General features: G+C 37.7%; 3 protein-coding genes across 4 annotated transcripts; 1 reads left to right on the plus strand and 2 right to left on the minus strand.

Annotated features, from left to right (window-relative positions):
- Positions 1-357: 357 nt before the first annotated feature.
- Positions 358-15,847, plus strand: BAG2 (BAG cochaperone 2). Its single transcript, XM_033097462.1, has 3 exons — positions 358-626; positions 7,684-7,793; positions 10,300-15,847. The coding sequence occupies exons 1-3, from the start codon at positions 514-516 to the stop codon at positions 10,710-10,712; spliced, it is 636 nt and encodes a 211-aa protein (XP_032953353.1). The 5' UTR covers positions 358-513; the 3' UTR covers positions 10,713-15,847.
- RAB23 (RAB23, member RAS oncogene family) lies at positions 2,621-40,947 on the minus strand. Of its 2 annotated transcripts, none has more exons than XM_033097448.1 (7): positions 40,662-40,947; positions 34,195-34,414; positions 31,940-32,025; positions 22,126-22,282; positions 20,050-20,132; positions 19,159-19,251; positions 2,621-4,120 (listed from the first exon to the last, which is right to left on the minus strand). In XM_033097448.1, the coding sequence occupies exons 2-7, from the start codon at positions 34,347-34,349 to the stop codon at positions 4,014-4,016; spliced, it is 681 nt and encodes a 226-aa protein (XP_032953339.1). In that variant the 5' UTR covers positions 34,350-34,414; positions 40,662-40,947; the 3' UTR covers positions 2,621-4,013. The 2 variants fall into 2 exon arrangements, with proteins under 2 accessions (XP_032953339.1, XP_032953330.1); XM_033097439.1 differs by lacking the exon at positions 2,621-4,120 and adding an exon at positions 15,990-17,704.
- A 27,211-nt stretch (positions 40,948-68,158) lies between these two features.
- Positions 68,159-68,470, minus strand: LOC117020618 (60S ribosomal protein L36a-like). Its single transcript, XM_033103279.1, has one exon. It carries the CDS (start codon positions 68,468-68,470, stop codon positions 68,159-68,161), a length of 312 nt encoding a protein of 103 aa, XP_032959170.1.
- Positions 68,471-72,089: the final 3,619 nt, after the last annotated feature.

The raw sequence follows: 72,089 nt of genomic DNA on the forward strand, positions 1-72,089 counted from the left end.
TGTAGGGAGGTGGTTTGGCGGGGGCTGCACAGAGAATCGACGCCTCACGGAGGTAGGGGTGGCGGGGATGGGGGCGGGGCGTTTTGTGCTTCTCCGCATCGGTTTGGGTTCCAGGGTCCGCAGAGAAGGACCCGCGCGGATCACGGTAGGGCCTCCGCCTGGTGCGTTCGTCCTTCCAGGTATCTCAGAGGCCGCCTGGTTTTGCTCCTCAGGCCCCCTAACCCTAAGGGCCCATCCTCGAGCCCCGGTGACAGCTAGTGCCCTCCCGCAGCCGCGGCAGCTGCCCCTAGCGGGCTCTGCAGCCCCCGAGCCCCGCGGGCGCGCGGCGCGCCTGTCCTTGTTTGGCCACGCGGCAGCGGCGGTATTGGCGTCCTGTCGGGCCGCCCCCCGCGGGCGTCAGAGGGAGGCGGGCGCCCCGCGCGGTGACGGCGACGCCTGCGGCCGCGGGAGCTCTCCACTCCCAGCCACCGGAGAGGCCGGTGACCTCTCGACCGCCCCGCCTCAGAGGCTCAGATGGCTCAAGCGAAGATCAACGCGAAAGCCAACGAGGGGCGCTTCTGCCGCTCCTCCTCCATGGCCGACCGCTCGAGCCGCCTGCTGGAGAGCCTGGACCAGCTGGAGCTCAGGTGAGGCGGCGGCGGGTTCGCTGGCCGGGGCCGTGCGCGGCGGGGCGGCCCGGGCACAGCCCCCGGGCAGGCTGCAGCAAGGGGAGCTGCTTGCTTGGGACTTGTTTTCTATGGAGATGGTGCAGTTTTGTTTTCATGGTGGATTTTCCTTTCCTCGCTTGAGAGGAAACGCATTCGACTTAAGCAAAATCTGTGAGCGCGTTATTGGCGGCCACATGTTCCTTGACAGACCTGAACGTTTGGGAGCGGAGAAAAATAAGGAAAGATAAAAGTTCAGTGACGTCATTTGAGATTAGGGACAGTGACACTCCGAGTCTACAGAACTTCTAGAACCTTCTGTGTGCCGGTATACGGTCTTCCCAAATGTTTTTAACTTACTTTCCTATTATGCATTTTTAAGAGAAGCAGTAGTTTAGCGGTCCCCTATGTGACTGATCAGTTCTTTGCTCCAGAACACTTCAGAGCAAAAAAAAAAAGTGTAAAAATGCAGGAATCCATCTGATAGTAGGGATTAGAGAGAAGAAGGACAAATGGGCTGCTGGGTGAAGGATAGCTATGTACTTTGTGGAATAAAGACACCGCAGCTTCCCTTTTCCCCATAACCCCACATACTGTATTCAGCACTAACTTTAGTCTCCTTCCATAGTAGACACTGTGCTGACATCTTGAAAGTGCTAGACATTGGCCTGAAAGCATAAGATAGTCACAGTTATTCCCTCTTAACTGATTAAGATTTTAGTAAATGATTAACATTGTGGTAGGCTTGTATAGAATTTCTAAATAATTTATGTTAAATTTTGGAAGTACTTTTTTTCCTTTAACAGTGTATGAAAAACTTTTATGTACTTCCTATAAACTTTTGTGTCACTAAAGTTACTGTGTAAATTGTGTGCAGATGTAGTTAAATGAAAATCTTATGAACGCACCCACAACTCCCAGAAACTACACAGAATTTTCTTTCATAATTTTCTCCAGGTTCTGGGTGAGTATAGGAGTATGTGAGCCAGAAATTTTAAGAAGCATTGCACTGTCTGTATCTCCATCGATTAATATACCAAAGCAAGAAGAGGTGTCTATTTTCCAAGGAAGTGTATTAACAACCACAGTATATCTTAGCAAATGAGGCACTTATTATTATTACTACCACAAGAAAGGAGTGAGAATATGAGAAACTCCACCCACAATGATTTCATGGATGGCAGCTGTTAGACAAACATGAGCCAAAACCACATTCTGGATTCTGCTCAAAGAGACAAATGGAATGAGACAAAAGTAATGTTTCCCCATTACTTTTAACATTAATATTTTTACATCAACTCCCACCCCCCCCCCCAGAGAAAGTGGAGCAAAACTAGAGATCAGTGCCCTCAGCTATGTATTGTCCTTCTGAAGAATGTTTATTTTTATATAAAAGCATAACAAGCAACACACGCATGTCCCCAGGTCTTTAGAACTTTGAGGGCATGTTCTCAACCATATCAGGTGTCTCTCTCTCCCCTAATCAGAAAGTATTTTTCTTTAAAGCAGTGAGGGTGTTGCCCCTCCGTCTTCAAGCTGAGTCATTGTCCTCAGACTGGAATAATTTCTGTGTGTGATAGGTACAAATGCAGTCAAGTTTTCATCTCTAAAAGCCTCTGGTTTTGAGTATTATTATATTTTAATGTTGATTAATATAAAGTAAATTCTGATGACTCTGTACAGGTCATTAAAATATAACGTTTTTAACCCTTGAGCTGAGGAGGAAAGACTGATTAATATGTTCATTTTAAGGACTTTTCTCGTAATTTTAAACTTTTGTAAGCTTTGCTTTCTTTAAGTAATATTGAAGGAAAGGTGTGGTAGATGAGGGTAAAAGGGATCAAATATATGGTGATGGAAGGAGAACTGACTCTGGGTGGTGAATGCACAATGGGATGTATAGATGATGTATTACAGAATTGTACACCTGAAACCTATGTAACTTGACTAACAATTGTCACCCCAATAAACTTTAATTAAAAAAAAGTAAGTATTAATAATATTAACCGAAAAACTAAGGAACTGTTTCAGAAAGTAAGTAAAAATAGAGAAAATGCGAATGCCCATCCACTAAAGTTTATTTGAAACCACGTGGATAATGTAACAGAGAACTACAGTATTGAAAACTAGAGTAAGGGACAGTGTCACAGAGCTCTACATTGTTAAAAACTAGAAAACTGTTAATTTCATATTAAAGATGATTAATAAAGCAGTGTATTAAGTACATTGGTACCTCGATTTTCCAACGTCTCCGTTGACGAACAGTTTGGTTTATGAACGCTGTAAACCCGGAAGTAAATGCTTCGATTTTCGATCACAACTCAGAAGTCGAATATGTCACACGGCTTCCGCTGAGTGCAAGATCTTGAGGCGCCTAGCTGTCGGCTGTTTGCGAACATTTCAGAACTCGTGGATTACGTTTGAAAACTGAGGTACCACTGTAGTTTATACTTAGAACCTTGCATTTATAGTTCCTTTTCAGTACTAATTTTGTCAATTTTGGTAGAAACTTTTTCTGTATGAAACTGAAAACAGAATTATGCTAAATGCATTATGTCATTGAGTTTGAACAGGTGTACATGATGTTTAAAATGCTTTAAGATGTTTGGCAGCAGTCTACAAATTGTTAAAGAAATTCCATTTGTTTTCTAACATATTACCATAACACTAGTCTGTTTTGATTCCTGCTAAAAAGGTGATTCCTTTAGATCTCCTGATTTTCATTAACCAATTCTGAATGATGTCTGATTTTTGCATTCATCAGTGGCTCAAAACACCTTACTTATCATTGTTACTTTTTTTTTAGCAGTTATCGTAATTTATAAATAATACATGTTCACATTTATTCATTTAATGATCACTGACTATATGTCAGTCCCCATGCCTTTGGAAGTTATTATTACTTCGATTTTCTTGATGAGAAATTGAGGGTTAGTAAGTGAAATGAGTTGTCCAATATCACATGGCTAGAACCCAGGAAGACTGGGCATAGAGCTTAATACTTTATTGCTGAATTTTCTTAATGTTAAATATGTCATATTTAAAATGTGGGGATAGTATATGGATGTATATATGATTTTAATAGAAGAGGTGAAAATTCATTTTAAATTGGTGTTTAATTCAGTAAATATTGAAAACCCACTGTGTTCCAGGTATTGAGTGGCTCCTAGAAGGCTCTGGATGGTAATGAAGATGGGACATAGGTTGTGGAGAATGGCAACGGGGGAAAAATGGCTGAACGGGAGATTGGCTGTTCACAGATTTGCGCCAACTGATCATATTGTGGCTCCCTCCCCCTCTTAGCAGCCATTTGCAATGGCTTACTTACCAGCCCGGGGCGGAAGGGGTGGGGTAGGGGGATGATGGGGATCATGTGGCTGGCTGAAAGCTTCCTGTTGCTTCAAGTTTCTTAGGGTGTGCCAATGTCCCAGGAGTCATAAAACAAGATGGCGTCATAGTTAATATTGTATAACAGCCTGTAATTTAAAAGAGCACTTTTCATAAACATTGTCATTTGAAGCTTACACAATCCTTTGAGGTAGGAAGAAGGAAGATGTTATCTCTTTTAGACCTGAAGGAGCTGAGGTCTAGAGGGACTCTGTGGCTTGCCTAAGGCCACACTACTGATTAGTAGCTATTAACACTAAACGCCAGTCCCACGTTTACACCAAAGGGTCTCAATAGTGAATGTAATTTCATATTTTGGTTATGATTAGGAAAAGCCTTCAAATCTTACAGTGCCTAAAATATAGGTAAGCACTATTATATTCTTTTGATACCAGAGTATTGAATAAGAGACAGGACTACGATTTTGAGAACCTGTTTTAGAAATTATTTCTTTCAAATAAATCCATGATAGGAGCATTTGCCATTTTACCTCTTTTGTATGAAAGCACAAATGCTTATGATTGATAAGCCTGAGTCCCTAATGTTTGGTATAGAATAAATACGAAGTTAATGTTTGCCACCACCAATTCTGGACATGTTACATGTATTAACTCATATATATGTATAATATTTTTAGTCGATGTTGACAGTCACCGTGTTCAATTCTTTGCTTTGCTTCCTTCAATCACAACCACCATCTCATTACCCCTGTTTCATAGATGAGGAAGATGAAGGCGAGGAGAGTGTAAGTAACTACTCGAGGTCACACAGCAAGTAAGTGGCAGCGCTGGTTTGAACGGCTGGACTGAAAAGCCATTGCAGTTTATACTGTGCACTGTATTAGCTGGCGCAGTAGGAGCCACAGTCTGGTGAAATCACTGTTGGGTCTCTCTTAAGTCTCCCAACAATTTGTCCTTTGATACCGAGGCTGAGGACTAGCTGAGGATCAGTGCCTTCAGTTTTGTCCTCATAGGAATATTCTGACTGTAATTTATTTTTGTTACAGCCGGCTTAGTTGTGAGTTCATGCAGAGAGTTTGCCAGGAGCACAGCCCACGCCAGCCTTGATGTGCGGCTAAGTTCTTTCCCAATTTGGACTTGTAGCTGCTTCCAGGATCTGTTAATAAAAGCAGAATTGCCCCTCCCCACTAAGAGAAGTGTTGTCAAATGATGTTTGAAGGATAAAGTGAGATGGCTCAATGCTTGTCTATCCTGTGTCCAGAAGAAAACAGTGGAACGGGGGACGGGATATTCGAAGATTTAATGGCTCACAGTGGAACTAATGGAAAGGTTGTAGACTAAAAGATTGTGTGTGAGTTGAAGTGAAGGATACCAATAGCTGATAAACAGTACTAATATTACTTAAACAAGTTAAGTAGACATCTAGGTTCAGCTTTTTAAAAGAAAACATTTTAAATATGATGTAGTCCATACACTAGGCAGATGTACAGTGCCAAGTGAGATATTGATTGCCTCGAGGAAGAGGAAGGGGGAATTTATTAAGGAAACAGTTCCTGCCAAAAGGATTGGGTTTTCAAAAAGGATGACCCAGTAGACAAGGGTTAAGGATAAAGAATGTTGTAGAAGAGGAAATAGTAAATGAAAGGTCCAGGGTGCAAAACAAAACAAAAAAACCGTTGGTTCTGAAGAATGACCATTTACCTTTGCTGTGATAAGAAAAAAGTATACGTAAAAACGTATATAAGAAGTTCTGTAAAAGTTGAAATCTTTTTTTCATAGGGAAAATGCCCTCACTTCCTAGCCTTGTGGGAAAAAAACCCAAAACTTAGAAGTTCCATCTAATTTCCTCTATATTTGGTCTCATTTAATGACAAAATACTTATTCATATGACAGATTATATTTTTCCTAGAGTGTCTCCTTTTAAACCATTTTTTGTTTACAACTCCATGAACCTACTATTGTAATTTAATTATTGTAAATGAAACCTTCCTTTTTAGAATAAGATTCAGTTCTTTATCATCCTACATTTGAATTCAAACTCGAGTGTTGAAAAATTAATCTCTTCTTTCAGCATCTTCTCATTTACCAATCACATGGTTCATCTGTGTCATTTAAACACTAGAGTCATGGTTTGTGTTTTTAGCATAAATATTTCATATTAGTACCAACTCAGTATCTTTCATATGTACTTGGCCCTAGTTTATCTGAGAGTTTGCCAATGTAAAATGTGTAAGTACATAATGAATCGTGCTGGAAGATGGCCTGACACTGTATTGTTACTATTTTATAGATTTTTTTTTAATTGTGTTTTCTAGCCAAATTTGTCACATAAGGTCCTTACCAGCTCTTTGCTTTTACTGCCTCTTATAAACACAAAATCCAACATATATTTAGTATCTCGATGAATAAAGAGACCTTGTGACTCTGCTGCCCATCAGTTGTTATTTTGGAGTATAACAGGCGGGTCACTGTTGGGGAAAAGTCATGTATGTAATGGACCGATGCTAAAACATTGGTGAAGCTGTTCCTTCCCACTTAAGGCAGAAATCAGGCCTAGATCTTCGGTGATCTCATGTTTCTAAGACCATCTGAGTCCTAGGGATAGGTCTGTCACTATTTATTTTGGAAAAGCTGGCAACTTGTTTAGTTGCAGTGTAATATATAGCAAGAGAGTACACTGGAAACAGAGCACTTTACATGTCGAGGATATTATTTTTTCTCTTGCTCTCACGATACCACAGCCTACTTCTTTAGTGACTGGGTGTGTTCATGTGTGTGTGGTAAGTACACGAGCAAAGGATATCCCAAAGTTTATATATGATAGGATGGGAGAAGATGGTTGCATTGTCTGTACCCAACAAGGGGTTAATACCCTGAGTATCCAGATCAACAAGAGGACAGTAACACCTGTTCAAAAAAGAAAAACCAAAATAGGCAAAGGCTATGAACAGGCTAACAAGGATACAAAGAGATGTGCAAAATTATTTATGAAATAAATGCAAATTAAATACTGACGTATCACTGTACACTTACTAGACTGGCAACAAGTAGTTAGAAAATTGGAAGATGCTGAGTATTTGTTGTGTTGTGGGGATACAGGGACTCCTGTGCTATGGCCTGGCACAGCCGTTCTAGAGAGCAGTCCTAGTACTGAGTCCGACGGAGGGTCTTGGGATCTATCCTAAGAAGATTCTCATTCAGGTCTCTAAGGGGACATGTATTCACTGAAGTGTTGTTTGTGGTGATGAATAGCTGGGGAACAAGGTAGTGTCTCCGCTGGGAGAGTGGAGGTAAAGTCAGGCGGGTATACACGTGGAGTCTTATGCAACTAGAAGCTACTGATTAGATAGATGTACACGTAGGAACCTGGATGGTTCTTAATAAAATAATGCTGAGTGAAAAAAAGAAACAATGAGATATAAGTAAATTGAAAATAGATGAATACATAAATACATATTTTGCAAGAACAAATAAACATATAGAATGACTGCCCTGTGAGCAGGGAGGAAAATGGGAGTGGGGTTAAGTGGAATAAAAAAGAATAGAAAGCTGAAAGAATGAAAAATAAAAGGGAATAAAGACTTTTTGAAAAGTGTTCCTAATCTTTAAACTAGAGTTGGATTGAATGATAGCAAGATGAGGAAAACTAACCTTCCAAATAGTAACTGTTGTGTTTTCCCAATTCATGCAGGGTGGAAGCTTTGAGAGAAGCAGCAAGTGCTGTTGAGCAAGAGAAAGAAATCCTCCTAGAAATGATCCACAGTATCCAAAATAGCCAGGACATGAGGCAGATCAGCGACGGTGAGAGCTGTTGCCACAGATGGGGGCTCGTCTTTTACGCCCTTTAAGGGGTTTACGATAAGTGTGGGTCCATTTTTGCTTGACGTGTGGTATGAGTACTCTAGGTTTCAGCATTTCATGTGCACAGAGGGCAGCAGCTGCAGCTGTCAGTTACCCAGAGATCTTTTTTCCCTTGTACTCTCTACCCCAAGTCCACGGCTGCAAGCGGTAGGAAAAAGCTCCTTTGGCAGAAGAGCTGGTCCCAAGCAGTGAGACCAAGTATTGGCCTCAGGTTCACACTCCTAACTTCAGTTCTACAGAAGTTACTGGAATGTAGATGTAAAAGCAGAGGGAAGAGATGAAATTGGAAGCAAAGGAGTAAAGACAAAAGGAGATGAACTGATGTGTAACTTAAAGAGAGGAAGGGGGGGAATGCAGAGAAAATAAGTCATAGACCCAGTAAAACCCCATGAATGTAACAATGTGCTATCCTTTTCATGTGAAAAGCATGACTGCCCATGGAGGAACAGACCACTTGTGATTTTGTTTCATTGGCAGTGGGCTTCCTACTTTAGCTCCTTTGGTGCTTCACAGGACAACCCCGTGGGCCCGGTAGCTGGTGCAGGAAGTGTGCTGTCTAACGGCAGACCACAGCCAGGTCAGGATCTGGTCTGTTCTTCACTTTCCAGCCACAGATCCATGAATTAGGAAGGACGTGGCAGAACAGGACAAAGAGGAGATTGCTGACTTTTTCATATAAGTAATGAGATGGTGACAGAGCCCTTTTTCCCATAATTGCCTCTGTGCTGGTCGTCTTCGACCACTGGCCATCTTACATGTGACTGGAGGGGCTGAAGTCATTGCCTACTTTGGAGGCCAGCTTTTTCTCCGCTGTCATGGCTATGTTTTCTCAGTCAAAATTGGGGCATTGTTTTCTGACAAACATGCAGAATATGCCACCCCCAAATATGCCTCTGGCAGAAGGATTATTTTGAGCTGATTATTTTTGAGACACTGCAGACACAGAAGTTCTGAAAACAAAGTAGACCTTACCCTTTTGTAAGGGAAATTTACATTTATAAAGTAAATTTCCATTTGTAAAGGTGTCTCCTTCTGCGTACCAGGAAGACAGGACAGTAAATCACAAGAAACTCTTAACAATGGAAAAGGCACCTACTGTACTGAAGTCTTCCCCTTGTTTACTGTGCTTTTCCTGACCTCCCATAACTGGCTTCCCTGGCTTCCCAACATCTTTCTTTTGTCTTTAGCTGAAGATGGTATTTAAGGTGATATCTCGGGCCATCTCAGAGAGTTACTCAGTTTCTCATGTATGTGTGAGATATACATGCTAATAAACGTCTGGTTTTTCTTGTTAATCTGTCTTTTATTACAGGGGTTCTCAGACAAACACTCACAAAGACAGAGGGAAACTATTTTTTCTCTTCTACTTGTACATCCTTATGGAGAGATCCAGGACATCGAACCAGCACAAAACCCTAGTTACGCTCACTATTCACTCTGTGTTAAGACTCGATCTCCACCCCAGTTACAAATGTATACCTGCCCAAACTTTTCCAAACATGACAACTAGAGAAGTCATCTGATATCCCATGTATGAAGACTTTCAGGGAAAGGTATTCAAAAACCTCTCTCTGTAATCTAATACACTTCATCAGTTAATCTTTTTTTTTTTAACTTTTTAAAAAAATTTATTGTAAGTGTGTTTTTCCAGGACCCATCAACTCCAAGTCAAGTAGTGGTTTCAGTCTAGTTGTGGAGGGCGCAGCTCACAGTGGCCCATGCGGGGATGGCACCGGCAACCTTGGTGTTATCAGCACCACAGTCTAACCAAAGGAGCTAACAGGCCGCCCCATATCAGTTAATCTAATATACTAGAGTTTTAACTTCTACCCTTAAAAAATTCATAGCAGAGGTGATTACAGAAAATAGATATAGCCACAAATGAAAGCCTTAGTGTTCTTGACATTGTTGAGGGAGGAAGACATTTTCTGTCTTTATAGATTCTTTCAGCTGGTCCAATAATTAAATTGACATGAGACAGATTAACAAGAGAAAAATAATCAAATTACACACGTACATATGGGAACCCCACATACATGAGAGAGTCAAAGTCCCCACATACATAAGAGGTTTAGAGACAGAAAGGTTAAATGAGGTGTGTGTAACAGTGTGAACTAAGGAATGAGACGAGGCACCTGGGGCTTCAGAGGGGAGGAGGGAGATTTGCAGGATAATTAAAGCAGATGTTCAGTAATTAGAAGTTTGCCTTGCCTATGGGTAGGTTATAAAAAGCTATCTCTGGTAATAAGGCTTATTAGGAGCAAGACCCCTACTTTAAATTCTTTAAGGAACAGGTAAAAGTTTCTTGTGAGGCTGCCGGGTCTCGATTGCTCAAAATAATTCACATGCCAAAGTGGCACATCTTGGGGAGGCCTGTTCTGAACCCCTTCAACATAAGACGAGTTTATGTCTCATATTGATTGATATTTCAAACTCTTATGTTTAGGAGAAAGAGAAGAATTAAATTTGACTGCAAACCGTTTGATGGGACGCACCCTCACTGTTGAAGTTTCAGTAGAAACAATCAGAAACCCTCAGCAGCAAGAATCCCTGAAGCATGCCACCAGGATTATCGATGAGGTGGTCAGTAAGTTTCTGGATGACTTGGCAAATGCCAAGAGTCATTTAATGTCACTGTATGGTGCGTGTCTGTCTGAGGTGCCACCTGGGCCAGTTGACCAGAAGTTTCAATCCATAGTAATTGGCTGTGCACTTGAAGATCAGAAGAAAATTAAGAGAAGATTAGAGACTCTGCTTAGAAATATTGAAAACTCTGACAAGGCCGTCAAGCTGTTAGAGCATTCTAAAGGAGCTGGTTCCAAAAGTCTGCAACAAAATGCTGAAAGCAGGTTTAATTAGTGTTGAAACCTGAGAGCACTTACAAATGATGATGTAAAAATGATAAAACACTATTTTAAGTATTAACTAGTTCTTTATGTTAGGCGTAACCACTCATTTGATACTGAAAGTTGTTTCAGATGATGAAAATATTCCAGTGTCATCAGTTTTATGAATAACAAAAGTAGAGATATTTTAATTATCTTGCTAGAAATTTTTGGATTGAATTGTCTTGTACTAGGATCTAGCACCTAATATGTATATATTTTTTACTGTTATGCGGATAAATACTTCATATGTGGCGGGAAGTGCTCAGTGAGGGGCAAAAGCATCACCTTTCTTTCCTGGACCTTGTCAGGCGTGGAAACACCTGGGCACATAGGGCATCTGGTTGACTAGAAATTCTTTACCTTAAGCAGCAGCACATACCCTTACACAGCTAGTGTTAGCCAAGCAACGTGCCATACCCTTACACAACTAGTGTTAGACAAGCAATGTGCTTAGCGGGATGAAAGGAATCACAGTAAGATCCTTTCCCTATATTCTCTTTCATGCAGCAGGTTTTTTTAGATATCTGTACCAAATTATTTTGAACTTAGAAGATTTACGCGTCTCATAATGTGAATGTATTTCTTGAGATATGAAAACATGACAAAATTAGAAAACAGACACCTGATTTTTCCACTGTGAACAACTATATACATCTTCATCTTTTCCCAAAAGCATCATTTCTCTAAAATTTTAATCATTGTGTAAATACAATGTTGTAACTTGCTTTTTAAAAAAATAATTAAATGCTACTATAAAGTCTGCTGAATTGTCAACTTAAAAACCTCTGACCAACCCATTCCCTTTACTGGACATTTAGGTTGATTCCTAATTTGTTGCTATTACTGCAGCGTATTTATGTACATAGATCTTTTTCCCCCTTTGGTTTTTGATTTTTTTGTATAAATTCCCAGCAGTGAGATTTACTTGGTCAAAGGGTATATACATTTTCATAGCTTGACATAGTTCCATTTTTTTTTTTGTATAAGAGGTACATCAATTTATACTGTCTTCAATAATTAAAATGTAGCTATTTCACTGAAAGCTCTCTAGCATTGAGCAGTGTTTTTCTAAAATTAGATATGAAACACCTTTAGTTTGCATTCGTTCACTAACAAGGTTGAGCAGTATGTTGATTATTGTCTGTGATAAATGAAGCAACTATAGAATATTTTTATTTATTGTTAATGTGACTGATACACAAAACCCTCAATTTTCCCAAACACCATTGCTAAATGAATATATCAAACTCATTTTTTTACTAGAACGTAAGTATTCTTTCACACTGGGGGAAAAAAAAATCCAGATTGGTTTTATATATTTATATTATGTATATCTCTCAATGCAGACAATATTGAGCTTTGTTTTCTGGACAAAAATTCCAAATTACTCTTTTCATAAAAAGCAATTACAGTCTGAGGACATTTATGGTTGGTTGGATTGCCAGCCCCAAGTCTTTCATGGGAAACATTAATTCTCATTGATAACTGTGACAAAGCCTCTTGATTTTTCAGCAGATTCTAATTTGCTGTTATCAGGTTCACTGTCAGATAAAGATTTTTTGTGCTAATCTTTTCATCAGCTTTTCGAAAATCAAGAAACAATCAAGTTCTCCAGCACTCTTAGTGTCTATAAATCTCTTCCACTCAGAAATACTCCCCCTTTGCATTTACTCCATGTCAACCCAGAACTTTTTCTACCACAAAATATCCCATCTCTGCCTCCACCTTTGTATTCTTTGTATTGTTTCTGCAGTGGAGTTTACTGGAGACCATTCCTTATCACAGACTTAAGAGCTGTGATCTGCCATCTCCAAGCTGCTTCAGCCCCTGGTCTCCGGCCTCCAGCCCTCTGGGCCTCCAGCTTGATCCACATTCAAGGGCAGTGATCTCAAAGTATTGTTTCTGTTTTATTTTTAAGAATGGAAGTGTAATTTATTTTCAAATAGTGAAAGTCCCGAGTCAAATTTTTACCGTCATTTAGACTGTCATCTTTTACATAGGTAATAGATTGGGACTCCAAAGGAATTCAGAGTATATGTTTTGTCTGTGTTGAAATACTCCCTAACGAGCCTACTCCAATTCCATACCACGTCTAGAATGTAATGTGCAATGTCCGGACAGCCCTTTGCCGTCCCTTGTGAGAACTGCGTCCCAGCAGAGTTCCCATCCCCACCCTAGCTCTCCCAGTGTAAAGCTGGCAGGACCTGCACAAGAGTTGACAGACCACAATGTTCATCGACTGAGGACAGAGTGACACTGCTGACCAGTGAAAAATATGAGATATAGAATTTGACCCTCCTGGTATTATAATGTAGGAATCCCTGGCATTGAAGAAAAAAAAAAATCCTAAAGCTTTCAGAGAAAAGTTATTTTTACATATTTTGAAATCCTGTAAAAACCAGGTATATTGCAAGGGGTTAAAAACACAAAGTCATTGATAAACGATGATCGGTTTTAAGAGTTCATGCCATTGTCTTAGTTGGAAAGCTACTTTCAGAGGGATGGGGAGAACTAACAACAGTAATAAATGTGAACTGGTGGCTTCCAGCTGTGCTTCCCTCCCAGTGAATGGAGTCCTTTTCACTTAATAAAACATTATTAGCCAAGTGAAATATTATGCAGAGGGACACAGTGAGTGCAGGCACGGTGCTTTGTATTGGAGCTCACTAACACCCTGACTCAGAATACTCAGAATTCACCCCAAAGAGGTGATCAACTAATGAGAGAACTCGGTTTCCATTTTAAAATTGGAAAGCGTGAACAAATTGAACTACTGAAAGTAGCAAAGTAAGGATCTGGCAAACTAAAATACACGCAATGAATTTTAACTAGGAAAACATCTGTGCATTTGTCCCTTTCAAATGATTGTGATAAATGCTAAAATACTTTTGGAGTGCATATATGTGAAATGCTATTTTTAAAAGCTGGATTTTACAATTATTCAGAAACAAAAATGGAAAGTAAACGCTGAGAATTTTGGAAAACGAAAAGACAAGAACAGCAGTGAGCTTGAACTTCTTTTTGTGTGTGTCTACTCATACAACAAACAAGCAAAATGAAATGGACCTTCTGCTTAGGGACCTGACCATACTAAGTTTTCAATCATGAACTAGGAGTAAACAACTTGAACTGGACACTAATTATCCACCTCAAAGCAGCAAATACTGTAGCAAACGTGCTTCCCTTGTCTATAGATAGTGAGCTGTTCAAATCACTGTGGCATTTACTCACATGTTTGGGGAGGGCCGCTTTCAGTCTCTAGTCCAGCTTTAATATAACATATTCCAGAGGTGACCAGAACAGATTAAGTTGGGCACAGTTTGTGCAGGAATTTTACAAATAGCATCAGAAAAGATCAAAAAACCTGGCATTGGAAAACTGAGCTAGTGATACATATCACACCAAGTACTAGCTTTGAAATCCATTTATTTTTTTTATTATTAGAATTCTTCATGAATTTTTTATTACGTAGTATATTTTAAATTAAGCTCAAGGGCATAACTACAACCCAGCAGCAATACATACAAGTGGTTTTCCATTCAAATTTACAAAAGCATTATTTAATGGTAAAAATATAGAAGGGGTTCAGATTTCCTTTTAATTCAAAGGTTTTATTTTAAGACCACTTACCAACATCCTACTATAGATATTTAGAGAGAGAAAAGAAAAGGAGCACTACCTAATAAAGGTTATTACACCCAAACCACCCAATTACCTGGGAGTTAAGTGATTGCATATTTCACAGTCCATTGTGGTTTTAAAGTATTTTCTGTTAGCAAATAAATTCACTTGTAGTATGATAGCCTTACATGTTTTCGGGTAAAAACCTAAAGAGTGAAAATAGTACATTTGATATTCGTAACTAATAGTTAAAACTGAAGAAATCTACCTGTTCATTAGATTGACTGCAGTGTGGGACAAATTTTTACAGTTCATTTTGTTTTCAGAGAAACAAATACCCTAATGATACAGTAATGGGAGCACTTCAGCAAGTTACCAGTAACTTAGGTCAAAGGTTTTGAACAGGATACTAACAATTAAGGATATTTTACATTAAAGTAGTTCACTCTAAGTTGGGACATTTGGTCCAGAGACCAATTCCCCATTCTAAGATCTTCAGAAAAGAGCCGAGTTCCTCAAGTCACAGGCACAATGGAGCACATTAACGAGTTCTTTCTTAGCACTGTACTGCCAGTTTCCCAAACAACCATCTGTCAAGATCAGGAAGGCGTCCATCCGCTTTTTGGTAGTGTTACTTTTACTTCATTTTGGAAAAGGACGTGTGCTATCAACTTTGGGAAACCATGAAAAGGAAACCATTTAGCCTGGTTTTATTTAACTATATTGCCTTATATGGGCTATTTTGCATGATATTTAATTCAATAGGCAGGATGTCAGAGGAAAAGGAGAAACCTTAGGAACTTTTAAATATGGCAGTTATTCCACAGCTATATGTCTGTATGCTAAAAATTAGCTATAAAGTAAAAAAATACATCAGAGCACAAATGCACAACATTCTGGAGTCGTAGATAAGTTTTCCTTAGCAACCGTGGTTCATTAGAAATTAATAGTCAAGTTATTTAAAAGAATTAAGGGTCTCAAGGGGAAAAAAATTCAATGTCAATTTCGAAGGTTTTAGAATTAATTGAACTGGGAAAGTTTTTAACATTACTTGTGTCTAATTTTCAGGCCTACTTAATTATTTAAAATAACTAATTAAGCTAGATTTAAAATACAAAGTGCAAATTAAAAATTCAAATGTGTAACAAAGATCTCTCTTCAGTTCTTATAAAAAGAAAAAAAAAGACAAACCTAAGTACATAAAATTGTATTACAAATATCAGGGGAACCACAACCACCATCAGAGATTACATTTTCTATATATAAAAGTAACAAACTTTTATCCACACATTTAATTAATATGAGCTAGAACTACAACATATATAATGTGATTTTTCTGCTAAAGACTGTAAGACTATTTGATGCAAAATAAATCTTGTGCAAAAATTAAAGAGACTATATTTCAAGAGAGTAGAAAAAGAAATATGCATCACTAGCAGGTGTCCATTGTTAGCAACTGAGTTTGTCGCCAACACCTATCCCACTGCCAGCAATGGGAGTGCTGACAACTGGTGACATAAAAATAAACATTTTATATTACTTTGAAATAGATAATGCCAGATTATTTCAGTATTATGAAAAGCAAACACCCACTCTTGACCACTTAATAAAGACATGCCCAAGAAAATTCTTTTAGGTTCTTAACATTAATCTGGACGGGGGATGAGAGTGGTACAGATGGAAGACTTAGGGAAAAAAAGAAAAAACATACAAAAGGAATATATAAAACATTATGCATTTAGTACAAATCATGAAAAAGGACTTTATGACACATTTTCCAAGAAAAGTTATTTTTACATATTTTGAAATCCTATAAAAACCAGGTATATTGCAAGGGGTTAAAAACAAAGTCATTGATAAACGATGATCGGTTTTAACAGAGTTCATGCCATTGTCTTAATCAGAAAGCTACTGCCCCAGTCACAAAATTTATGCTCTGCCACATGATGACATAGTAAAATCATTTCATAAAAGAAATTATTTTGTATTTGGTCCTGACAGGTCTTGAGAAAGTGCTATACAGACAGAAGGTTATAGAAATTTTTAAGTGATAATCTTAAAATACCATACAAAAATGTGTAAACAAAAAGATGCTTTACAGTTACAGGACACTATAAAATCCTTAATGTGGATTATGACAAAAGATCATCACGTGTGCATTTAAAAAAATTGTTAGCATAATCCTAAAAGGTCAAAATTGCATTTTTGGTCAGCAGCAAAAAGAGCGTGATGCCCCAGGGCACTTCACAGGCCCTGAGGGGTAGCTGCGGAAGTGCCCTGTATCTGCTTAAGGCTTGGCCAGCGCAAGCTCACCATGCTTAGGAATGGACATATGAAAACTATTCTGCAACAAGTCTCACCTGGGAGATGCTCGAGCATTAAAACATTTGTACTCCTCTTTTCTCTACCCTATCAGAGAGGATAACTACTTTTAAAAGATTATAAACAAATATAAATTTTGATAGTAAAGCACTGTAAAAATTAGATATGATATTTTTGGCACAAAGCACTTTTTAAATCCAAGCTCTTTTGCAAAATATGTCTTGAATTTCTTATTTGAAAACAAAAACTTTTAACATACAATTCGTAAATGGTTCTATGAATGAATTAATTAGATTCTTTGTTTCCTTAAATACTGTACACACCGTCAGCTTAATTCAGTACCAGATTATCTGCATGTATACCTCCACATTCCACATGCTACAGCTATTGCACAAGTAACATTGCCAAAATACATACGAATGCAATCTGACAAGGGTTTACCTTTCAATATTACTTTTTTGTAAGTATTTGGGTTCAGTATTTTTTCCAGAAAAGCTAGATGACCGATTTCAGAAAAAGAACGCTTGCTATCTTTCCTTGACCCATAGTATTAAAATCTGTAGCAATATATTTCATTTATGTTTTCCAGCATTTAAAATTCAGCAAAACCTGTTTTTGACATTTCTTACAGCATTTCATCAAAAACAGAAGCTTCGTCTAATGTAAAAAAATTAAAATGAGTCCACAGGGCACTAATTTGTCCACCAAAGATCTCACTCCATTCTGAAGAGCACTGCGGAATAATATTTAAGTCTGTTCAACTTTCAGAGAACCGTTAGGTGCAAAGTCTGCTAAGAAACTTGTAACATATCACAACAGCTGGATGTTGTTCTTACTGAATTGCACAATATAATTCAAATTTTTCCCTCCCTAAAGCATGTTAAGGTATGCTGCAGCTGCTAAAAGGATTTCTGTTTTTCTTGGTCCTCTGTTTGTTGGGTCTAAGATTGATGACATCTCCACCATTAAGGGTACTTGAATTCTGACCCAAGTGACTTCCACCAGATGTATTAAAGACACCTGCATAAATTGAGGGAAAACACAGAGATTGACACTGATATGCCTCAGGATTACCTATTACAGACTGTGCATCCACCTTCTTAGTAAGTCAGTAATATTTCCAAGTATTTACAGTTTTACACTTTTTTTTCATTGCATTTATTTTTTAATAGCCAGTACCAATGGTTGAAAGTTCAAAGGTCACAGTGAGGTCTCCCTTCCATCCTAATACCCCCATTGCCAGTTTCCCTCCCCTAAAGCATACATGTTTTATCAGTTTTCTTATTCCTTCCAGAGATAATTTATGCATATATAGACAAAAATGTATATACTTTTTTCCCTCCCTTTGCTACCCAAATAGTGACATACTGTTCTGCATCTTTTCACTAACCATCTATTTTTGAAATTTGGAATCCATAAATATGACTATTTTAATAATTTCACTCATTAACTTTATATAACTGCCTCAAGAATACCTGATTTGTGGTTAACAACACTTTTTGTGAGACTTTATGTTAATAAAATATTGTATATGTAAAAGCTGGTAGTAATGTAGGATTTTCCTATCTAGGCTAAAATACGAACAAAATGATCTACAGATACTTAAAAGTCATGAGTAGATAAAAGGAATAAACTAAAGAAGACCCTTTAACTATTACCGCTTCCACTTTGAACTGTGCTCGTCTTAAAGTGTAAAATCCAATTTATGAACTATTTATCACAAATTCTGGGCCGGAGACACTATTATCAATATGAAGGTGACTGAGACCAATTCCTGCCCATAAGAAGTTTACAATCTAATAAGTGAGGTGAATTAGTATACAAAGAAGTAATGCTTTAAGACATTGTATGTTAAGTGCCACAAAAGAGACACAAGATCTCACAGATGGTTTAGAAGAAGGACCAATTACATCTAATTCATAAGAAAGGATGAACTACATGAAGAAGGTGGAACCAGACACACGGCAAGGTCCTAGTTCCTTTAGAAGAAAAGCCTTAGGCTGTGGCTTCAGCCAGCTACGTAGCTGAGAGAGCCTTCTAGACAGTCCCTGTGAAATGAATAGTTCTTTGACAGACGATGGGAAAGTGAGGTAATTCTTGATGGAAGAACCAAAATGAGCAAAAGTGAAGAAGACAGCACTGGGCATGCTCAAGAAAGAGCAAGACCTCTGGTGGAACTGGCAGACGGGATACATGTTTAATAGTGGGGCCTGAGGCCTCACAGGAAGGATGGACGAAACTGTCTTTAAATGTTGGAATGAACAGAGCCTATATTTAATGTTTCCATAGTGAGTCAATATAACTTTACTAAGAGACCATAATACTCCTAAATTTAATAATCACTGATCTAACACTTTCTACTCACATTTCTTAAAGAAATGAGAATATTGTATAAAAAATAGTAAATATGATAATAATGAATGGAAAATAAATTTACCAGGTAAACATGGGTCTAAAATTTCCTGGGTACTTACCAATTTTGTTACTACTTGAATGCATTAATTCTGGATCCTCAGCTATTTGTTGTTTGAGTTTTTGAAGATATTTTTCTGCCAAATATTTAAAAACTAGAATAAAAACAAAAACAAAAACCCTACCAGGTCAGTATGATTTATGCATGTAAAAATCTGTTATTTCACATCATTTACTATTTTTATACTTACTAAACAAATTTTAAATTAAATTAGAAGTATATATAATCTAAGTACTTAAGTACAATGGCAATACTAATAAATATACAGTAGCACTTTATTAGTAAAGAAGAAAATAAAATAATATTTGTAGTAATTGGCTCTTTAGTTTTAAGTATATGGATAATGATTAATATTTAGCAATACTAAACTACTCATCTTAAAAAGGTTCTCCTTTCTTTAGGTGAAAAAACAACCCAGAGGACACAATTGCGTTGCAATCTAATAACATAAGTAGCAATTCTGGAATGAGAAAAATAATCATCATCTTTCCCTAATCTCACTTTCTTAAACTAGGAAATATTATTAAACAAATTCAGGTCATTGTAACTACCTAATGGAATATCCTCTACTGTGCAGTACTAAAACAATTCAGTACTTTTAAGAGGTATTTATGAAAAACACATACATGCATACTCATTCATACATATAGTTATACTTTTAAAGATTCAGAAAAAAAACCAACAACGTTTTGCTGTAGATTAACAATTATTCCAAGACATTAGTAAATAATTAGACCCTACCTCAAAGAAGCATCGTGTCTCTAAATTTTACTTAATGTAGGTGACAACAAGAAAATTCTATTCTCATTACAAATGTTTTCTAAATAACGGAATAGAAAAAGCATAAGAAGAATAAAACAAACTTCCTGTTAATTTTTTAAAGGCAGTTTACCTTCATTCACATTTAAATCTTCTTTCACCGATGTTCTGTAGAATCTTAGCTTTAGCTTTTTTGCCAGTGCTTCAGCTTCCTCACTATACATCAATTAAAAAAAAATGCTTATAAAGGTACGTTTTAAAAAATCACTTTTATTAAATTTACTGAATACGGCTTGATGTGTTTGTGTGGTGGGGGGTGAGAGGAAAAGCGGGGTGTACAACCTTCCAGACCAATTAAAGCTATGTTCTTGGTACTTGAACAGGATTTTCAGTTTTCACTACTCTCGGGGGATAAACACCAGCCATTATACTGTAACTGTAAACAGACACTTTTCTATCAAATCATTAAACTCGAGCTTTAAAATAGCTACATATCACTTTTCTTTATATAATACTTTAATTTTCTCTTCTGTTCTTAAAAACATTTGAATTTAATTGCTCTCTGAAAATAATATATTGCATTACGTATTTTACTGGCTATGAAACGACTTTGCTGCCAAAGGCAAAGTCAGTACATTAAATATTTACTGTGTCTACAAGAGTGGACTCCTAATTTTAGTTTTATTATGACTCCTGATTGTGGACAGCTGATTTTATTAAGACTGTAGTAGCTATGCTCCAAAATGGTTCCCAGTGATTCCATCCCATCCCCCCTACCCCTTCTCCTGGCCTTGTGTAGTTTCCTCCTACACTTAACCCAGGTTGGTCTGTGTGATCAGTAATATACAGAAATTATAGGATGTGACTTCTGAGACCAGTTTTAGGTCATAGGAGACATTGTGGCTTCTGCCTTGCTCTCTCTTGGATCACCTGCTGTGGGAAGCCAGCTGCCATGTTGTGAAAACACTCAAGCAGCTCTAGGGAGAGGTCCACATGGCCAGGAACTAAGGCCCCTGCCAATGGCCAAGTGAGGGAACCATCCTGGAAGTAGATCCTCCAGCCCCAGTCAAGCCTTTACATGACTACAGGCCTACCTGACAGCCTGACTGCAACCTCATGAAAAACTGAACCAGAACCACCCCCAAGTAACCCCAAATTTCTGACCCACAGAAACTGTGAAATGTTTGTTGTTTTAAGCCACTAAGTTTTGAACTAATTTGTTAACAGATAACTAACATAAGAACATAAACAATAAGGTAAAAATCAAGCAAAGATTTTCAAAGCTAGCAAAGCGTTAATAATGCAATGAGCAAATGCTTATAGAAAAAAATTATCTGGATGCTTACCTCTTCACAAATTTAAGCATAATAGTTCTGAATACACAAAACAATATGAATCTGAACTACGTATCTATTTAAACTCATCAACATAGGATAGCTACGTACTCTAGATATTAAAATATCTAGGGATGTTTTCCTCAACATTTTTTTTTTTTTAACAGGACTTTATTGGGGAACAGTGTGTACTTCCAGGACTTTTTTTCCAAGACAAGTCGTTGTCCTTTCAATCTTAGTTGTAGAGGGCACAGCTCAGCTCCAAGTCCAGTTGCTGTTGCTAGTTGCAGGGGGTGCAGCCCACCATCCCTTGCGGGAGTTGAACAGGCAACCTTGTGGCTGAGAGCCCGTGCTCCAGCCAACTGAGCCATCCCGGAGCTCAGTGGCAGCTCAGCTCAAGGTGCTGTGTTCAATCTTAGTTGCAAGGGGCGCTGCCCACCATTCCTTGTGGGACTCGAGGAATCAAACTGGCAACTTTGTGGTTGAGAGCCCACTGGCCCATGTGGGAATCGAACCGGCAGCCTTCGGAGTTAGGAGCACGGAGCTCCAACCGCTTGAGCCACCGGGGCCGGTCCCAACATTCTTACTATATATAGAGTTGACTTAATATGAAGAATTGGATTTGTGGTGCAAGGACTTATGACTAGAATTCTAAAAGGGCCTTTGACATTTATTCCTTTACTTTTCTCTACTTGTGATTCAGTATGTACATTTTTTAAACCAAACCAATCACATAAAATAGCTCACAGATATTTTAGGTATAAGGCGATTTTTATAAACACTTCCCTAAATTTTTAAAGTCTGTGCAAAAATTAAAATAGGTTTTTTAAAATTTTCTAGAATTATCACCACCCCCTCAAAAGTAGCCATCTTACTTCTTTATACAAGAATCATCCAAGAGATCAATCTTGTTTTGTACAAGTACAGTTGGTATATCTCCAACTTCAGCTACTACTTTCTCTCTCCAACTGGAAATTGCTTCAAAAGATTCCCTGTCTGTGGTGGAAAATACAAGCACACAAGCCTGGGCTCCTGTAAGGTCACAAAATAAAAACGTTATTTACATGAATGAAACAATCCTATGCAGGGTGAGGGCAACTTTAACCTATCAAAGCAATTTTTATGTAAATGAATGTTGAACTCATCTTTGCAGCACTTTGCTTATTTTTTTAACATTCAGACTGTTTTCTAATTCAAAGAACAAATTTTTACCAAGAAAAGTGGTTCTCAAACTTGTACAAGTGTTGCAGTATCCTCAAAACTATACACATTCTTTTTGGAACACCATGAGATAGTGATATATTTAATTACATCATGAGAGCTAGAGAGAATGGTAAACTAAACTTCGCTAAGTTCCTTGAGCATCCTTATAACCATTGTTTTAAACTCCGTATCTGGTGGATTGCTTGCCTCCATTTTGTATAGTTATGTTTCTGGAGTTTTCTCCTTTTTTTTCATTTGGGACATCTTTCTTTGTTTCCCCATTTTTGCTGCCTCTCTGTTTCTGCTTCAGGTGCTCCAGATGTGTCCCTTGTGTGGGTTGTGGGTGCCCTCCTGTTATAAGCCTTGATTGCTATTGGCACAGCAGTGGGGAGGACTGATCCTTAGGATGAATGGCTGTGGGGTTTGGTCACGTCCACAGCTTATGGGCTGCTGTGCAGGGTGGGGTTAGGGGGGGTCTTACCCCATTAAGTGGGATTTGCCCCCGTGGGCTCTGGTGCCTGTTGAGACCGCCCTTTGTGCTGCTTGTGGGGTAATTGGGTGGTGCTCTGCTATGGTCTGAAGCCAACCTCCAGGCATGTTGGTTCTGGGGCCTGTCGGGAGGGGCTTCGATGCAGGTGCTGCTCACCCACTGCCTGTGACTGGTCAGGGGCTACTTGGTAGGAGCTACAAAGTGATCTGGGGTTGTTCGCTGCCTGTGCTAACCCTAACCCTGTGTGGAAGAGACCACGCTGCAAACTGAGGACAGCTGCTATCAGTACCGGGCCAGGGGAAGCTCCGCAAAAAGCCAGGACACACCTGTTGGCTCCCTTAAGGTTCAGCCACTGATAAAGCCTTGTGCAGTTCCTGAGTTGGATAAGGAAGGGTCCCTGGGAGTCACTAGAGTGGGAAGAGTTGTAGTCATCAGGTTAAGGTAGACTCTGGTTTGGTGCAAGTGCTGAGCCTCGAGCTACTCAGCAAAAGTCACAGAGCACACCGAGGCCAGCTGCCGCCCACCTGTGTCCTACAGATTCTGACACTTTTTCAAGAAATAGTGCAACTCGGCAGTGCTGGCTGCTCTTGGAGAAAGCGCCTCCTGCATTGGGGGAGTTGGGTGGGGTGGGGTCCCCGTGAGTCAGCAGAGCAGAGCAACACAGCTCACCTGGCCAATCAGATTCAGATTTGTCCTTGAGGGGGAGGCCTCAACACAGGAAATATGGCTCCCGCTTGCCGGCTGTACGAGAGAACCCCACACAGGAAAAACGGCGACTGTCCTCCAACCCTGCCTTGAAGTCACAAAGCTCAGTCTGCCCCTGTATGATTCCGATGCCCCGCTTTGGGTCAGCGTCCCTCCACTGGAGCCCAAGGTGAGTGCCTGTGAGTGAGCGCGTCTGTGGGGGCTGTTTCAGAGGACGTCTGGGTTTCCTGCCGCCCTCCACCCTCCCCAGGCGGTCAGAATCCTCACTGTTTTTCAAAGTCAGATGTTGTGAGGGCTCCTCCAGGCGGGGGAGACCGGTGTGGAGCTTGGGGTCTCGTGCTCCTCTTGGGGGGGAACCTACATGGCCAAGATATCTCTCCTGGTTCTCAAATGCCACACGGAGGTTTGGGGCCGGCTCATTTCATGTCTCCACCCCGACCAGTTTCAACGTGGCTTCTTTATATCCTTAGTTATAAAACTTCTGGTCAGTCAGACTTCAGATGGTTTTCCAGGTTGATTGTCCAGGTTGATTTAGTTGTAATTTTAGTGTGTTCATGGAAGGAAGCGCACACAGTATTTCTCTACACTGCCATCTTGGATCTCCTTAAGATTACTAAGTTTTATTGTAAAACCGGATTTTTTAGATTTAATCCTAGGATTGTACATCTAATTAATTGTCATTTAAATTTAAGGGCCCAAATGGGTATTTCCAGGTATCCACGATCTTAGACACACACACACACACACACACACACACACACACCCACCCTTAGAGGAAGTAGATAATTTTTAAAAAGGGACTTCCAGGCAAGATGGCAGAGTAAATAAACGCTGTGCTTGCCTCCTCCCATGACAACATCAAAATTATAGAACAATCACTCTGGAGAACCATCTGAAGACTAGCTGAATGGAACTCCTATAATTAAGAATATAAAGAAGCCACGTCAAGACTGGAAGATAAACAATTATGAGGATTAAAAAACAAAACAAAACCACGCAGACAGTGCCAGAGATTTGAGCAGCAAGAATGGTTAACTAAGAAAAACACAATGTTGTTTTAAAGTCAAGGATCAAAGGATAAAAGAAAATGTGTGTCTATAACAACCCCAGGGAGGAAGATATAATATTGGTATGTTAAAGTAATCAAGGAAGGTAAATAAACGTAAATATGTGTAGCAAACACCTGAGGCCCTACACTTGTCCCCTCAGACCCTGCTTTCACTACAGCTATGGAGGCCAGTTCCTGCCTCTTGCTAGTATCCTACCTCAACCATATGCTGCAGGTGGCTCTCTGCTTTCCCGCCTCAGGGTTTTTTCTGGTGTTTCAGGAGGGACCCTTGGTTTATCACACCCTCAAAGGGGAATTAATGTCTCTGGGGGAAAATACCTCAGCTTCTTTCTGGTGGAAACATCCTGAGGAGTGTCTACATGGTTCCTCAGAAGAATTGGTCCCCCATTGCCTAAGTAATGATTAGCTCATTCATACACTCTTTACGAGTTTTTCTCCCTCTTTCCCTAGAAGTCTTTCACATCTACTTCCTAAGATCACCTCCCAAGTAAACCACTCCCACCCAGTTGTGCCAAGAACTGTTCTGTGTATGTAGTTTGGGGGTGAGGGGGCGAGGCTCAAACTAAGACAGCAAGTGTCTTTAAGTTAAAGATAGTCACCATAAGAATAAAGAGAATGTGTGCCTATAAACCACAAAAGAGCAGAACTATCCAACATACAGGAGGAAAGAAAATAGCAAAAAAAAAAAAATAAAAGAATTACAGAAAATACAAAACCTAAAATAGATGACAGAAATAAGTCATAACAAGAGCAATTAGTTTCCAGAAAGAATGGTACACAAATCTCTGAAGAAGGATGGTTCACCTGATACTAAGCCTTCAGATCGGATGCTGCAACCACCTCTTATTTAACCTAAATATATTACCAAAATGAAATAAAAAACAGACAACCTGGATTACTTTTACAGTTATAATTCTGACAAATAAAGAAAAGTACTTGTCTTAACTTCACCTAACTGAGAAATTATCATCCATCCATAGAGAGAAAATATTCCATCAAATTGTGATGCATATGGTTCCTTTACATTTAGGAAAACCCTAAAAAGCCAAATAAATAAATAAAATGCTTCCTAATACATACTTTAAAAAGTTAATAGAGGACTCTTTTTTTTTACTGAGGTACCAATAAAACAGATTAACAAGTACCAGACTATAAAATATGTGTGAGAAGATCATTATTTGCAGAATTTACAAAGAAAATAGCTATAAATCCTACACAACTCTGGAAATAACTCAAGTACCACAAGCATTTTTTTTTTTTTTTTAAAGAATTGAGAAGAAAGGGAAAGGAAGAAGATTTATAAAGGACTTCTTTAGAGAAAGTGCTATCCACCTCAACCCTTCTCTCTCTTTCAAGAAGGTGGGGTAGATGGGGGAGAGTACTATCATTACCTCCTTCATCTCAAGCTAGAAAGAATGGACTTCAGGAAGTCCACTTAGGGGGCTTGATCTGTCTTCCCAGCAATTGGGGGATACTCTGGACTCATCATGCCTGAGAAAGATGCATTGGCTGGGAGCAAGAGAAACAGAGCTTCATTTGGGAGTAACTGTGCTCCCACTGATGTCAAGACAGAATGCACAAGAATTTCCTATGGGTAGAGGTGAACCATGTCTAAGACATAAGCCAGCATGGGGTCATTTTAAATCATGTCCAATAAGGCCACTTACTAGGTGATGAGAGCTTATCATTAAGGAAGATAGAGGTGGAATTATAACTCCCACAAAGGGGCAAAGCAACTGCCAGAATCAAATATACATTCCCCTAGAAGAAACATCTCCAAGAATGAGAACCTTGGGAGGTATCCAGGACGATTTCCTAGAGAATCATCTTTAAATATCTGTCATCCAGAGGGTCCCAATATCAGACATCAATAACACCTACCACAGTGCTCTTGTCTCCCGATTTCCTCCCCTCCTAGGCCTGACCCAGGAGAAAAAAGAAACATCTCTAGCAAGCTAGGAAGAAAGTGGGAGGAGAAAAGCAACCAACATTCCATTCAGATACTGGCCTGCTAAAACCTCCATAAGGGTAAGAAATTTAATGCTAAATTATGTGTGGAGTTTTGATTAATACACAGTACTGGCTATTCTAATTACCAAATTGAGATTATGTTCATGACTAGAAATATCTATGAGGCAGCTGAGAAAATTACTTAAGAGTGACCAAAAGAGACATGAGCTGAAGGGAGTTTTCACTGAGGGTCAATGAAAGGACTTCACCTCCTCCTACTGCCTAATCAAATATAAAGGGATGGTGAAAGACAAAACAAAAATTGCATTTTGGTAACTTCCTGAGCTGTGCCTGTTCAACATACCAACTACTACAAATATTCTTAATTCAAAAATGACTATACTGTTATCTTCTCTTTTTCTTCCTTTGACCTCAAGTTCTGTCGGTGCCAGTCATCTTTAGGACAGTTAATAATGTTTTCATTTCTCTGCTGTAATCATTTGAACATACATACACCTTTGATATTTAAAAGCAGCAGGTGTTTTCTATCCATATATTGTACAAAGACCTTTATTTTCCTACTATTCAATTTTCCTTCTATACTACCGTGTTTCCCGAAAATAAGATCTAGCCAGACAATCAGCTCTAATGCGTCTTTTGGAGCAAAAATTAATATAAGACCCAGTCTTATTTTACTATTATATAAGACTGGGTCTTATGTAATAATATAGTATAATGTAATATAATATATAATATAATATTGGTTCTTATATTAATTTTCGCTCCAAAAGACGCATTAGAGCTGATTGTCCGGGTAGGTCTTATTTTCGGGGAAACACAGTACCTACCCTAAGAATCACACTGTTGGAAAAGTTACTTCATCATCATAGGTAACAGTGATCCACCCACAAAGGAATCACTTCTAATAGTTAACAAACTACCCACTTATCCACACATCAGGAATATAGAGATCTGAATAAATTTTTGGTGTCAATTGTAAAATCACCAGTAGCAAATGTTTATTCCTAATTAGTAAGTTCATTCAAAAAAGTCATTATTTCTGAATGCAATTCAGAAAATACTCGCCAAGACACATAATGTGTAGAGAGTTATTTTGTCCTTAAATCACTGAACAACCCTACAAGATGACCTAGAGACTTGTTGTGAGTTTAGCTGAGGAGCAACATCAGTGTCACCTGGGAGGCTGCAGAAATGCAGAATATCAGAGCCACTCACAGACCTACTGAATTAAGAGTCTGCATTTTAACAAGCTCCCCAAGGTATTCATTTGCACATTAAAATTTAAGAAACACTTCTCTAAAGAACACAGCAAAATATTTGACAATGTCAAATACCAATCAGAAACACAAGGCTTTTATATACTATTATAGATATTACTCTAGATTTAAAATGCTTGTCTGTTATTCTCTTTGACTTAACACTCTATGTAATCTAAAGCATACAAATTATTCAATGAACCAATCTATCACAGATTACATGCTCACAGAACTTCAAAACAAATCTGAAAGACTTGCATAGACTAATTCTGTTGTTTCTTAATTCTGGCATTTATTATTGTAATTTATAAGCAGCTTCTTGTCCAGAGCTATTTCCATCAATTTATATGCATTTATGTTTATGAAAGTATGTTTTTTTAAAAAATAAGGGTTTCCTTGCATGTATGTTCATAATCTCAGATAACAGGTCTCAAGTCTATAACCTCATTTCCATATATTGCTAGTCAGAAACATCTTTTTCTTAGAACTAAATCCCATTAAAAAGAAAATTATAATGCAAATCTAATGTTTTATGTCATATGTAACTTTCTATACTAAGTATGTTTTCTACTGCCTAGGGAGGACTTTCTTAAGAGCTTAAGAGGAATAATTTGGGATCCCAAAAAGCGTTCTAATATGATCTGTGTTCTGTTCTAACCTGTTTACAAGAAGGTCGTTTCAACATGTGTTGAACACAATTAAGGCAGCATTCCAAGAACATAACAATGTCTTTAAGCAATGGTCTTTGGTATAAACAGGTCTTTTAAATGAACTATAATAAAAATTTTTAATGAAATTTACAAAATTTTTATGCATCTTGAATAATAAATTCTAGTACATAAATCAGGACGTCATAATTTTATGAAGCATAGTGTTTCTATCACTAAATCCATTATCTTACTTAACTCATTCTTCTCAGCTCCTTCCTTTTCTTCCTAGTCTTTATTTCTATTTAATTACATCATCGTCTGAATCTATACTACCGTGTTTCCCCGAAAATGGGACCTAGCCAGACCATCAGTTCTAATGCATCTTTTGGAGCAAAAATTAATATAAGACCCGGTATTATATATATTATATATTACATTATATTATATTATTATGTTATATTAGACCTGGTTTTATATTATATTTTATTATATGAGACCCAGTCTTATATTAAAATAAGTCTTATCTTAATTTTTGCTCCAAAAGACACATTAAAGTTGATGGTCCGGCTAGGTCTTATTTTCGGGGAAACACGGTAGTAGCAGATATTGCCTGGTTGCCTAACTGCCATCCAATTCCTCTCCTCTTACTGAGACCTCCTCTTCCCCATTGTTTATTAGCCATCTGGTTTAGGCAAACTAAACCTACACTCTGCTCCAGGGGCAGGCCCTCAATTCACCAAGCCAATTAGGGTAATCACATTCCTCTGGCTACTTACTGTAATCTGGTCAAGAGTGGTCTAATCAGATAAAAGCTCTCAGGATTTTTGATTCATTGTCATGGGGAGTAAGGCTCTTTCCCCAAGGATGTGAATAACGCAAGTAGCTTCTACTGCTGATGGTAGCAGTTTTGTAACCAAGAGGAAAATCAGTTTGAAGAGGAACCCCACAAAGGGAGGAAGGCAAGACAGGAGAATCAATGAGGTTACAGTCACATCACACTACAACTGAAAGCTATGCTATTTCCACTTTTCTATTAAACAAGTCTACTAAACCTTTGTAGTTTAAGCCAGTTTGAAATTGCTTTTCTGTTGTCAGCAACCAAAATCATTCTGATGGAACCCTAAAGCATAAAAGATGCCATTTCAATATGCCATTTCTCAAATTTATGTATAATTGCCACTGTTTGTTCCTTAATTAAAATTGGGATTTGATAAATGTTTATTCTTACTACTTAGGAAAAAAAGCTGAAACTTAAGACTTGTCTCAAGTATCCCACCTTCTTTGCTATTTTAACATAGTTGGGCTAAAAAAAAGTTGTATTTTAAGGAAAACTTTTAACAGATATCTATTTATACAGATATCTATTTATCTATTTAAGAAAATTTTATGTTATAATATTAAATATAGGGAAATCAAAGCCGTTTAAAGCCATTTAGTCCAATGAAACATAGTGGAAAGAAATTTAAACATCACCCATAGTAAATTAAGATGTAAATACTAATAATTATGGGCTCTCTTTTTAGTTTCTGGCAAAGAATGGTTTTTGTAGATACATTAAAGAGAAACGGTATGATGTGTAGATACCTAAAAGTACCAAACAAGACATACACAACAAACTGGATGAGCCAAATTTTAAAAATTCAAAGATAATACTGTTGAACGGCCTTATGGCAAAAACTGAAAAAAGCATTAACACCTAAACTACAGTGAAAATTAAAATATTTTTAACTACAGCCCTTTTTTTTTTTAAATCGGGGTCCCAAATGATCTACTTAACTGTACTGTTCCAAAGTTTTCTCCTTTTTATTTATATACAAATCAAATCATTTTTGACATTTAACCTGTTTTGCCTTTTTTAAGTTAAACTTTATTTTGGAATAACTGTAGACATACAGTTTTGCCTTTTTAAGTGAAAGATACATAATGATAAATACATTCTCCAAAAATAAGCATACTGGTTAAAAAGTAATAGTACCCGTGTCAAACTGTCAAAAGCTTAAAAAGAAATAAACCAACCTATTTTTTTTTCCCCTCACCAAAAGAACATATATTTCATGCTGAGAATTTAGAGAAAAAAGCTAGGTGGGTAAAAAGAAAATAGTGAACATCTCATGCAATCCTACTACTTTTTAGTGTTTCCACCTAGGGTTTTTGTTGATTTTTTTTCCTATGTGTTTGCAGGGGGTGGGGCTTGTGGTGGTAATAACCCCACCAAAAAAATACAAATAACCTTTATTCAAGAATAAACTGTATTTTTAGGACATCAGTGATCATGAAATTCATAATTTGAGAAGAATATCATCTATTCTAAGAAGAACTTTGGGTACTAAGAACATAATTCCACCTCATACCATGATACAGGTGCTCGAGATCCAAACTGCAGGGCAATAATCAAAGCTGCTGTAGCTGAGCAGCCGTTAAGGACACAGTAAATAGAATGAGCAGTAAGGAGACGTGGCACTATTAGGATGACACCTAGGAGGTGTACCGCTCTTATTTCCCAAGGAACCAAAATGTTTTCTTAGAGCACGCAGTGGGAGTCAAGTTTCCTTGGTACCAATTCAGAAAGGCAGCTGCTTTAATTGCTTACATTAGTGCAATTATGTTTTTATTAGACCTCAGTTGCCATTATAATAAATTCCACATTTTCAAAAGTAGAAAAAACACAACATATATTCAAAAGCATCAACAGGCTCTAATGTTACATGGTACTAGATCAAGCTTTCAGTTATTTTGCTCTCATTACAATCTCCATTGGCAGTGAGTTACAGAAACACTAAAAATGCTGTTTGAATTACAAAAGAATAGGTCAACATTTTATATGAACATGTTAATGGTAACTTAGAAATCCAAACTTTTCTTGAGGAATTTAACCCCACAATTTAGAGTTTTAAATCCTATGGTTGTAGTTCTTTCCTTTTACATGTATCTCACAGTTCTTTGAATTCCTATAGCACTGAAAAGGCTTTACCCATGCAATTTCACGCATCATAACAAAATGTCATCTTATTTGCAGGGGCTTCACGTTTTTATATGTTAGTTTCCAATCTCTGACTATATAGTAATTTCCTTGGGGTCAGAAGTACACATTTAATAGTTTCTGGCCGATTAGATTTGGCAATGCCTATGAAAATTATGTAATTTTAAAAGCAGAGACAAACTGTCTATAGTACAAAGTATTACCACTCAACAAGATTTTTAGAAGAATAATGACCTGGGGTTTTAAACAGCACTATGAAATTAATTTTTCTTCAAGAGAAACCCTTCTATGGGAAACAAAAAAGGAAAGCTCTTTGTTTAGCCAAAAGAACATGCTCCAACAAACAGAAACACCCCACCATTTACCTCTATAGTAGGCCTTTGTTATTGCATCAAATTCCTCTTGACCTGCCGTATCCCATAACATTAGTCTGACATCTTCGTCATTAACTCTGAAACAAGAGATGACTTTATTTCGTATGTAAAGGAAATGTCTTTAGTAATATGGCTTTGTGTATATATTTTTTTTCACCCCTGGAGGTACTAAAAACTACATTGTTGGCTTCACTCTGAAAAAGTACTTTTAAATGTTGATACCATTACCAACAGCGAAAGTAAGGGTAAAAGACATTCCCCTAAAGCTATGACTTTACACATCATTTGGATTTACCCGGCATGTTTTTCCCCAAAAATAGTCACAGATAGTGGTGGCTCTAAGACCAGCAGTACTGGGAAAGGGGAGTTCCCTTAGGTCAGGCCTTGTTCTGTCCTCTCACTATACCATTCCAGTGGGTTCTGGCGCACAAGTGATTGAATAAGGAAGGAAGGAAGCAGTTTACCTGCTTGGTTGCCCTTTAACTCAAAAATTTACTCTATTTGTCATATGGTCCCATGTCTTATTCATGGCAGTTATGTTCTTTAAAGTCACCGCAAACACTGAATTAGCAAATACTGAACCATTGCTCTTAGGGGAAATACAGGGTTAGATTCCCACAAGTCCCTGGTTACATTTTTGTCAACTGATCAATACATTAGGTTGGTGCAAAAGTAACTGCGGTTTTTGCAATTATTTTTAACCTTTTAAACCGCAATTACTTTTGCACCAACCTAATATAACCTCGTTTTCTGCATAGTTCTGTTTAAAGACATCTTATTTAAGACGTATTGTTAATTCATTAACATTGAATTCGCTGCCTACAGCACTATAATTCATGTCTGAATGAAGCTTATGTAAACACATATTTTCTCTGTAAGGCTCAGGCTTCTTACACTTAGGAACCTCAGACAGCACTTCAGCACTATGCTTACCTTAGAGAATAAGAAAAGTCTTAAATCAATACTCTTAAGCTCCCATCTCAAGAAAGCAGAAAAAGAGCAAAATAAACCCAAAATGAACAAAAGATGTAGCACAAAAACAGACAGGACAGAAACTAAAAATCTGAAAGGACACTTGTTTATAGTGTGAGAGATGAAACAAGAAGGAAGAGGGTCCCTTTTTCCACTAACGAAGAATGTGTGTGAAGGGCAACTGAAATTTTTTGCTGCTCTGTTTACGTCAAAGAATGACCACCGAAGCACTGGGATTACTGATTCTGGAGTTACAAATAAATTTTAGCAAGTAGGTGAATTTGCAAATGCAGAATCTACAAATAATGAGAATCAACTGTATGCTTAAAATATAAATATGGAATCTATGAACAATGACAGTCAACCCTATACTTAAAATACTAATTAGGTTCAGAAAATAAGTACAAAAAACAAATATCATCAAGACTTAAAATGAATCTTCTTAAAATATCTAATAAAGGAAGCAAATACAAAAATATTTTTAAGAGGGTAGTATGTAGATACAAATTAGAAATTCAACAATCTTTAAAATACTGAACACAGTTATCTTTGATGCTAATGTCTGGACTAGTTAAGTCAGATTTGTTTAATGTTACTTATTTCTATAAAACATTTTAGTTTGTTTCCTACCATTTAAAATATCCTTAAAAGTTCTCAGAACTAATGATAAAAATTGTTACTTTGATATGTTTCAGAATCCAATTGGATTTCCTGAAGTAAGATTTCCTTTTCATAGAAGAGTATTTAATCCTCTCAAGTCTGCTTTCTCTTATTTCTTTAAAGTAAAAACAAATTATTAATTTTTTAACTTCTATATAGTCTTGCCCAGTTTTAAAAAGAGAAGAGCCATTCTAAATAAAGGATCCCATAATATAAGAGATGAAAACTATTCTGAGAGACAGGTAACTTTACTTCCAAATAAATTAGTGGATGGAAATCTCATTAGAGTCAAGCATTAGTTTGTGTTTAAGAAGTGCCCAAGGTGCCATCAATAAACATAAACCAGATACAGGATAAAAAATGAGGGAGGGAGGGGAATAGGAAAAAAAGGAAAAAATGGGAGAGGAAGGGAAAAGAGATGAAAAGGGGTAAATGATGGAAAGATAAAGATACACACACAGGAAGTATATGAACCACTACCAACTGTCTCATGAACCACTGCCACTAGATGCCTAACCTTGGACTATACTGCAATTAGTTACTATTATTCCGATGAAAGTTTTGGACACAGTTCACAAATCAAAACCAAGGGGATGAAATGGCCATGTACATACTGGACTTGTCGCTCCAAAAAGTCTACTCCAATGGTTTTCTTGTAGTCTTTTGTAAAAATGCCTTTGCAATATCGCTGAATCATGCTTGATTTTCCAACAGCTCCATTCCCAACAACCACCATCTTGATGGCCACTTCCATATCTTCCTCCAACATTTTGGGAGTTTAAACGGTTTCTGTACCAACTTTAATTCCAGGTGATCAGATCTTCTTTCTCAAATCTGTGATTAAAAATGAAATTATTTTTTCATGACATAAAAATTGTACAAACTAAAATAAACTATAAATGTTTTATCAAGAAATAATTATATTACATTGTAAGAATTTGTTTCCATGATGGAGGCCCCCTCCCCACTCTGTTTAGGTAATGTAAATTCTTTGAAAGGAAGGATATCATCATTCATTTTTGAATCCTTATCAACAGCACAATGTATGACATCCAAATGTCAATAAATGCCTAGGTTACGTAGTGTTACCTTTCATAGAGACTAAGAATATCGATGTTAGAGTTGAGACCTGATTTAAAGTTGTCATTTACTGTTCTGTACTCCTAGTGAAGTTGTTGCTTAACTGCTTTGAGCTTCAGTTTTCTGAGGATATTTACAGGATTGTTGATCAATGATACTTATAAAGCATCTAGCATAGTGAAAGTTAAGCATTCAAAAAACGGTAGTTTTATACAACATAATAAATCCTCCATAGTTACCACCAAAGGGGCAACAAATACAAAATCCAAGGAAACTGCTTTTCAAACTCATAGGTAATAGTAATTACCTAGAAAAGCACCCCAAAGAGAGGTTTTGTATAATAATGTACAACTGTATGACAGCATTGGGCTTTTAGTGTTTTAGTGTTAAGGTGACAATGAGTCCTCTACAAATAATCTTATACCATGCATTCTTTCTTTAGAATTTAGTTCAGGCTAGTTATTGTCACTCATATAATGAAAGTAATAGAATGTGTACTGTTTGCATTTTAACTGAAAAGAACAGAAAGTCAATTTCTTCATATTTTTTCTGAAAATTACTAGCTAAGTTCCTGCCAACTACCTTAACTGAAAACCCATCTAAACAACCACTACACGAAGTCTGAAATGTGAAGAACATTCCTTTTTTTTTCCCTACTGGATTTTCAGTAATTGTCCCTAGTGCATGATCAGAGGAATCATCTATAAACATCTGTTAAAAGTATAGGTTCTAGGTCTCCATCTCAGATATAATTCAATGATTAAAAAACAACAACAACCCAAACTTGGAATATCAGAACAAAAGAAAGAATATGGTAGTTGCGAAAATATGGATAAATACAACAGCCTTCATTCACTTGTTGAGTGTTCTAAATTGTCTGACAGATGAAACAAAAATTATAACACTGTCCAATGTCGTTTTCAATATATGTAGAGAAAACATTTAAGACACTTAATACAAATGGGAGAGAATAAAGGAATGTAAAGGGTGGTAAGATTTCTATACTTCACTTGAACTGGTAAAATGTTGACACCAATAGATTTTGATAAATTATGTATACACACGCATAATGTAATACCCACAGCAACCACTAAAGAAGTTGCACAAAGAGACATATTCAAAAACACCACAGAAAAAAACAAAATGAAATTCTAAAAACAATAAAACTATCAGAATCTAATAGAACTGTCCACACAACAACAGCAGAATATACTTCTTTTCAAGCACCCACTGAGCATATACCAAGACAGAACATTCTAGGACATAAACTTAAAATAATGGGACCACAATGGGATCAAATTAGAAATCAGTAACAGAAAGATAACAGGAAAATCTCCAAACATTTGGAAGCTAAAAACACAGGCTTCTAAACAATCTCTGGGCCAAAAAAAAAAAAACGCAAGGGAAATTTCAAAAAGTAATTGAATAGAATAAAATGAAAAGACAACATGTCAAAATTTGTGGGACATAGCTAATGTAGTGCTGAGAGGGAAATTTTACAGCACTGAATGCTTATCTTAGAAGAGAAGTCTCAAATCAATAATCTAAGCTCCCATCACAAGAAAGCATAAAAAGAGCAAAATAAACCCAAAATGAACAAAAGGATGGAAATAATAAAGAGCAGAAATCAATTAAATTGATATATAAAAATAAAGAAAAATGATGAAATAAAAATCTAGTTTTTTGAGAACAATAAAATCGATAAACAGAAAAAATGAAAACACAAATGACCAATATCAGGAATGAAATAGGTTTATCACTACAGACTCTGCAGACTCAAAAGGACAATACACAAAACAAACAACTCTACATACACAAATCTGACAACTTAGATGAAATGGACCAATTCCCTGAAAAGAATTAACTACCACAACTCACCCAATATGAAATAGATCATTTGAATAGCCCCATAACCATTAAGGAAACTGAATTTGTAACTTAAAAGCTCAAAAAGAAATCTCCAAGCTTTGGTGATTTTATTGAAGAATTCTACCAAACTTTTCATGAATTAACACCAATGATACACAATCTATTCCAGAATACAGAGGAGGAGGAAACACTCCCCAACTTATTTTATAAAGCCAGCATTATCTTGTTACCAACACCACACAAAGCGCAACAAAGAAAACTAGACAGCATCCCCTCATGAACCAGATGCAAAAATCCTCAACAAATATTAGTAAATCAAATCCAGCAACACATAAAAAGAATAACCAGGACCAGTGGACTTTATTCTGGGAATGCAAGTCTGGTTTAGTACTCAAAAATCAATCAATATAATCTACCAGATTAACAGAGTAAAGAAGAAAAAACCACATACCATATCAATTAATGTGGAGGAACTGATGGACAAAATTCAACATCCATTTGTGAGAAAAACTCAGCAAACTAGAACCAGAAGAGGGCTTCTTCAACCTGATAAAGGGCAGCTAACATCATAATTAATTCTGAAAGACTATTTCCCCCTTTAGGGGAAATATCCACTCTTAACTTACATACATCAAACACAAAGTCCTAGCTAGGGAAATACGCAAAAAAATAAATAAAATCCTTACAGATTAGGAAAAAAAAGAAATAAAACTGTCTCTATTAACAGATGACACAATTGTCATCTGTTTAGAAAACGCCAAGGAATTAAAAAAAAAATCTTAGATCTAATAAGTGAGTTTGTTAAGGACACATGAGATAAGGGTAACACACAAAACTCGACTGTATTTCTATATCCTAACAATGTACAATTTTAAATCAAACTTTTAAAATGATATTTACAAGAGGTCCAAAAATATTAAGTACTTTGTTATAAATCTAACAAAACATCTACAGGTTCTGTATGCTGAAAACTACAAACGCTAATGAAACAAAGACCTAAATAAATGGAAAGACATATCATGTTCATAGATTAGAGAACTCAAAGTAAAAATAGCAATTCTCCCCAAATTGATCTATGGTTTAATGTAATCCCAAAGTACCAGTAGGATTTTTTGTAGAGACAAGCTGATTCTAAACTTTATATGGAAAGGAACCAGAATAGCTAAAACAATTTTGAAAAAATAATAAAATTGGAGATATCATGCTACTCGATTTTAAGACACTATAAAGCTACATTAATCAAGAAAGTGTGATACTTGCAAAGAGAAAGATACATAAATCAATGGAACAGTACAGAGGGTCCAAAAATAGACCCACACAAATATAGCCAATTGATTTTTGACAAAGGTGCAAAAACAATTCAATGGAGAAAACACAGTCTTTCAATAAATGGTGATGGAACAACTGTACATTCATATGCAAAAGAAGTTGACCTTCCCCTATATCTCACACTTCATACAAATAATATCCATAATGGATTAAATGTAAAAGATCTAAATGTAAAACAATAACTTTTAGAAAAACACTTTTAGAAGGTGAAAATTTTCTTGATCTGGGGTTAGGCAGAGTTCTTAGACATGATACCAAAAGATCCACAAAAAGAAAAATTGATAAATTAGACTTCGTAAAAATTAAAAACATTTGCTCTGCGAAAGACACTGTTAAAAGAGTGAAAAGACAAGCTACAGATTGGGAGAACATATTTATTTGCAAAACACATATCTAACTAACAACTTGTATCCAGAACATATAAAGAACCCTCAAAACTCAACATAAGAAAGCAAACAACTCAATTTAAAAATGGGCAAAACTCTTGGCCAGGTACTCACCAAAGATTATATAGGCCAAATAAGCACATGAAAAAGATACTCATCTTTAGCCATTAGTTAAAGACACATTAAAACCACAAGATACTGCTATATACCTATTAGAATGGCTAAATTTACAAATACTGACAATACCACGTGCTAAAGAGGTACTTTCAAACATTGCTGGTGAAAATGCAAAATGATACACCCACTCTGGCAATCAGTGTGGCAGTTTCTTATGAAGTTAAATATACTTTACATGACCCTGCAATCTCACTCCTAGCAATACCCTAGAGAAATGAAAACTTATGTTCACAAAAAACCTTTAACACAAATGTTTAGAATAACAGCTCTATTCATAATCATCAAAAGCTGGAAACAATCCACATGTCCTTCAATCTAATGGAATATTACTTACTGTGTTTCCCCGAAAATAAGACCTAACGGGAAAACAAGCCCTCGCATGATTTTTCAGGATGACATCCCCTGAACATAAGCCCTCATGCATCTTTTGAAGCAAAAATTAATATAAGACCTGGTCTTATCTTTGGGGAAACATGGTAGTAAAGCAATTGTTGATATGTGCAACAACTTGGAGGAATCTCAAAGGCATTATGCTGAAAGAAGTTAGCATCCAAAGGTTAAATACTACATGATTCCATTTATATGGCATTCTAGAAAAGATCAGTACAGATGGTCACAGACTTACCTACGATGGGTTCGACTTATGATTTTTCAATTTTACGACAGTGTGAATGCAAGAGGAATTCGGTAGCAACTGTACTTCAATTTTGAATTTTGACCTTTTCCCAGGCTATTGCTATATGGTGTGATACTTTCTCATGATGCTGGACGGTAGCAACAGCTCCCAATCAAGCCACGAAATCAGGAGGGTAAGCAAGTGATAACAGTGTGGTACCTATTAAATGCATTTCGACTTAAGATATTTCAACTTACTGGGGGTTTATTAGGACCTAACCGCACTCTAAGTCGAGGAGCCTCTGTGGTTGATGGGTTAGGGGAAGGATATAAAAGGAGAGCATAAATTTTGGGGGGTGGTGATAGAACTGTTCCATATCCTGATTATCATGGTGGTTACATGAATCTAAAATTCATAAACTGCACATCTCCAAAAAAGTTAATTTTACAATATGGTAGTTTAAAGATAATAAAATTTAAAGAAAAAAAGTGGAATCAGATTTTAATATCGGCAGTGTAATTGTGATTATCAGCCATTACTCCATAGACTTAAAGCACTGTATCAAAACAACTAAGTTCTTAGAAAATGAGCATAATTCTGAGTGCAATAATTAAAAAGCTGGACAGCAATGCTTTATGTAAATATTATTTTCCCCAAATTTAATTTTAAAGATTTTTGCCAACCAATGCAATCTAATAAATTAGAAAAGGGAAGGATGAGTTAACTCACTGATCAAAAGGGTTGTTTTTTCATCATAGCCTGTACTTAAGTACAGGTATGATTATATTTACAAAAATACTGAAAAACTTTTTAGGTTCAATGCAACTACCTAGGAGGTGTTAGGAGTTATGTAAAACCTAAAGAAGTAAACGGCCCTTTTCAGAGTCTACAGCTACTTGATAGTGAAGTTATTACTCTCTCACACACCCTCAGGTTCCTAAGCCTGCGAGCTGCCTTAGGCTCCACGGATCGAGTAAAGTGATTCTGTGGCAGCTAGCGTCAATGAAATAGTGCAGTCTGGCTCATTCATATTCTAGCTGTCTCTCCGCGAGAAACTAGGGAAGGGTGGGGCCGGGGGAAGGAGGGAGGTGCCCCTCCGCACAGGGAGGAGAGGGGTCTAAAACCTGAGGAAAGAGCTTGGGAGCCTCTTCCCCATCACACCTGAGCTGGTGTCTCCCCGGCCTGAGTCGCCCCTTCTCTATCTGGGGGCTGGGTCTGGGCAAGCAGCCGGGAGGTCCGTCAGGCTGGAGGCGCGGCGCCTCGCCTCCGCTCCACCTCGCTCCTTCCCGCCCAAGGGGCAATTCCAGGCACCCACACCCTGGAAGATCCGACCGCTGGGAGCTGGGAGGGGGTGTCGGGCTGGCCCTGCCGCCCACCTCCTCCAGCTGGAACTTGGGTCACCGCACTCAGAGGCGGGGGGAGCGGGCGCTCGGTGGCCAGGGCCGGGGGATGGGAGCCCGGGCCTGGAGGCCCTTGCCCCCTACACCCCTCGGCAGGGAGTAAGGCACATTCCGGGACCCCGGGGAGAGGCGGGTCCTTCCCCAGCTGAGCCAGAGGAGTCCTCAGCCCCTGAGAGGGGGAGTGAGTGCAGCGCCGCTGCCCGGGAGTGCGAGCCGCTACTCACCGTCCCCCGCCGGCCGCCGACCGACCGACCGGCTGCCCGGTGCGACCGGCTCCTCTTGGTCGCGGCGCAACCGCTGCTGCCGTCACCTCCTCCTCCTAGCGATCCAGCTACCCCGGCGGTCCGCCCAGATGGCTCGCGCCCTTTTTCGCTCTTTTAGAAATAACTATGATTTTTTGACGAACTTTATTGGCAGTCAAGGCTCAGAACAAATGGTTCTGCGGCAGCTCCGCTAGGGATGTTGGGGCGCCTGAGACTCGACTCCCCTCATCTGTGGACCCGCCGCGCTGCGGAGCATGCGCTGGGCTTGGTCTGCGCATGCTCCGCGGGAACCCTGTACCCCCCACCCCACTCCACCCCAGTTCTGGCTTGTAGCAGAGAGGGCGGTCGCTCGGAGTTCCCGGTGCCTCGGGGGAGCCGCGGTGTGCAGTGGGGAGACCGGAGGCGGGCAGGAGCTCCTAGGGCGTGGATTCTCGTAAAAATAAAATTGACCGAAGAAGGTCCGCATAAGTTTTGCTTACACTGTGCTCAGACTACCACAGTAGTCCAAGGATTTACCCCGCTTTGGATACATACTTTATCTTCTTGACCGGATGGGATCCAAGTGGCGGAGTGCGGAGTGAGCAAAAATGTCGAGCGAAGTCTAAAACGCAAAGTCCGCACGCTGTGACTGGACAAAGTAGAAGTCTGAAATGGTTAATTATTTAGAGAACCAAACCAAAAATTTAAAGGTTCCCCTCAAAGGCAATCTAAACTTAGCTTCATTTTTTGTATTTCAAACTAGAATAGGAAAAAAAGAAAATACCAAGTGTTGGCAAGGATGTGGAGTAAATGAATTTTTCTAACCTGCTGCTGCAATGTACACTGGCACAACTCTTTTAAAACACAGTTTGGCACAGCAAGGAACATATCCTATGACTCCCCCCAACCCCCAGCTGCACGTGCACGTAGACAGCCGAAAGAAGTGCGTGTTTATGGTGCATCAGCAAACAGCTATCAGAATGTTCACAGCTGCATTTGTTTTAATTGCCCTGAAGTGGAAATAACCCAAAAGACCATCAACAATAAAAAAAATTAATAAACACACAGTTTCCAGGTAATGGAATACTACCCAACAATGAGAATTATCTGCAACTAGAGGCAACAGCATGGATGAACTGCAGAAACGCAAAGTTAAGCATAAAAAGTCAGACACAAAAGTACATACTAAATCTATTTCTACAAAGCACAAAAACAGGAAGAGTAATCTGCTGAAAGTTAGGATACTTGTGACTTTGGCAGAGAGAGGATGGTGATTGGGAGAGGGGCTTCCAAGGTGCTAGTAAAGTTCTTTGTTGATCTTAGCACTAATTACACGTGTGTCTATTTGTGAAAATTCACAGAACTGTACTGTTACGCACATTTTTCTGTTTGTGAATTATACTTCATGTGGAATAATCTTTTAAATTAAAATTTTTAATTAAAAATTTAGAAATTATTTTCTCTATCATTACAATAGTTTGTAAATGTAAACATAATGATTATTCAAAAGAAATTTAATGTCAAGTAGCCAAAGGATTTATCTATAGGATTTGGTTGGTAGTGTCTTTAAACTTGAGTAATGTCCTGATCCCCTTTAAAAGGAAAAAAAAAGAAAACCCAATTAAGAAATGGGCAAACAACTTGAATAGACATTTTTCAAAGAAGATATAAGAATGGCTAATAAGTACATAAAAACAGGCTCAATCATTATGGAAATGCAAATCAAAAGCATAATGAGATACCACTTCACAGTTACTAGGATGACTATTATAAAAAACAAAATAACCAATGTTGACAAAGACGTGGAGAACTTGTAACCCTTGTGCACTGCTAGTAGGAATATAAAGCAGTGCAGCCACTATGGAAAACAGTATGACAGTTCCTCAAAAAAATTAAAAACAAAATTACCATATGATCCAGCAATTCCACTTCCGGGTTTATACTCAAAAGAATTGAAAACAAAGATTCAAACAGGTATTTGTACAATCATGTCCATAGCAACATTATTCACAATAGCCAAAAAATGGAAGCAACCCAAGTGTCCATTAACAGATGAATTGATAAACAAATATCATATATACATGTAGTGGAATATTATTCAGCATTTAAAAGAAGAAATCTGACACATGTACCACGGATGAATGAACCCTAAAGACATTATGTTAGGTAAAATAAGCCAGTGACAATAGAACAACTACGGTACAATTCCACTTACTCATATATAAGGTACCTAAAGTAGTCAAATTCATATAGACACAAAATGGAATGGTGGTTGCCAGAGGCAGGGGAGGGAAGAATGGGAAGTTAGTGTTTAATGGGTACAGAGTTTCAGTTTTGCAAGATAAGCAGAGTTCTGGGGATGGATGATGGTGATAGTAGCGCAACAATATGAATGTTATTATTTCCCAAGTTGTATGCTAAAAATGGTTAGAATGGTAAATTTTATGTTAAAATATTACCACAATATTTTTAAATGGGGAAAAAAGAGAAATTCCTGGTGGATCTCAGAGAATAAATCTGAGAACTCAAATTTAAGAAAAACTTCTTGAAGGGCCCCCCAAATTGTTACCCCCCTTTCATTTTCAGGAGATTGTTAGACATTGTCAGAACAATTAAGTCCACCTTTTATTTGACTCAAGGCTGTACCCAAGAACACAGCAGAGATTGTTATGCTCCCTTCAGCAAGATAATGAAAGCCCACATGGAAACCCGGTCTTTTAAACCTGCAGTTGTGCTTTAGCAAAAATGACAATAGAATTAGTCTGAAGGGCTTTGAAAAAAATTTTAGCTGCTGTGACTAGAAATGAGTTGCACAAAATTATCCTAGGGAAAACGTTCTGAAAAGTTACATTTTTAAGTCATTTAAATGATTGTTCAAATCTTATGATTGTTCACTGACCAGGCAGAAAAAATTTTCATTGTCCTTTGCTAGTTTTTTCACTGTGTTTGACTCTGATGAGCTAAATACTTTTTAGGGATCATGAATTATAGATGAGTGAAATGATGAAAACATTAAAGAAAACTTAGAACGTATTCTTAAGGAAGAAATTCTTGAAAATTTTCCACTTAGACCACAAATCTGCAAGCACATGTGAATGAATTCATAGGCATCAGGAAAAGCTTAATAGAAACCATAATACAATAGCCCCACCCCCCACCCCCAATATCTGCAAGTTTGCTTTTCATGATTTCAGTTACCCACAGTCAACTCTGGTCCATAAATATTAAATGGAAAATTACAGAAATTAACAATTCATACGTTTTAAATTTTGAGCCATTCTCAGTAGCGTGATGAAATCTCTGCCTGCCTGGGACCTGAATCATTCCTTTGTCTAGTGTCTCAAGGCGGTATGTGCTCTCCACCTATTAGTCACTTAGTCTTGGTTATCAAATTGACTGTTGCAATATCTCAGTGCTTGTATTCAGGTAACCCTTATTTTACTTAATAATGGACCCAAAGTGCAAGAGTAGTGATGCCCATAATTTGGATATGCCAAAAAGAAGTTGTGAAGTGCTTCTTTGCAGTGAAAAGGCGAGTATACGAGGTCTGACAATTAAGTTTCCGAACTTGTTGCAATGATGTTGCTAACCTTCTTTTGATACCCGATATCATGAATTTGTACGAACTGGACAGTTAACCAAGTTTACTATTTGGAAGTGATAAAAGGCTGCATGAAAGTTAGACAACCTGAAATCTTCGCCAACAATTCATGGCTCTTGCATCATGACAATGCACCAGCTCATGTGGCACTGTCTGTGAGGGAGTTTTTAGCCAGTAAACAAATAACTGTATTGGAACACCCTCACTACTCACCTGATCTGGCTCCCAATGACTTCTTTCTTTACCCAAAGATAAAGGAAATATTGAAAGGCAAACATTTTGATGACATTCAGGATGTCAAGGGTAATACGACCACAGCTCTGATGGCCATTCCAGAAAAAGAGTTCCAAAGTTTCTTTGAAGGGTGGACTAGGCACTAGTGTCGGTGCATAGCTTCCCAAGGGGAGTACTTCGAAGGTGACCATAAGTGATATTCAGCAATGAGGTTTGTAGCACTTTTTCTAGGATGAGTTCGCAAGCTCAATTGTCTAGCCTCGTGTGTGTGCGTGTGTGTAAAAATATACATACATATGGATGATATTTATATTCATATAAATAAGGAAGATTATATAATGCATACACATATATGTAAAAATATATATGTAAAAATATATATGTATATATATTCACAACTATATGAACTAAAATAACCAGTGTAATGGAAGTATATAAAAGGGGGCCCTAATTAAATTTGAGAGCCAGAGAGGTCTTTTTGACAAAGTGACATCTAATCTGTTACCTGAAGGATAAATGATTTCGCTGGGTGAGGTATAGTCAGACAAAGATTTTACATAGTGGGAGCAACAAGTATGATGGCCTGAGACAGGAGATATTTGGCAGGTTTGGGGAATTGAAAGAGAGCTATTGTGTAGGAGTGAGGTGGAAAGTGGTATAAAATGAAGGAGTAAGGGAGGCAGTGGCCAGATCATGAAGACCTTGTAGGTCGTGTAAACAATTTGGTTTGTATCCCAAATATATTGGAAAGCCTTTGAAAGAATTTTAGTGCAAAGATAAGGAGATTCACTTGAAAGATCTCCTTGGCTTCTGTCTAACAAAAGTATATAGAGGAACATGGGAGACCAGTGGAAAGCTGGTCCGGGTGAGAGATGATGGAGTCTTAACTGAGATAGATGGTAGCAGGAGTGATACAGAAGAGTGGATGAATTTGTTTTTAGCTTTGGAGGTGGAATCTATTGGACTTGGCTGTGGAGCAGAAACAAGAGGGAATGTCAGAAATGACTCACAGGTTTCTTGAATGACCAGCTGAGATTCTGGCACCAGATTCTGATATGTAGATTTCCCCACACACACTACCAAGCAATTCTTGGACACTATCTACCTGGAATAGCATCAGATTTTACAGGTTAAGGGTTCAGTCCCACAGGACTGTCCCCTACCCCAATTGAAATGCCAATTGATTGATCACCCGCATTTCTCACAGACCACCTGCCATAGATGGGAGGTTCCCAGACCCAATCCTTGGGTTTGAATAATTTGCTAAGTGGTCCACAGAACTCAGAGAGACATTTTACTTGCTAGATTACCAGTTTATAATACAAGGACATAACTCAGGGACAGCCCAATGGAAGAGATGCATAGCACAAGGGGAAAGGGCTCAGGTCCTCTGTGCTCCATCAGACTAGGTCACCACTATCCCAGCACCTCCACATGTTCACCAACCAGGAAGCTCTCCAGGCTAGTAGTCCTTTTGGACTTTCATGGAGGCTTCATTACATAGACATGATTGATTGAATCATTAGTGATTGAACTCAATGTCCAGCCTCTTTCCTCCTTCTGGAAGTTAGGAGCTAGGACTGAAAGTTCCAAACCTCTAATCACATGGTAGGTTCCTTGGCAAGTAGCTCCCATCCTTAGGTGATTTACGGGCTTTCCAAAAGTCACCTCAATAACATAGTAAAAAACATCTATATGGCTTTCATCACTTAGGAAATTCCAAGAGTTTTAGGAGCTCTGTTTCATGAAGGAACGGAGGACAAAGACCAAATATGTATTTCTTAATTTAAATCACAATATCACACCACCTTGCTGATGTGGTCACTATGGAACTAGTTATAACTCCTACCTAGCCAGTGTGAGTCAGGGAATAAGCAATTCATTCTAGATTCTTTTTCGGTTTGTCACAGATTGTTTTTGTATCACGTGGGTTAGTCTGTACCATCATATACACTTCTGGATTTAGGGCACTTATCAATAAAGGAATTCTTAGAATATAACAGTCTTTCTGTTTTTTCCTTCACTGCCCAAGTTTTCCTCATGTGTACACTTGCATTTGTTGAAATACTTGTAGTGTGCTGAGAGATCACCTATCTGAAAGGCTGGAATGTTTAGGCAACTCTGATGGTACATAAAAGTGCATCTGTGTGACGTTCTTCATAGTACATATATTGGAATATTTATTTATACATTGCTCCAATTATCTTTCATTTAATGCATTTTCAAAAGCTTATTCACAGTCACCATTTTATCATCCACTCTTTAAGTTCTTCTGAGTGCTGTCACAAAATAAGTAGGGGAATATTTGATTAACCCTATTTTTCGACACCAATGAAGTAAATAAAGGTCACATGCCATGCAGGTAAATAGGTACAAAGAATCCAGTTCTATTGATGGCCAATCATGAATCTAAACTCAGCCCATTGTCCATTCCCTGGACTTGCAATTATTAAGTCACATATGGTTATGGGAGAATGTTCTACTTACGCTAACAATCAACTACTTGATGCCCACAGCAGAATTATTTTTTCCTCTCAAGTATAGTTCTTTCTACATTAATCAGTGATCGGGGTTTCATGCTTGAAGCAATTTAAAAAATTGAGTTGCTATGGAACAAAAACCAATGGATTGGTGAAGGGGGTTATAGAAATGTAACAGATAATTGATTCAATGATGAGATACACATGACAATGTTATACTGATACTTTGTGTGGTGTGGGAGGATCCTGGATAGGAGTAGTATTAGTATTTGAAAGCCACTATGGCAATGGTATGCATAGAAATATTTCCAAATGGACACATCTCCAGAAATGCCAATGGCATTGCCAATGATGTGTCTTTTTTTCTCTAGTTGCTTTTAAGAATTTTTCTTCATTTTTACTGTTCTGTGATGTCTGAGTATAGAGTGTTTTCATTTTGTGTAATGTGTTTGGTGTGCTACTTCAATCATGTCTTTCCTCAACTCTGGAAAAATCTCAGCCACTATCTCCTCAAATCTTGCCTCTAAATTATTCTTTCTGTTTTCTTCTTCTGGAACTCAAATTAAGAGAAGTTGACCCTTTACCTCTATTGTAGTTTTCATATCTTCATCTTTATGGATTCACTATGTATGATGACTTATTTTCCAGTTGACCAATTTCCTCTCCAATGGTTTTTATTCTACAGTTTAAATTTGTTCATTGAGTTTATAACTAGGGTGACTATTTTTTTTAAATCTTCAGATAGGTGTTCACTGTTTTGTTAAAACCTCTATTCCTTTTTCTTGTAGTCAAATTATTTTATTCTTTATGCTTTTTAGTCTTTCTTGCATTGTAGTAGTATTTTGAACGTAATTATTTTAGTCCCTTTGGGTTGTTCCACTATTTCTAATTCTCTTTCTTTGCTTCATTTGATGACTCTCCCTCATCATGCATTCTTGTGTGATCTATAATTTAGGAATGTGAACTCATCATCATCTTCACTGTGGCTGTGTTTTCTATGGGACTTCCAAGTGCTCAGCCCCTGTATAGTGGTTTGATATCTTCTTTTAATGTTTGGTTTTTTCAAAGCCAGGGCTTAAGAATGGATCTGGGACCAGCATTTATGTTAAATTCTCACCTTATAATTCTCACATCATATGGATAGTATAAATTCAGAAACCATACCAGGTTTTGGGGTTTGATTCTTCCCAGAAACTTTTTCTCCAGTCAGAACCCTAGGGTATGGCAAACGTCCTTGCTGCTTCTCTGTTCTACTGACCAGAATTCTTCTAGCTCCCTTTTCATAGTTTTTGTTAGCTCTTCTAATGTCTTGTCTTTATGTTAGTGTCTTACTTCCAGCTCCCTCTTTCATCTAGACCAACACGCACCTTCAGTCCCTTGGGGATATTAAAACTTCTGCTTTGAGCCTCGGGTGTGGCATTTTCTTGAACTGTGAAGGTCCCTAGTGATTCTCTTTCTTTCTCTTGATTTAGGCTATGTATTTTTTGTTGTTGTTGTTTGTATAGTTTATCTAACTGCATATATTTATTTAAGCTTGTCAAGTCTATGTCTATATAGTGGGAAGGTTAACATCAACTCAAATTTGTTGCAGGAGCAGGAAGTCTTGTTTTATTTTCTATGTCAAATTCTGGTCTGAGTCCTCACTTGTTAGGGTTGTAAGATAGCCAGTATCAGTCCCTTTCCCACAGCTGCAAAAGAGTTGTCAGAGGCTTGCACAGTTTACAAAGCCTGGGGAAGGATGTCTGGCACTCAGTCAATTGTAATCATTCCTGAGATGAGCATTGCCTAAGTTCATTCAGTCTTTTTGAATAAATCCACATCCTTTATAACAAGTTTGGTCATAAGTACCTTTTATCTCAACTACCATCAATTTCTGGGAAGCTAATTCCATCTTTTCAATTCTAAGGACCGACTTCTTGGTGAGAATGGTAGGGACATTTGCAAATGCATAGGTGCATTTTTTGGTTATCTTAATGGCTAGAGTATGCTATTATTAATTGATGCTTAGAAACCAGGGATAAGCAACAAAGCTTGTGCAGAAAGGCTATCAGACTTCTCTTTGAGGAGCATTGTGTATTCCGCCCACCTCTGGGATGGTCCAATTTAATCCACTTTGAAGGACTGTACTTACATACTTTTCTTTTTTACTTCTTTTCTAGGTGTCTTAGCTCAGGTTGCCATGTACCCTTGCCTGATTGCTATCCCACTCTCAGGAGTAACAGCTGTTAACAATGTCTTATGTATCATATATATGTGTATGATACACATATATCATATATCACACATAATATATATATGATATCATATATATATACATATATATCATATATATAGTACTCTATCAAATACTGTAGACATTCATATAATGTTTGAAGGATAGCCTAAATTTTATTCAAACACAGATGAATGGTTCCTTAGGCTACGGTGGGGAGAAGGGCTTGCTGGTCTAAGGTCTCCAATGATCAGAAGTCACAGAATTTTAATGATAGATGTTGAAAATTTGTAAAAGGTAAAAACAATTTAAAAATTGGGATGTAAAGTTATATTTTCCTTCTTGTATAGACCTCCAGAAAGAACAACCCCTGCTGAAATCTTGATTTTAGCCCAGTGAGATTGATTTTGGGTGTCTGACCTCTAGAATGGTAAGATAATACATTTGTGTTGTTTTAAAACATTACGTTTGTGGTTATTGTTACAGCAACCATAGGAAACTAATTTTTTTAAGTCTCCTACAATAATGACTACTTCTGTTGTTATTATTGCTATAAGAATAAAATTAGTTGCTATTAATTTAACGCCTACTTTATGATAGAAACTGTAGCAAGTAGCTTACAAACAATTTAAAGTAATTTTAATCTTTACAAGAACTCTATGAAGGTGAGCATTATTATTCCCTCTCTCTCTATTTTTTTAGTAGAAGAGGAAAATGAAAATTAGAGAGGTAAAGTAAATTTGTCAAAGTCACATATTAGTTAATGGTAAAGCCATTTTTCTATCACATTTTAGAATGAATATATTCATATATCCTAGACATAAGAAGATATACTAATTTCCATTACACTTTACAACCTAATATATATAAGTGGATTTCATTCTGTTTTACATATGTGGTTATTTCTTATAGAGGAATTTACTGCTATGAACATTTTCAGCATATAAAATTCTAACATAATCTCATTGATTTCCTACTGATTTGATGCATTTGTTTTAAAAATAAAATTAAAATAATAGAGACTAATTATTAAAGATATTCAAGTCTCATTTCTCATCTGAAATGATTGGGAGGGAGGTATCCTAATAGACTGGTTCAATCATGTTTTTAATGTATTCTTGTTTTATATAAAAAAATTTAGAAATTTAGAAATGGGAAGAAAAGGTTTTGAATTGGGATTACGCACTTAGAAAGAAAAAAATAAGTTAACCACCTTCAAGGACATTATAAATGGATTATATAAAGGGAATTCTTATCAGCCATTTTTAATTAAAGTCAATCAAAGTTGAAAGACTTAGCTTGGTTATGTTGTTTATTAAATGTTAAACTCATCTAATGAAGTAAATTGAGCATTCTCTGTAAATGAAAATATTAAATAAAAACTATTATCCATGCTGAATGCCAACTTGGATGCAGAAGTTGTCATAAAAAAATTTTTATTTTCCCAATTTCTTACATCTCATTCAGTTTTTCATGTATTTAAGTGACAGATTCAGTTAAGTATATTTTCATTATTTTTAATTGGTTAAGAGAAATCAAAGGCTGAATTTGCTTTTGCCTTGTTTTTTGTTTTGTACTGTGTGTAACTCTGCTATAGCTCTTATCATATTGTATCTCTGTGCTATTATTAAATGTGTATATATTTCATCTTTTCTAATTATAAAATGTTATTCAAAATGTTCTACTTCGAAATCAGCAATGAGGTTACTTTGCTCCTCTCTTAGATTGTAAGAGAAAATAAAAATCATACCATTTTGAAATTTCCTATTATAGTGTTTACACAGATTACATATTACACTGATTATAGATTATAAACAAACATTTAAAATGAAAATATGTGATACTTATTGCTGAGAGAAATTAAAGAAGACTTAAACAAATGGAGAGATATGTTCTACATGATTGGAATGTTCAATATTGTTTCGTTGTCAGTTCTCTCCAAATTGGTCTACAGAGTCAGTGCAATTCCAATCAAAATCCCAGTAGCCGTTTTTGTTGAAAATTTCAAGCTGATCTAAAAGTTATACAAAGAACCTAAGATAGTCAAAACAATTTTGAAAAAGGACAAAGCTGAAGAACCAAGTTTCTGATTATAAGACTTTCGATAAAGCTACAATAAACAAGACACATAGACCATTGAAACGGAATGGAATCTGTAAATAGACTCACACAAATATGGTTGATTGATTTTCAACAAAGATGCCAAAACAATTCAATGGAGAAAGGGAAAAGGTGCTGGAATAGCTGAATATCTAAATTAAAAAAAAAAAAATTTTTTAGGTCTTACCTCATTCTGTATTAAAAGAGTCATCTATGGTGGATTATTAACATAAATGTAAAAGCTAAAACTCTAAGACTTTTAGAAGAAAACAGAGGAGAATGCCTTCATGACCTTAAGGTAAGGAAATATTTCTTAGGACCCAGAAAGTACAGACTGTAAAAGAAAATATTGATAAATTGGACATAATAAAAATTTTAAACTTCTAGTCATCAAAAGACATGGTTAAAGAAATGAACAGATAGGATGCAGACTGGGAGAAAATGTTTATAATAATCACTTCTGATGAAGAAGTTATATTTGATGAAGGACTTACATATATAAAAAACACCTAAAACTCATTTGTAAAAGAACAAACAATCCAAGTAAAAATGGGCAAAATACTTTAACGGACGCTTCACAGGAAAAGGTATATGAATAAGCAGTAAGGACATGAAAAAGTGCTCAATATCACTTAGGGAAGTTCAGATTAATACAACAATAAGTTGCCATCATACACTTCTAGGATAGCTAAAGTTAATGACTGACAACATCAAATATTTATATGGATGTGGGCAACTGTAATTCTGGTTCAACTATTTTGGAAAACTCTTTGGCAATTACTTGCAAAACTAGAAAGATATTATCTCCATGACTCTGCAATTAACTTCTAGGTATTTACTCAAAAAAATAAAACCTTATGTGTATGAAAAGACTTGTATGAGAATGTACATAGCAGCTTTGTTTTAATTAACCCCAAACTGGGGAAAATCCAAATATTCACCAACAGATGAATAGTTATACAAATTGTAGTATATTCATAAAATGAAATACAACTCATAATTAAAAGGAATTAATTATTAATATACAAAACAACATGAATGAACTCAAAAATGTTATGCTGAACAAAAGAAGTCTGACACAAAAGAGTAGGTACTCTATAATTTCATTTATATGTACATTCTGCAGTAAGCAAATCTTATCCAAGATGAAAAAAATCAGAATAGTGGTTGCCTCTGGGAGTATGCATTGACAGCTAAAAGGCACAGAAAATATTCTTAGGTGAGGGACATATTCTATATCTTGAGATAGGTATGTATATGTGGCAAAATTCATTGAGTTATACATTTAAGATCTGTATATTTCACTGCATGTAAATTATACCTCAGTAAAAAATTAGGAAAATAATGCATGCTTCTTTTCTGGGAAACACCATGTTTGTATCCGAGTTATAATTTAATTAATAATTCTTTGGGACTACTTCTAAGATGGGTGATGGCTTCAGCACTGACATTTGTATATTCTTTATGGAACTGACCAAAATAGCCAATGGAATATAAAATTGAGGAACAACAAGAGTAGTAAATAGTCTCCAAAGATGGCCCCAAATAATTCTTCCTCTTCCTGTACATGCATGCATCTCCTTACATCAGGAGGGAGATCTTATGTCCATTCCCCTTGAATGTGATCAGTACCTGTAACTGCTTTGTCTAGTTGAATACAGAAAAGTAACATTCTGAGATCTCTGAGCCCAGGCATTACTAAGCCTTCTGTTTCCTCCCTCTGAAACCCAATAACTGTGTTGTGAAGAAACTTAAGCAGTCAAGTAGAAAGGCCCATGTGGCAAAAATTAAAGACTTCCAGCAAACAGGCCCCCCCTGAGCTCACATGTGACAGCTAGCACCAACCTGGAGCCATCTTGGAAATGGATACCCAGCCTCAGTCAAGCAAACCTCACTAGTGTCATGTGGAGCATAGATGAGCTGCTCCATTGAACCCTGTTCAAATTGCAAAATCACAAGCAAATAAATGATTATTGTTTTAATTTACTAAATATTGGGGTTAAAACTTACACAGCAATTGAAAGTTAGAACAACTTGCATTATAAGTACTGGGATATGAAGAAAAATGCCATGTCACAAATTTCAAGAAATTTCTCTCAGATGGAATACATTGAACCAGATAAAAAATGGAGACATGTAGGCCTTGTTCATAATTTCTTTCTAGAGGAAGGAGTGCTGGGCTTTGGAGAGTAGAGGAAATTCTGGTGAAATTCTCCATACAATCCTTTTAGGATTTTGGTTGGGGTTGCATAAATATTACAGATTAATTTGGGACAAATTGTCATCTTTGTCATATTGGGTCTTCCTATTCAGGAACATTGTAGTACCACTTTATTTACTCAAGTCTTGTGTGTGTGTGTGTGTGTGTGTGTGTGTGTGTGTGTGTGTGTGTAAACTCTTGGAAATTTGTTAACTTTCCTGTTTGTTCATCCTAACAGAGAGTATCTATATTGGTGCAGTACTGGGATTTGAGATGAGTTGTGTTGGAGATTATCTGGGTCCTAGGGCAAATCTTCTGGTCCCAAAGAAGAAGAGGTAAAAGCTTATATTTTCTATGGTGATTTTGCAAGATTTAGACTAGTGATAATAGACTTTGAGGTAGGGAGGACGCTATCAGAGACTTCACTGATGTGCCAATTAGTTGTTTATCAAGGTTTGTTCCTTGGCTCTGCCTCTGCCCCACCTTCCCACAACTCACCCTGGCAAAGGGTACCAGTCCTCTCTTTAGAATTCCCCTGCATCAGTTCCCTTTCTGCTCCACGTCACAAGGGCAGGCTTGATGAGTTGCTGTTCTTCTGGCTGGGCCTGCTGCTAACAACCCTGCAGCTCTACCTCTTTCACTCGGTGTGGGGATGTAGGTTCTGTACTAGACACCATTTCCTTATTTCCCAAGCTGGTTTTTCCTTTTTCATTTATTGAATTGTAGGCTGCTCATTTTTTCCTCTAATCTGGTCTTGTTTGGACTTCGTCTTGCAGAAATTACTCTGGCTTATACCTTCTCTTTTTCCATGCCTGAAACAGACTTGTTTTTATTTTTATATTACATTGGTCATTTCAATGGCATTTGAAAAGATGAAAATCACCCCCCTGAAATGGGAAGTTTCAGAATTATCTTTCTTAAGCAGGTATCTGATTATAAACAAATCTTAATGGCTCTCTATAAAATCCAAATGTCTCCCCCTAGCATTCACATCTTCCCAAAGTTTCACTTCAGCTTACCTTCTCACTATGTGTTTTCATGTATCTGATATTTTGACTATCACCATTTTTAGAACATATCCACAATTTACCTACTTGGGCCTTTCATATTGATTTCCTGACATGGAAAGTCCATTCATTTATCATATAGTTATGGAGTGCCTTTTATATACCAAACATTGTAAGTAATAACATTGTTTTTTTTAAATGAATCATGCCTAAAACTTTGGAAGAAATTATTTTCTTTGATCAAAATTATATTTTATTTGTCTAGATGTTTAAAATATGAAATTTTAAACTGTGATAAAGTAATATGCAGAGTCCATTTATTGACACATGAGCAAGTTAGTGCCATTGGTTCACGTAAGGAAGTGAGCTAAACTGTCATCCTGAATCAGATCATAATGCACGGGGAGATGGTGACATAAACAGTGTCAGCTAACAGTAGATTAAGTCAGGGCAATAACACTAAAGGAGTCTGTAGGTTTGTAATGAAGAATAATTCTGTAAACAATACCTAGAAATAGCATGGCAAGAGATATAGTAGATTTTATCTTTGACCAATTACACATGCCAGGTGCTATAGACTGAATGTGGTGTCCTGTCCCCTTCCTAAATTCATATATAGAAATCCTAACCTCCCGGGTGATGGTATTAGAAAGTGATGTCTTTGATACATGATTGGGTCATGAGAGCAGGGCCCTCATGAGTGAGATTACAAGAGACATTAGAGAACTCACTTGCCCTTTCTGCCATGTGAGGACACTGTGAGATGACGTCCATGAACCAAGAAGTGGGCTCTCAACAGATAACAAATCTGCCAGTGCCTTGATCTTGGACTTGTCAGCCTCCAGAACTGTGAGAAATAAATTTATGTTGTTTATAATCCACCCAGTCTATAGTACTTTGTTACAGCATCCCAAATGGCTATGACAGAAAATTGGTACCAGGAAGTGGAAAGCTGCTGTAAAAAGTATCTAAAAATGAGGAAGTGGCTTTGGAACTGCGTAAGGAATAAAGGGTAGAAGAAGTTTGAGGTGCATGCTAGAAAAAGCCTACATTGCTGTGAATGGACTGTTAAGGGTGATTCTGGTGAGAGCTCAGAAAAGTGGAGAGCCCTAGAGAAAGCCTCCATCTTCTTAGAGAATACCTATGTAAGTCAGCACAGAACGTTGGTACAAACATGGACAGTAAAGGCCATTCTGGTGAGGTCACAGATAGAGATGAGGAACATGTCATTGGAAAGGGGAGAAAAGACAATTCTTCTTATAAAGTGGCACAGAACTTGGTTGAATTTCAGTGTTCACGTTCTAGTGTTTTGTTCTACCTTCTGCATTCCCAACTGGTCTCCTTTCCCATAGTCATCACCTCTCATCCATCGTAATATTGCTGCCCGACAATCTTTCTAAATTACATTGTTAAGATCTGCTTAAGAGTCTTGAATAACTCTTCATTGCCATGTTCTTGTCAGACTCTTTAGTGTGACCTTGCCCTCTAGCCTTGTCTCTCCTATTCCCTCAGTGTGTTCCCTGTTATTCTGCTACGTTGAGTCAGTTGTAGTACCCAGGTTGTATCACATTATTTTATGTCTCTGCAACTTTAATCATGCTGTTTCCTCTCCTAGAATTCTCTTCCCCTCCTTCCTTGCCTTATTAACTCTTTTATGTTCTCTAAAATTCATTTAAATGCCATCACCCTTAGGAAATCCTCCGTTATTATCCCAGGCTGAATAAAGTGTCTTCGCTTAATTCTATTTCTTTTCTTTTAGACTTCTCTTCCAGTGCCATGATTATATTTATATCATACGACTTTTGAATCTGGTCTGTAAATTTTGGTTTGCCTCAGAGCACCCACAATGTATCAGGCACCATGCTATTACATTTAAGTGGTAAAGTGGTGGTCAGTAAGGACACAGTTCTTTTCATTATGGGGCTCAGAGACTAAAGACAAGGCAGATATTAAGGAAGTAATCGTAAGTGCTCCAAAAAAGAAGTATAAATTCTATGGTTAGTACAATAGGAAGATCTAGGGGATCAGAAATTTCAGGCTCAGACATTTCTGTCTGCTCCATTAGACCACGAGCAGCTTGAGCTCAGGGAGGAAACTATGTTGGTTCTAGTGTGCACTTGATAGAGGTTTGTGAATGAATACGAATGTTCCATGATGGAAAGCTTTTTATTTCATGAGACAACAGATTAAATTTTTACACTAATAGAATGTTTTATTATTATTATTATTATTATTAAGCTGAAAAAAATCTTTCTTTAAAATTTCTACTCATTGTTCATAGCTTTGGTCTCTGGAGGAGCTCAGGATAAGTTGTGCTTTCTTCCATATAGTAGCCCTTCACATATTTTAAGGTAGGTGATCTGACCCTTGTATTCCTGTTTGGGACAGGAATATAGTGGGGTAGAGTAGGATGGTTAAATATTTCCATTCCTTCAAAGAAAGAAGAAAAAGTCTTTATATTTACTTTGTGAGGACCTGTTAAAGATGGTGGATTAAGCACAAGCATTCACCTTGCTACCTCTCCAATCCCACTAAAATTACCTTAAAGTATTTTTTTAAAAGAATATTTCATATTCAAGAAAAATGAATGAGGGTGAGGACAACAGCAAAAATTTTGGAAGCTGGAGAGTTGATTGATGAGTGGTAAGTCCTCACATGCCATAATCACATTACATCCAAGAATCAGCACCATACACAGGCAGTGACGGAACCCCAGCAATGAGCTACCTCGCTACCTGGTACCACAGAGCTCCCAGAGGCTCATAAATTGGCAGTACCAAGTATATTAAGCATACTTCTTATTCTGATGTTTTGACATCTGAGACCTTCCTGATAATGGGGCGACTGCACCTCCCAGGGCTGGCCAATTCCTAACGATAGTAAAGACTCCCCTTCCTTTTGCCTTTCTTATGCAAACTAATCGATCCAGAGCCCACACCACCACCCTGCCTCTTCTATCAGGCTGTTACATTCTGGGTCAATATTCTGCTGCCTTACTCATTTCAGGGCCAGATATCAGGCCCCTAGGGACAGCCCCTATGTTCCAGAGCCTGCTGAAATTATTTAAACTCTCCACGCTAGCCTGCTTACCCTGCCTCTCCCATTCCTTTCAGGAAAGCCACAATAGAGGCTCTTACACATTTCTCTCTCACTCCCTCTGACCACCCTGGGGCTTCCCCTGGTGGTTCTCTTCCCCTGGTGGCATGCTTCCTTCTCTTGGGAACTGAGAATAACAAACTATCTTTTCAATAGAAGTTGTCTCCTGATCTGAATAATAATAATACCTGATCTGAATAATTTTTAAAACACCAGGAATCTCTGAAAAAGAAAGGTAAAACAAAAAGATTGCTTGAAAGTTTGTATAAGAACATTTAGATACTCCAGATCCTCCTTGCTACCCACTCCTTGCCTACCACCCTGCATAGCTGGCCACCTGCCCCTCTCGTGCGATAGCAGAAGACTTTATTTACTTTCTGAATGAAAGTGAGCCAGAGGGAGTTAGGGTCCCACCCTGAAAACAGTGCAGCAAGTACAAGTCCACATATTGAAGCGGGAAACTCTAGGTCCACTCAGCTCCAAGATCAGTAGCAAGCAGCCTTAGAACCTCCACGTAGAACATTGGTCCCTTTTTTTCCTGGAACTCTAAGAAGCCCAAAAGTAAAGGCTTCCAGATACCCATAATTGGGGGTTTCCCTAAGAAAAACTCAGCCAGATCACTCTATAATAAAGCCCACCAGTTACCAAGCCCTGGCCATGCACACAGAGCTTCAACTCAGGTTTCACTCTTCCACTCTTAAGCATGAGTGAATACTCTGTGATTCACATACATTTGAGCAAAGCCTATAACATCAAAGACAGAGACAAAATCTAAGTGTAAGCTAGAAATTAGAGAAAACAAAAACCGAGAGGAAGAAGAAAAAGTTAAAAACAACAAAAACCCAGCTCATTAAAATCTACAAAATAGTGTATCCATGAAACAAGAATTGATGAGTAAAAAAAGAAAAATTATGAAAACAAAAAAGAACTTTTAGAAACTTACGATATGATAATAGAAAGTGAAAATCTCAATAGAAGGGTTGAAATCTCCCAGAAAGTAGAATGAAAATGGAGAGATATAAAATGAGAGAGAACAGATAAGAAAATGAGAGGTTCAATCGAGGTTCAGTCCAACATACATAAGAGAAGAGTTCTAGAAAGACTAGAGGAAGAGACTGGAGGTGAAGAAATCACCAAAGAAATAACTCAAGAAAAATTTCCAGAGTGGAAGGACCTGACATCACAGATTGAAAGGTCCCACCATGTTCCCAGCACAAATGATGAGAAAAGACCTAAATCAAAGTACATCATCATGAAATTTCAGAACACTTGGAACAAAGAAATCTTAAAGGCTTTCAGAAACAAAAACCGTCACATACGAAGAGTCAGGGATGAAAAGGGCCTCAGGCTTCTCAGCAAAACACAAGAAACCAGATGACAATGGAGCAGGATCTTCAAACTTCTGAAGATAAATGACTTCTGACCCAGAATTCTTCACTTAGCTAAACCAGCTAATAAATGTGAGGGGAAAATCAAAACATTTTTAGACATGGCAACTTTTCAAAAAATTGTCTTCTATACACATTTGCTCAGGAAGCAACTAGAGAAGATACTTTATTAAAATGAAAGAGTAAACAAAGAAAGAGGATCCAGGAAATGGAGGATCCAGCACAGCTTGAGAGTTAGAAAGTCCCAAGCCAGCAGTTGTGTGGTTCAGAGGGAACAGCAAGTCCTGAATGGTAGAAGAGAGAGAGGTTCCAGAATGGCTGTCTCCAAGGAGATAAAACTGACAAAAATACATAACATCTTTGAAAAACATGTTGAGAGAAGATTTACATTTCTAGAAGAGAGTTTAGGATATATTTATATAAGATACATGGAAAACTAAACAAATGACAAAACAAATACCAGGAAAACAAAAAGTCTAAAAGAAAATATAATCATACTATACTACTTGGCTCAGCAATGAGAAATGTTTCATGGTCATAACAATATAAATACTAACGATTGACCTAATCAAAAGATGAAACAGTAATAAGTTATGAGGAAGGAGGAGATATGTAAGTGTATATGTATGGGTGTGGGGGGCAGGAAGTGTGTAAGAGAATCATATTTTCTCCTTCCATAGTAGGAAGTTGATAGATATGTAAAACTGAAAAAAAAAAGTCTTGAAAATACTAAAAGAAACAGAAAAAAAGATTGAAAATTTGTCCTTTGGAAATAAGACTTGGGAGGTAAGCACATGAAGCTATTGGATTACTAGTTTTCATAAACTTTGTGGAAATATTTCAGTTTTTTTGAACTATGAATATATAACTGATAAGGATAAAATTACATTAAAATTTCTTTGTAAATTGTGACAGATAAAAGCTTTATTATTAATAATAGTATTAACAGTAAACTGTTTCTTTAGTTGGTTTGGTACAATGTTTATGCTAATTAAATGAGATCTTACACATTAGTATTCAGAACACTGCTTGGCGCATAGTAAATGCTCAATAAGTAATGATTTCTTTTTTTTTACTATCTCTAAATGAAAGTACCTAAAACTTTCTTCATGGCAAAATATATTAAAGGCTTCTAGTAAAGCGTTAACAATTTTCTGCCATTAAAAAATAATATTATAATACTAGAAAAAAGTGAGATGTTTTGATTTTTTTGTCTACCAACTAATATTCTTTGAGAGAATTATTATAATATAAATTAGGTTATTTTTAAGAATAATAATTTAATAGTGGAAAAAATTATAGTACTTTAGCTACAACATGGAAATCAAATGACTTATAAGTGTTTTAAATTGTTTCATGTTTTCCCAAACCGATATGATGGTTACCAAACCAAAAGGAAAAATATGCTAGTTAATCATAGCATAAGCTTTTATCCTAATATGGTATAAACGATTTTAAAGTTCTTACTGTATGACATCTTAGGGTGTGTATTTTCTTAACTCTCAGAGGATGATTAGTAACGTATCATGTGCCTTTTTTTTTTTTTCCGCCAAGTGGCTACCCAGACTTTATTTAGAGCCCTGAAAAGTCCAGCCTTCTTACAGTATTATTAAACAATGATGTAATCTCATCTGGATTTGTGTCTGAAGTAATCAGAAGCCATCTCACAGTGATGTTTGCCTTGAGTTTTCTGTATTAGAATGAATTCTCATGGAAAATAAGAACTTCCTAGAAATTCTGTTTTAAATGTCTTTTCTGAATTTCACAGATATTCTCAAACCATATGGAATTATTGGTTCCAAAAACCCATGCATGTTCCCTCCTCAATTTGGTATCAATTGTCAATACTACTTACCAAGGCCAGACACATATAAAATATAAGAGATTCTTAGAAGGTTCCTAATGTTTAGTCTGCTCTCATCTGCAATCTACAATTCATCATTTCACATTTTTACACCTTCCAAATATCAGTATTACATATCCTTTTAAAATGCAAATGGTGATGATCAATATTTTCCCCTTAACAACTAGAATCCTGAAAAGGAAGGTCTAGAAGGGAGATCAGAAGGATTAGGTATGGGAGTGTGGAAGTGATGGAGGGTGGCTATGAGAGCCCGAGTACAGAATGGGATGCTGTGTACACGTGGGAAAGCGGAAAGAGGGATGTGGAAAGGAATGGTGCTGGTCCTCCAAGATAATGATTAAGAGGATTTGTTAATAGGAATATTAGCACAATTGAAAAGGTTAAATCGTTTTAAAACTCAGTGTGTAAAATGAGGTCTTGACACGATGTTTGGGCTCGCAATCTATTATTTCCTATAGCATTTGACTTTTGCTTATGTAATGGGGAAACACACATGTCTCAATTGCCTAAGAAGACCTTTGCTGACCTCCCTGATCCTCCCAACTATATTCTTTTCTTCCAATTGTTTTTTGAGGTTGAATTTTACACATACTTGTGTGATTCTTTTATTTTATTTTCTCACCTACTAGACTGTAAGTTCCCTAAGGAGAAGTACCTTGTCTTTTTTGGCCCACAGTTGTATCCTGGTGTGGCAATGTGCCTGGGTCTCCACAAATAGTTATTGAATGAATCAACAAGAATTTATTTTAACTGGAAAAGTCACCTCAACCCAACAGAAGTTACTGTCATGGAAAATTTTTTTAAAAGGAATAATGACTGCACTCCCTTTCCAAAGGGCATGTTTGCCACAGAGCAGAGTGGGGTCGACTTGTGGCTGGTGTACTTTGGTGGAAATAATTGTGTAGAGGCTGATGAATGGGACATTTCTGTTGCTCCAGAAAAGGCGCTAGGCCCACTGCCAAAGTTGCTAAGTACCCTACATCCTGAAGACAGTTTCCACAACTGGAGTGTAATATATGCACCCCCAAGGTTTTCTGTGCATGGCACAAAGACAAACCATTTACCCCACTTCATTCAAGCCCATATGAGCAGAAGGTTCAGGAAGGAGGAAGAGGAGGTCAGGGTGGCAGCCTGGTGAGAGTGGGGTTCACAGTGAGAAGGCACCCCTTCCATGACAGGGGAGGTACTCTTACCTTCTCTCCCAAACCAAGAGGGGAGAGTGCTAATAAAATGATTGAGAAAGATTAAGGGTGCCTGCAAGGAAGGAAGAGTATTATTCATCTGCCCTGTGCCTACTTGAATGAGAAAAGTCTGGGGGAAGAAAGAGGGGAATGGCAGAGACACAGCCTGCACTCCTATTATTTGGTGTTGTAGGATTAGTGGTTTACAACAGGTAAAGTGGTCACCGCTTAAGATGGCTGGGCTGGAGACACCTTGCTGGCACCCAGTCCTGGGCACCACCCTTGCCCCAACTCCAGAGAGCAGCTCGTTGGTAAGGGAAATGTAGTATCAGAGGCTGGAGGGAATGTACAGTTAATGCCAGGAGGTAAGGGCAGGGTGGGGGTGGGGAGATGATTTACCAGAGCCAGACCTCACACCTCACACCTCAAACATCTTCTGGGAATCCTGCAGCTGGAGGCCCCCCACTGGAACCCTACAAAGGACTCACCAGCATATCCTGCCATACTGAAGACATGACAATGAGTCAGTGTTAGTCTGAGAAACAAGGTATTAAAAATCCAGGCTCCCAATACCACATTCAGTCCAGATCTCATACTGAATACCATATTCTCAGATCCTGAGAAGTAAGTTTGTGCCGACACAAAAGCAATTGTGGAATAACCGTGTTTGCAAATATGACCTGCCCTATACCACTCTGACCTACTCCTTAGCATCTCTGTTGAAGAATTTACTACAAGGCAAATTGAATTCCCCACTACAGTCAGCCAAGATTCTGTCCTCACTCATGTTGGCGCAGCACCTGTACAGGTATGCCTTGCTTGTGGCTGGAGTGCTACTCATGAATAACTGCTTATAAATAAAGTGTTATTAAGTCATATCATAATTTTAGTATAACACAGGAGTTTTTTTACTTAATAGAAACCTATAATGAATTCATTGTTCAAAGTTTATCATAATCATGCTAATTTATTACCAAAACAGATTTTCTTATATTTTAGGATTAGTATGATAATCAGCACCTAAGGACACGCTGCATTACTTTACAGCTGGTCTCTAGACTTGTTTCTTACAATTGTTTTCAGTTTTTCACAAATATTAGTGAAAAAGAAGTTGTTACTTGGGAATAAATTGCCCCGAGTCCTGTTTTAGATATTTTATAAGTCAGGAATGCTTAGCTGCAAGCAACAGATACTTTCCCTTGCTGATTTAAGAAAAGCAATTTATTAAACAAATATTAGGTAGTTCTTAGAATTATAAGGAGGGTGAGGAAGCAAGGTTCAGAGGCCACAAAGCCAGAAACAAAACCCTACATCGTGATAAGAAATTGGTTTAATGAAGATATCATCTCCTGCTTCTAGGCAGACATTGCAGCTTCCACCACCCGTCCTATCAGGATGCAGAACTAGCTGCTTGCTGCTTCCAGCACAGTAGCCACTGCTCGCTTTAGAGTTCTGACCAGCTGTGGTCACTGCCGCTGCCACACCTGTTACTAGAATGGACCCCATTTGGATCCTACTTCTAGACGTTATTAGCTGCTGATTCAAAGTCTGGGAAAAGTAGGTCTGATTGACAGAGCCTATGTCGTATGCTTCTGCTCTAGAAGCAAAAGAGGCTGGGAAAGTGGGATTTCTGTCTTCTATAGTGGAAAGCGACTCTGCCTTATAAATGGAGGGGCATTCGTGGAACACAGAAGGAGAATCAACTGAAATTGTACAGTGGACATGTTGGGATGGCGATGCATTTTGGAAATTCAAGTCAAGTTATTGAATAGACGGTTGGCTCTGCAGGCCTGGAACTCAGGGGAAAGGTAGGAAATAGAGTCATCATTGCATAGATACATTCAAGTCTTGGGACTGGGCAAGATCACCTAAGGAGAATGTACAGATAGAGAAGGTGGTGTCAAATGGAGTTCCTTGCTTGGAGACAAGAGGAGACAGCTGCAAAGGACTATGAAGGAGCATATAGTTGGTGAGTGCTGGACTAATATCTCACAAGCCTTGGATGCCACTTAAAGAAAGTTTCGTGAGGGAAGAAATGATTGACCCTCAAATTATGCTGAAAAGAGAATTGCCCTCTGGATTTTATTCCCTAGAATAGGGTGACTCACTCAGTAAGCAGCAGAAGCTAGGGCACCAGTGGCCCCTGCCTTATCTGTACTCCTGCAGATACTGACAGCCTATGTAACCAACATCTGCAGAATGCCTGGGAAACATTTTGATCAACTGGAGCAATTTTCAGTAACAGGGAATGATGCTGCTTTGTGCAACATTTTCCCTTTTAACTGCAACACAAAGTCAAATTCTATTTGCCCAGTGACACAAAGCATTCAGTTAATAGTGTGCTTTTTGAGGCAGGAAGGTGCTACTGAGTGGTGATCTCTGAACAGCATAGCAGGAATTGGATGAAAAAATGACACACTATTTAATGGGTTTTCTTTTTCTAGTTTAATTAGAAAAAGTAATGAAGTTGAGGAAAAAGAGAAAGAATTCATCGAATTAATATGAATAATTAAAATTAGTATGAATAATTAAAATTAATATAATTAATAAATCATCTACAGTTTTAGCATTGTATTTGGACTATGAATGGCCCAACCATTTAGCTGATAAGGAGGGATTCTCAAAGTTTTTGTGTTGGTTAGTGCTTTAAAAATTATATATCCCCTTTTATTATAGGATAGAGGCATTTTTCACTGAAGTTATTTGAAATAACAGTCACATTTGAAATAACATCCTGCAGTGGCTGGAGGTAGTACAAACACTCTGAGAATCAAAAAAGAATGTAAAACAAATATGTAGCACACATATAATTTGAAAAGCAAATTTGCATAAAGACTCCTTTTCAAGTTTTGTAATTTACATGACTTATTCTTTCATTTAGTTATTTCCTGCCTGTCTCACAAAGAATTAGAGGTAGTTCTAAAATACATAAAGATTAAAATATAAATAATTTTAAAAATCTGTATTAGCTAAAATGTAAATAGAAGCAGTAAGCCAAGCCCTTGAACAAAATATACAGAATATAGAAATGAAGACAAAAGGACAAATGAAGTTGTACTACCTAAGCTTCATAAATGTTTGGAAGTTGAATTCATCTTTGTTCGCTATTACTTTTTCTCTAAGCTATTGAAGAATGCAGTCATAAAGTTTGGAGAGTGTTGGGCAAGTTTCTCAGCATACTTTCATAAGTGCTTTGTACTTTCTAGACATTTAATAAATTCTTCAAGCCCTATACCTGATGCTTCTTAGTAGTTAGAACATGGGACCAGACAGCTATTAAGTCTTCATGCCATGTAACAAACAGAAACAAATTTTTTGTTTTTGTTTTTTGTTTCTAATTTTAAATGTAGTGTATGCTCAAGGTATGTAATTATGTACTTAGATATTAAAAATTTAAATCTCACATACCATCGAATCTAAAGGGAAATAACAGTTAAAGTCTATTTTTCTTCATTGACTTTCTCTTCCCCATCACCTGCTATTCTCACTCTGACCAATAGAAGCTGCGTGGAGTGCACCAGTCACAAGGTCCTGGGGTCATATCTGGATTCAGCAGGAAAGCATGTCGTGACTGATGAACATAATTTGTCAATGGTTGCCCTGGAGCATACTATTAAACTTATTGTTGGCATAGGTTGAACGAGATTATTTATATAATGTCCGTCAACTCTAATATCTTATTCTTAGGTAAAGAAAAATCATAGTTGAAGTTTTGGGGAATGATTTAAAATAGAGGTTTTATTATTATTTACGTATGGCAAGACCAATAGATCAAGAGATGACTGCTATGAAAAAGAAAGTTTGTTGTACTCACAGATCCCAAGAGGAAAGGGCACACCCCCATCATGGGGCCACATGGGGAAGCATTGGGTAGGTCAGGAGGGAGAAGGAGTGGGGGCAAACGTAGGCAAGAGCCTTTATTGTGGTTTCTGCAAAAACAAACAGGTGAAGCAGGAAAAACGTGTTTAGGATTGGATAGTGTAAATAATTTCAGTGGGCTCAGGAGTACCAGTAGTTGTCTGGTAGCTGGCTCTGGGGTGACTAGGGTGGGGACAGAATAGATGCCCAGAGCGTAGTGGTTGGGATCATGGGCTCTGGATAGGATGGTTTACATTTGACAGGTGTGCTGTTGGGATAAGTTGTTTATTGTTTCTAGGAATTGGTTATCCCTGGGAGGGGCAGTCCCTTCAGAGTCAGCAAGGCCCCAGATTTCAAAGCATTAAAATACAGAAAATAAAAAGACAGGGTTAATACAAGAAATTTTTCAGAATATTAATATTAATTAATATTAATTGCATTTCATTTGGGTAAATACAGTGTCTCTCATTGCCATGAATCTCCTTTTGATTTGGGAAAAAACGGAAGCAACAAATAATAAACTGTTCTTTTCCAAATGCTCAGGCATCTGAAAGAGATATTACGCAAAGACTGTCATCTTGTTTTGATTGTGATAACAGCATTTTGGGTCTAGTTGTCCACTGTTAACAACAAGTTCTTGAGCTGTTGTTGAATACAGAGCGTGCCCAAAAAAATGTATACACATTTTAAGAAAGGAAAAAACTGTATTAAAATTGTAATACTCAACATATACCGATAACAAAAGATGAATACAAGTCATGTGTACACATTTTTTGGCACCCCCAGTATTTTCAGAATATTATCACAGTTTATTTTTGAGACTGCCAAATCTACTCAATCAGTTTATGGCTGCCCATCGGTGACCAGGCATCCTGATAATTTTCACTAAAGAGAAAGACAGACAATATCATAGATTATTGGATCTTATTGCTAGCTCTTTTATGACTTTTTTTTTTTTTAAAAGAGATTCTTTGCAGAGAAAACCCATCATTATTTAACATGGCATTTCCCTCCTTATTCTTGTGAACAAGCACCTGGAACAATACCTTGTCCCAGTTCTGCTCTTTAGATTCTTTAAAATCTCTCCGGATTCATATTCAAGGTAGAGAGCATTTGACTGGTCTAGTTTGGCTCACCTTGTCCAACCACTGTGGTCAGGTGATGAAGAAATTAGTTGCTCCATATACATAAAGCTTCATGTCACATATGGATTAATGTCATTAAAATGAAAATGGAAATATTAAAAACAGAAAGAGCAGTAAGTGTGCCAGACTAATATGGTTACTGTGATGGAGCTTTAAATTAAGCACTGAAATTTCTAGGATCCAACACAAGAAAGGAAAAAGAACAATTATTAACCTTTTTTTTAATGTTATGGTTGATAATTAGTTTCAAATTTGTAGTAGCAAGAAATAATTGACACTGAATAATTGTTTCTGGAGTATCCAATTACCTAGTTTATTTACTGGTACTTCAAAGTTAGGTAAGCTCCTGTGGTTCCTCATATCCAACCAAGACATATGACATCCTAAACCCTGACCTCTATGTCCTTCAAAGTATTTTTTTTTTTTTAAGATTTTTTATTGGGGAAGGGGAACAGGACTTTATTGGGGAACAGGGTGTACTACCAGGCCTTTTTTTTTTTTTTTCCAAGTCAAGTTGTCCATTCAATCTTAGTTGTGGAGGGTGCTGTTCAGCTTCAAGTTGTCGTTTCAGTCTTAGTTGTGGAGGGCACAGCTCAGCTCCAGGTCCAGTTGCCATTTCTAGTTGTAGGGGGCGCAGCCCACCATCCCTTGCGGGACTCGAGGGATCAAACTGGCAACCTTGTGGTTGAGAGCCCACTGGCCCATGTGGGAATTGAACCGGCAGCCTTCGGAGTTAGGAGTATGGAGCTCTAACCGCCTGAGCCACCGGACCAGCCCCCAAAGTATTTTTTAATTTATATTTTATATAACTTTGACATGTGACACTGAGTAAATATTTTTTGAATAGTATAATTATGTGTGACAATATCTGTGAAAACCAAAGTATAATTATCTTGATTAATTATTTTTCCATATTTTGAATATTAAGTTGTGTGTGTATGCATTAAGGTCACCAGGAACAGAATCATTAGCCAAGTGGGTATTGAGTCACTTGTTTTTGCCCCCAAGGGACATTTTATTAATGACACTAGTTCATTTCCCTCCCAAAAAGACCAACTACATGAACCGAACATATCCTCAAGATTTTATTGTCTTCATGATAAAATATGAAGCTTAGAACTGGATCACGTGGCCCTTCCTCTTCTTATCTCCCCCCAGTTCAAAATGCTTGCATCTCTTCATAACCAGCATTCTCTTAGATCTGCAGTTGGGCTTAACACATTCAAGCCTCAGGAAAATCTTCTTTGTAGTTTTAGACTTTTTGTGGAAAACCGGCTTCGTCTGCCCATCATAACCACTCTGCTTCCTGTCATAACGCCGCCTTCCCTGCGCATACAGAGAATCCTTGCCCTTCTTGCGCTGTGTCACATTGTGGGGATGGTGCTTGCCACAGAAAGTCCGGTGGGTTTTAGGAACGTTCACCATGTTTGCAAGAGTGCTGGCGGCAAGGCTTGAGTCACTTTTATGAAGTAACTTTTGAGACACTGATGGCTCTTCTGCTCTACCTCTTTTCAAAAGAAAAATTACTCCCAGAGTTCTGGGATGATGTGGAAAATTATAATTAAATTCTGAGAAGTTCAATTCTTTGGTTTAATCCTGCCTCCAAGATGGCTACATAATTGACAGAGCTCAGCCATAAATAAAACTGCAGAGCCCCTTATTCAAAAGGCAGAGGGAAAATGCCATTACAGGAAACAAAATATAAAGCTGTTTCCTTTAAACTGCTTTTATTCCTTCTGAAAGGTAATTGGAATAGTAGTGAGACCTGAGTAACAACATAACTTACAAATTGAAAAATATTTTTGATGTCATAATTTTAGTACAATAAAGTATCCTGATTCATGGTATATCTTGATTGATCATAAGACTTTATTGGCTCAGAATTCTGTAAATTAATTTATTAGGTCATTAAAATTTATGCTTTTAGAAACTACATTTTCAATTGATAGAATTGAAAGTAATTCAGTCATGCTTGGCAAGTGCAAGATCACACACTATTTTTAATATTAATGTGACATTAATATCCTAATGTGACATTAGGATAAATGTCTGATCAATTATTTTGAAATACAAATTTTAGTATATCTGCAGTGGATTCTCGTGGAACAATTTTTCTAGAAAGTTTTAACTTAATACAAATCCATTTTGTGGAAGTCTGAGTGTAAATTCAAATTTCAATGAAATTTATATGATGGCATTTTCTTCTGATATTTCCTTTAACTTGTGGAGGTCGTACAAAAACCTGCAAATTGCTTCATGATTTGCATATAATTCAATAGGCCCTTTTATGCATTGTATCACTGTATCTTCAATTATAAGAAAAAACTAATTTAAAAATTATCTTCCTCATTAATAATTGTTTCATCCAAAGCTTCATGTGAAAAAAAGCCTTCTTTCCCATCGAATATGACAATCTTCGCACTTAATATCTATCTCTAAGCCTGAGGATATCTGCTCTGCAACGTTGCAACAGTTTTCAAAATCAAATATTCTAAACTCCTTGAAGAAATGTAATAACTCCCTTAAAACGCTTTATTACAATGTCGTTGTTTATTCTTTTATTTTGTAATAATTACGGACAAGGTTTACGAAGTTCTTCACCTGAGTGCCAGCAATTCCTGTCCCAGCGGTCAGGTCGAGAATTAATACTTGTGCAGACACTCCAGGAAGCCGCTTTGGGATTGGACAGGCTGCGAGGATGGACTGGTAGCTGCCCTTCCACCGTGGGTCCCAGCACTGCCCCCAGGTGGAGCCGTTCCTCTCTCTTCTGTGGCTTCTGCTACTGCTACTACCTTTGCTATGGCCCATCTCCAATCACCTGGACCATCCCAAGGCATGGAGCTGCACAGCCAGGTTACTGGGATGTGCTACAGGCCTTGCTCCAGGAGCCTACAGATGTGAATACTGCCCCCCTGTCTGCTGTTAGAGTGCCGTGCCCCATTATGCCATCATACCTCATTTACCAAATGAGTTCAAAGATAAAGTTATTAATGATTTCAAGACAGTTTGCGTCTTTCTTTCTGAAAGCCCTGGCCCAGGTCACACATCCATGAAGTCCAGCCTGCCTATCTCTTATTATGCTTTATAGAATAATTATATCTCTCATCTCGGGAGGTGTGCCAGTAAACTCACAGGGGCGACTTTGCCGTGGCCCTGGTAACCAAGTAACCAAGTGAGCTCAGGAAACTGCAAATCTATTTTTCCTCCTCTTACGCCTTGCTTTCTTCCCACTTCCACTTCAGTTTGCAGGTTTCTAACCTAGATTCTCCTCTATCTCTAAGACTGGCTGTGGGGACAGAGTCCCAAAAAGCAATTTCCAGGCTCTCGGCCTCACATAGAAAGGTGCTGGCTCAGGTAGTAAATGGCCATCGATTGGGATCAAATGGCCATCAGCTGTGGCTAGTTGGCCGTCAGCTGTAACTAGTGAGCCATTGGGCACTAATATAACTGCCGTGGCTAGGCTAGCAGAAAAAGGGGGCTAGCAAGAAGAGGTGGCTGAGCTTGCAAGCGGTGCAGTGAGGGTTGGGAATTGTGTGGCTCCTGTTTTCTGTTTCTCTAACCCAGCTGCCAACGAGAGTATAGAGATATGACTCCCCTACTTATGGCTCCATGGGTGTTCCTTTTTGGCTTCACCATATCCTGCGTTCTTGTGTGGGGAGCGGGAGCAAAGACCCTGCATGACACCCTGCATGACACTGGCCAATCTAGGTTCCTGGCTCAGCATAACTGCTGGGATCTCAGGGCTCAGAGGGATCAAACAATAGGTCAGAAAGAACCTAATTAACAGATCCTGAGTCCCTGCAGATGTAATGGCTCTGGGTGCCAGAGAATGGAGGTGGAGGTGGTTGGGGTAGGGAGAATGAGAGTGCACCTGGAGTAGTATTTGATTATAAATGGTAGGACACGAATATTCCTGAAATAGACTGTAATACAGAACATTGAATTTTCAATCGAAAAATCACAATTTTCAAATTATCCAGAAAGATGAGATGATTATTTAGAGTGTCACTCTAGTCATAGAAAATACACAAATCTAGTTCTGGTTTTGTGTCAGTGTCCTATATATTATTTTAGTGGTTACTCACTTATTATATCATAGCTACATATATCTATTTATTTATCATACATTTCAGCACTATAAAAAGTTTTATTATCCTTATAAATTATTTTCTCATTTTCTCTTATTCTAAGATTTCTTTCAATAGCTAATTTAAATGTTAAATTGTGTTACAGAAAGCTGTGTTATTCTATATGCCATTTACGGGTGAAAGGATATTACAGGTTTTCTTGGTCTGTGTTTCAAAGGCATTCAACTCTTTTGGTTCCTATATAAATTCTTACATCTTCAGTGGAAAATAATAGACAGTCACTTGATTTCCTTTCTCCTAGAGGCCAATAGAAAATGGTTGCGAAACTAGAAATAATGCTATTCTATTATACCTAAGCAGGGTTTTGGGTTTCTTAAGATGTTAATGAGATAGAACTGGAGAGATGCTTCAGCGAAAAGAAAAAGGAATTGGCTCAGTCCTCTTCTGCCCCAACTACCAGCAACTTCCCCTCTCCAATCTCAGCTCACCCGTCTGATATTTTGTTTGGGTGATGAGGGAGGAGCAGGAATTAAAGGTAAGATAGTATTGCATCCGCTCAGATGGGGAGCACAATTACCCTTAATGCACTGGTGCTATGATTTACTGAGCCTATTTAATAAATCCATCCCTGTAGCTGGGGAAGGGTGAGAGGAGAGGCTGAAACAGGGAGGGGGAATGAATGCAACCTTGCAAGGAGTGCTAGGCTGATGTGTGCCGAAGGAACCATGTCTGCTGATTTTGTCACCTGCTAGTTTCTGCGTCAGCCCTTTGAGTCCTCATGCACTCCTGCCTGTCCAGCTGACATCCCTGGACATGATTTCTTGATGGCCCAGACCTAAAGTATCCATCATTTCTCCCATTTAGCTGGAAAACTGGTCTTAGCCCTTTCAGGCTAGACTTCCTTCATTGCCATCAGGGGTGATATTGATTGAGTTGTATAAAATTTCTCATCGCTT

This window comes from Rhinolophus ferrumequinum, chromosome 3 (assembly GCF_004115265.2).
Source record: "Rhinolophus ferrumequinum isolate MPI-CBG mRhiFer1 chromosome 3, mRhiFer1_v1.p, whole genome shotgun sequence".
NCBI classification, from domain to species: Eukaryota; Metazoa; Chordata; class Mammalia; order Chiroptera; family Rhinolophidae; genus Rhinolophus; species Rhinolophus ferrumequinum.

What these genes read in the sequence shown, in the direction of transcription:
- BAG2 (XM_033097462.1), top strand. Translation starts at nt 514, where the DNA reads ATGGCTCAAGCGAAGATCAACGCGAAAGCCAACGAGGGGCGCTTCTGC. An exon ending in CTGGACCAGCTGGAGCTCAG is followed by an intron (nt 627 to 7,683) that starts GTGAGGCGGCGG and finishes CAATTCATGCAG; the next exon opens with GGTGGAAGCTTTGAGAGAAG. An exon ending in CATGAGGCAGATCAGCGACG is followed by an intron (nt 7,794 to 10,299) that starts GTGAGAGCTGTT and finishes TCTTATGTTTAG; the next exon opens with GAGAAAGAGAAGAATTAAAT.
- RAB23 (XM_033097439.1), bottom strand. Translation starts at nt 34,349, where the DNA reads ATGTTGGAGGAAGATATGGAAGTGGCCATCAAGATGGTGGTTGTTGGG. An exon ending in GATGATTCTTGTATAAAGAA is followed by an intron (nt 20,133 to 22,125) that starts GTAAGATGGCTA and finishes ATTGATGTATAG; the next exon opens with TGAGGAAGCTGAAGCACTGG. An exon ending in TTCAAGTAGTAACAAAATTG is followed by an intron (nt 17,705 to 19,158) that starts GTAAGTACCCAG and finishes CAATTTATGCAG; the next exon opens with GTGTCTTTAATACATCTGGT.
- LOC117020618 (XM_033103279.1), bottom strand. Translation starts at nt 68,470, where the DNA reads ATGGTGAACGTTCCTAAAACCCACCGGACTTTCTGTGGCAAGCACCAT.